We start from the raw sequence: 72,089 nt of genomic DNA, 5'->3' as shown, positions 1-72,089 counted from the left end.
GTGGAGCGTCTCAGTATATATAAATCTAGCTCTTTCAAAGTCAAACGAGTGCTGGATATTAATCTACACAGATTCCTCTCCTGAAAACTGTGTATTTGGGTGAGTAACGTGCTTCAGTTTATTTACAGTAAGCTTAGATTTCCAGATGTCCACTAAGGCTTGCTGCACCAGCGTTAGCATAGCTATCCGCTAGCACGCTAGCTAGTCACCTAAACTAGTAAAGTTAACCCAAACTTAAACGACAGCGTTACACTGAGTAATCCTGCGTGTTCTGGTAAGACAGTGAGATATTAGCTAGCGATTCGTCCCCCGTAGCTTGTTTTAACACTGTAAACAAGCAGATTACAGGCTGATAAAACTCACCTCTGAGAGAGTTAGCGCTTAGCATCTAGCTAATGCTAGCCAGGCAAAGCAGCACAGACTTACAGGCCGATAACTCACCTCTGAACGGTGAACGCTTAGCGATTAGCATCTAACTCTAATAATACTGCTCCAGCAGTATTAAAAGTGCTAAATTTAGAAAATACTGATCTCTGAACAGTGAAAAAGCTAGCTAGCTAAGCGGTTAGCATCTAGCTAATGCTATTGCTGCTCTGCACGGAGTGTGTGTTTACTGCTCCTTACACCTGACGGGTAAAATTTAGATAATACTGATCTCTGAACAGTGAATAAGCTAGCTAATGCTATTTGCTGCTCCAGCCTCGGAGCGGCACGGCTCTGCACGGAGTGTGTGTTTACTGCTCCTTACACCTGACGGGTAAAATTTAGATAATACTGATCTCTGAACAGTGAATAAGCTAGCTAATGCTATTTGCTGCTCCAGCCTCGGAGCTGCACGGCTCTGGACTCTGTATAGCACTGAAACTCTGTATAACGCTGCACGGAGTGTGTGTTTACTGCTCCTTACAACCTGACGAGTAAAATTTAGATAATACTGATCTCAGTGAATAAGCTAGCTAGCTTAGCGGTTAGCATCTAGCTAATGCTATTGCTGCTCAGCCTCGGAGCTGCACGGCTCTGGACTCTGTATAGCACTGAAACTCTCTATAACGCTGCACGGAGTGTGTGTTTACTGCTCCTTACAACCTGACGAGTAAAATCCATACAAAAGGCGCACCGTATTATAAGACGCACTGTCAATTTTTGTGAAAATTAAAAGTTTTTAAGTGCGCCTTATAGTCCGAAAAATATGGTAATGTAAGTCTAGTCTACTGAAAGCCAGTAATGTTAGTATAACTCTGTACTGCAGTAGAAGTGCATCATTTCAGAAACTTGACTTTATTCCTCCCACCTCCACTACAGGTTACTTGCTTCAAAATATTTAAATGTTAGCATAATTTAAATGCACCAAAACTTATGTAGTTGCCTTCGGGGAGGGGAATAATCCCTTGATTAAACATAATTTTATAAAAAATTCAAGTGCTATTGCAATTTAATTTAAATAGACAAATAATGTAAAGGGTCTGAACTTTTTTGACTTTTTAGAATTAATTTAAAAGCTGTCTGAGTACCTTTTACCCACCTGGCAAGTTGTGAACATCCTAGTGTCTGTCCACAAGGCTCTGAGCCTGCTAATGAGCTTGGCCATAACTCCCATATTCTGTCACTTATGAGTAAAGAGAAACCTTTAAGTGTAACAGAAAGTGATTTGATTTATATCGTGATACATATCGATATCGGCGGTCCCACTTTATAATAAGTGTCCCTAAGTACTATGTAGTTACATGGTAACAATCCATGTAACTACTGATGAAGTACACATTGTTACAGATTAACTACATAGGTACAGGTTATGTAATTACACATGTGTATTAAGGTTAATTTTGACTTGTGTAAGTACACATGTGTACCAGGGGGAGTGTACTTACACAAGTAATAGAGCACATGTACTTACACTTGTGTAACAATGTGTGTGTACTTACACATGTGTAATAGTGTGTGTGATAAGTTGAGTGTAAACTTATCCAACAGATATTGTCTGATATGTAATTAGGGCTGATTGAGTGTTTTGAAAACTAAAATAATTTTTTAGATTTGATCATGGGAAGAAAAGGATGTCAGCATATCATCCCCTCAGGGGGAAAGTACTCATTGATATCCAGCACATTACCTTACTTTGTTAGCTCACCTAAAGACTCCACTTATGTTCATTCAGAACAAAAACCTACAGGTTTCCATCTTATAAATCAAATCATTAAACACTCCTTCTTTTAATATTTAATGTAATGTTTAACTATACTTAAAATGTAATATAATTAAAATGTTTCTAACCTTTATCTAGTTTTAATGGTATGATTATGTTGCCATCACATTATCAGGGATCAACCCCTCTATAACCTTGCAGATCTATAACAGCAAGTTTCAGCAAACTGAATTGTAAAGATAAAACTCCTAAATATCCTATTTATTACACTATCCCAAAAGCAGTACTCTGATTAACAACCTGTAATTTACCAGTACTTACATAATAACTACACAGGAACATTTTAAAGTGTAACATTAAAATCCTATATAATAAATATTTTTAACTTTGGTACATGTATATCATATTTAACAGCAATGTACATACACAGTACTTACACAATAAATACACAGGAACTGTCCACTTATTTTAAAGTGTAACATTTAATGTACTTACTGTGGGATAAATATGTTTAACTTTGGCACACATATTTCATATGTAACAGCAATGTACTTACACAGTACTTACACAATAAATACACAGGAACTGTCCACTTATTTTAAAGTGTAACATTTAATGTACTTACTGTGGGATAAATATGTTTAACTTTGGTACACATATATCATATGTAACAGCAATGTACTTACACAGTACTTACACAATAACTACACAGGAACATTTTAAATTGTAACATTAAAATCCTATATAATAAATATGTTTAACTTTGGTACACATATATCATATGTAACAGCAATGTACTTACACTGTACTTACACAATAACTACACAGGAACGGTCCACTTATTTTAAAGTGTAACATTTAAAATACTTATTTTCGAATAAATGTATTTAGGTTTGGTACACATATATCATATGTAACAGCAATGTACTTACAGTGTACTTACACAATAACTACACAGGAACTGTCCACTTATTTTAAAGTGTAACATTTAAAATACTTATTTTTGAATAAATGTATTTAGGTTTGGTACACATATATCATATGTAACAGCAATGTATTTACACAGTACTTACACAATAAATACACAGGAACTGTCCACTTATTTTAAAGTGTAACACTTACTCTGACAGATCTGCGTTGGATTATAGTATGCTAGTAATTTAACAGTCACTACCTAATAGATCACTTTATGAAAGTACACAATCACAAACATACAGAACACAATAGAAATGTTTATCCAATGTTTTAACAATAAAATGATCATGATAAAATAAAACATTTCCAATGAACCTCTATTTCCCTACAGCAAAAACAAACAAAAAAAAGCTCATGAATTCATGAGGCATGAATAAAAGTTCAGCATCCCTGCTTGAAGAAGCGATCTTATCATTGGAGACAATACACCTCCCACTTGTCCAACACCTGTAACACAAAGGAAAAGAGAAGTTAGAGATGATGCAAAAAAAATAAACATTTTTTGGACAATAATGCACAATTATTCATGAATTTTACCTGTCAGGTATTAAGGATCAGTAAACTCAAGTGGTGTACAGCGTTACAAAGGAGTTTATAAAGGAGCAGTATTAGCATTAGCTAACTGTAGCACTAGTTTTTTCGCTGTGCAAAGGTGCGTCATTGCTGTTTTAAAACAAGCTACATGAGATGACCTGGTAACTAATATCGGCCCGGCCTACCGAAACACTCAGCAGTCGTTAGTAGCGCTTAGTGCTAGTAAATGTTAGAACCTACGTTTAAAAAACAAATTTCAGGAGAGAAATCTGTGTAGATTAACATCCAGCACTCGTTTGACTTTAAAAGAAAATGCTTTTTTTAAGAATTAAAAAAAGCATTTTTTAATTCTCGCTGAATCGCTCCCAGCAGCAATACATGCTGAATTACATGTTTCTTACTATTGTCGCTTACAATATGTTGCGCCTTATTTATGAACATAGAACAGAAAATACACGTTTGTTGATAGTGCGTCATATAATCCATTTCCACATACACCTGAAAAATATATTACAAATAAATAATGCTGAACCATGCTTTGTTTTCTGAAAGCCCTGAAAATGTAATTTTTTCATTTAGTTCTACTCACTTACTCCAATTCATCCCAAACCACTTGGGGTGAGTTTTTGTATCAAGCGTTTGTGAAAACCAAACACTTTTTTGTCTAATAACTACCTGCAAACGTGTTTGATATTAATCTAAAACGCAGTAAATAGTTCAAATAAAGAACAAACATTAATGAGAATGTGTGTCCAAACGTTTGACTGGTACTATATACAGCTCTGGAAAGAAATAAGAGAAAGAAAATGAAAACCTATGGAATATAATCAATTGCTTGATTTTTTGCAGCAGGAGTGGCATAAAGTTATCCAAAAGCAGTGTAAGACTGGTGGAGGAGATTATGCCAAGATGCATAAAAACTGTAATTAAAAGTAAGGGTTATTCCACCAAATATTGATTTCTGAACTCTTAAAACTTTATGAATAGGAACTTGTTTTCTTTGCCTTATTTGAGGTCTGAAAGCTCTGCATATTTTTTTTTTTTATTTCAGCCATTTCTCATTTTCTGTAAATAAATGCTCTAAATGATAATATTTTTATTTGGAATTTGGGAGAAATGTTGTCTGTAGTTTATAGAATAAAACAACAATGTTCATTTTACTCAGAAACTCAGAATTTTTTTTTTTATTATTAAATTCATTTTTAATTTTATTCCAGAGCTCTATATACATATAGGTTTGCACACCCATTCTCATTTATATTAATATTCACTCTTTTCTGTATTTTATATTTTTGTCCAGATAGCTGTCAGGTTTTTCTATTGGAGAAAGAGAACTTTGCTTTAGACATTAAACTTTATGCAAGAACATGGCTTTAGTGTAAAATAACCCCTTATAATGCCTTGTCCCATATACGGGCTAAAGGTGTAGGTGATTTTTGCAGTGAAGTAAGTTATTTATATTGTGAAAATGTGAGGGTTTGTTTTCTCTCTACTCAACTTAATAATTCCAAATCAGTAACAGGAATCAACCCAATTTCTGCAGGTTTAAAAATAGACAAAAAAACTACACAAATAAAACTAATACAACTAAAGGTTTGGAGGACATGACCTGTTTGATTTGTATTCAGGAACATGTTGATTTTAAAATGAAGTTCAGGAAATAGACAATTTTATAATTTTATTTGTTATATTTTGACATTAGCAGATTTACTTTTATGGAGGAAATCTTTAGTAGTTAGAAAGTTAGTTAGAGCCATTTAGTACAGTGCATTGTTCATGGAAAATGTGACTGTTGTTGCCTTTTTGTTTCCATAAAAATGTAATAATAAAACAATAAAACAATATAATAATAATAATAATAATAATAATAATAATACGCTGTACCTTTATAACTTTGTAACTTTAAATTTATACACTTTCATTCAGTCAATATATTAACTATGTTATAGCATATAGCATAAAAGAAGAAGACATCTTGCAGTTCTAAAAGCAGTATTTTGTGTAGAATGCTGTAATGTGTAATTGTGATAGTGTATGAAAGATCTTACCGTTTAAGCCCGTCTGATCTGCAGTGTGCTGAAGCTTCATCTTCCTCCCACAGCAGCAGCAGGAGCAGCAGCAGGAGCAGGGCGGATCTCTGTACAGCAGTCATTACTTACAAAACCAATTAATTAGTCGTCTGTTTCCTTTACCGTTTTTAAAGCAGTGAATTAAACAAACCATCGTATGCTGTACTTTAAAATATATCAGCATTATCCGCGTTAACTCTGTTATTTTCGCTTTTTTCTGACGATCCGCGCGCCTTAGTGGAGGACTTGGATTTTGAATTTCCCGGTATTTTCCACTGATTGGATGAGCACGGACGGATTTGATTGGCTGTTGAGGCAACGCGATATTTCCCCGGTTTTTGCGAGCAGAGCCGCGCGCGGGCGCGCTTGTGTGTGTGTTTGTGTGAGTGTGAGTGTGTGTGTGTGTGTGTGTGTGTGTGTGTGTGTGTGTGTGTGCACGTGCGCTGACGGTGGAGGAGAGAAGCTGCAGTGTTTGAGTCTGGAACTTTGTCTGAAATAAGAGTAAATGTTCCTGCATGTTTACATTAGATTGCTGCTGCTAATGCTTCATAAAATGGCCCCTCCAAGACCAGCAAGGAAAAAGATGCCTGCCAGAGCAGCTGAGGAAAAAGGTGGGTTAATCAGCCCACACAAAACATTAAAACACTGGACTAGTTGGCTGGTGTAATATAACCCCAAACATTTTTTTAAATATATAATGTTTACATAAAACACTCGCTATATATTAATTTTGTGGACATTAATTCTAATGAATGTAATTAGCTACTTCATTGCTGGCACACACACACACAAGGGCATAGGAGCGGCCTTGATTTTTTTTTTTTTTTTTTTTGGGGGGGGGGGGGGGGTTTGGCAGACACCCAATTACTTTTAATCACAAAAAATATATATTTTTTCTGTATTCTGTTTATTATTAGTTACATGCAAGTAAAGGTGACTTAACAACCTAAGTTACTCTATGTTACTCCACATTACATTTACATAGAAAAAAATATGTTTATATTAATATTATTAAAATTGATCAGTTATCACCTAATATTTAAAATAATATAACAATATATGTTGTATATTTACATTTTCTTCACTCTTAAAAAATACTTAGAAGCATTGGGTCCTGTGCTTTTAATTTGTTTATTCTAAGTGCACTTCTTACGATGGTGTCCTTTTATGTAAAAGAAAGTAACTTTTCGTTTCATAGAGATTTTTGGCAGAAGTCAGGACATGTGGTCTTACTGTGAACTACAAATGAACAGAAGTCAGATTACAGCATTGTATTATACAACATATTATAGAGCTTTCTATAAATGCACTTAATAAGGTAAGTGGTGGTATGATGTGTCTAACACACTGCTGGAGAAACATGAAGCTCCATAGGGGGCTAAGGGATAACAGGTAAACTCAGTAAAGGACTGTTTTTTTTTAGCTAATCAGTTTAGGGCAGTGTCCAGGGTTTAAAAACTGCTTTAAACTACCAACATACAGTGTTGTACTAAATTATGGCTATCCACTACATCCAGCTTCTAGCTAACTAGTTAGCTAAATTAATATTCGTTCATTATAGATCACAGTCCTGCAATCCCAAATTAATAAACACAATTTGAAAATTAAATGATCAGGCACATCAGGGCAAGTTGAACATTATATATATATATATATATATATATATATATATATATATATAGTTTATTTTTTCTTAAACCTGGACTCCCTATCTAGCCAATTCCAAAATTAAGCTAACTGACTCAAGCTGCAGTGTGGGTTTGATCTGTGTGTTTTCATTCAGAGACCTGCCTTTATAACCAGCTATCGAAAACATATCCACCACAATACAATAACTACATTTTGCCATATTGTCCAGCCCTGTTCACCATTTCTTTTTAGAAGCAAACTAGACTTAAGTGTATTTTTTTTTATATAAAAAAGCATTTATTTGTAGTTTTTCAGATTCATATTTGTCCAAACTAAAAACTTGATCTAGTGGATGTTTCTACTTAATTGAGCTTTCTTGTCATGATGGGGACGGAATACAGACACTCACGGAACCAGTTTTGAGATATTATTAAAAATCCACAGGGTCCAGGGATGGTAAAAACAGAAAGCATATAACGCCAGCAAACAGATACCTGGAGGCTAAGACCATATCAGAGTCGGGAGGTAATACACGAGATAATCCACAGTGAAGTCGAGAACAAAAAGCAAGGTCATTCACGGAAAACAATCACAGAATAATAACGCTTTGTAAAGTGGTAGAAACAGGCAATACGCGACACAGCTGTGTGCGCGCAGTGTCCTTAAATAGGGTAGGTAATCAATACTAAGGGCCTCCTGGAGGAAGCAGGTGAGGTGTCACGTGAGTGGGTGTGTGTGTGATGTCAGCGGGTGGTGCGTTCTGGGTAGTGTAGTTGTTAGACTGAAAACCTCCGTTGGAGCTCAGTGTGGAAGGAACAGAAGCGCCTACAGCACCAGATGTGACATTTTTCTACTTCAAGTGATCTCTCCTTTATCAAATTGATCTAATTAATGTGCACAAAAGATGATGTGAGATGTAGTTCATGTTTTGAAAATTTTTCAATTTTATACTTTTATGTAGATTAACAGGCCGGGATTTTTGTTAATTGTTTGCCTAGCATTACACCACTAAATCTCGTGGATTTCTGTTTAGTCATTACATAAAAAGCTTTCATGTTTGATAAGGAACATTACTGAAAAATGTAATTGTAATTGTAATAGAAAATTAAAAAAATAATAATCTGCTAATGTCAAAATATAACAAATAAAATTATAAAATTGTCTCTTTCCTGAACTTCATTTTAAAATCCACATGTTCCTGAATACAAATCAAACAGGTCATGTCCTCCAAACCTTTAGTTTCATTAGTTTTATTTGTCTAGTTTTTTTAATGTCACCTTTACTTGCATGTTTCGGTAGGCCGGGCCGATATTAGTTACCAGGTCATCTCATGTAGCTTGTTTTAAAACAACAATGACGCACCTTTGCACAGCGAAAAAAATAGTGCTACAGTTAGCTAATGCTAATACTGCTCCTTTATAAACTCCTTTGTAACGCTGTACACCACTTGAGTTTACTGATCCTTAATACCTGACAGGTAAAATTCATGAATAATTGTGCATTATTGTCCAAAAAATGTTTATTTTTTTTGCATCATCTCTAACTTCTCTTTTCCTTTGTGTTACAGGTGTTGGACAAGTGGGAGGTGTATTGTCTCCAATGATAAGATCGCTTCTTCAAGCAGGGATGCTGAACTTTTATTCATGCCTCATGAATTCATGAGCTTTTTTTGTTTGTTTTTGCTGTAGGGAAATAGAGGTTCATTGGAAATGTTTTATTTTATCATGATAATTTTATTGTTAAAACATTGGATAAACATTTCTATTGTGTTCTGTATGTTTGTGATTGTGTACTTTCATAAAGTGATCTATTAGGTAGTGACTGTTAAATTACTAGGATACTATAATCCAACGCAGATCTGTCAGAGTAAGTGTTACACTTTAAAATAAGTGGACAGTTCCTGTGTAGTTATTGTGTAAGTACTGTGTAAATACATTGCTGTTACATATGATATATGTGTACCAAACCTAAATACATTTATTCAAAAATAAGTATTTTAAATGTTACACTTTAAAATAAGTGGACAGTTCCTGTGTAGTTATTGTGTAAGTACAGTGTAAGTACATTGCTGTTACATATGATATATGCGTACCAAACCTAAATACATTTATTCGAAAATAAGTATTTTAAATGTTACACTTTAAAATAAGTGGACCGTTCCTGTGTAGTTATTGTGTAAGTACAGTGTAAGTACATTGATGTTACATATGATATATGTGTACCAAACCTAAATACATTTATTCGAAAATAAGTATTTTAAATGTTACACTTTAAAATAAGTGGACCGTTCCTGTGTAGTTATTGTGTAAGTACTGTGTAAGTACATTGTTGTTACATATGAAATATGTGTACCAAAGTTAAACATATTTATTATATAGGATTTTAATGTTACAATTTAAAATGTTCCTGTGTAGTTATTGTGTAAGTACTGTGTAAGTACATTGCTGTTACATATGATATATGTGTACCAAAGTTAAACATATTTATTATATAGGATTTTAATGTTACAATTTAAAATGTTCCTGTGTAGTTATTGTGTAAGTACTGTGTAAGTACATTGCTGTTACATATGATATATGTGTACCAAAGTTAAACATATTTATCCCACAGTAAGTACATTAAATGTTACACTTTAAAATAAGTGGACAGTTCCTGTGTATTTATTGTGTAAGTACTGTGTAAGTACATTGCTGTTACATATGAAATATGTGTACCAAAGTTAAACATATTTATCCCACAGTAAGTACATTAAATGTTACACTTTAAAATAAGTGGACAGTTCCTGTGTATTTATTGTGTAAGTACTGTGTATGTACATTGCTGTTAAATATGATATACATGTACATATATGATATACATGTAAGTTAAAAATATTTATTATATAGGATTTTAATGTTACACTTTAAAATGTTCCTGTGTAGTTATTATGTAAGTACTGGTAAATTACAGGTTGTTAATCAGAGTACTGCTTTTGGGATAGTGTAATAAATAGGATATTTAGGAGTTTTATCTTTACAATTCAGTTTGCTGAAACTTGCTGTTATAGATCTGCAAGGTTATAGAGGGGTTGATCCCTGATAATGTGATGGCAACATAATCATACCATTAAAACTAGATAAAGGTTAGAAACATTTTAATTATATTACATTTTAAGTATAGTTAAACATTACATTAAATATTAAAAGAAGGAGTGTTTAATGATTTGATTTATAAGATGGAAACCTGTAGGTTTTTGTTCTGAATGAACATAAGTGGAGTCTTTAGGTGAGCTAACAAAGTAAGGTAATGTGCTGGATATCAATGAGTACTTTCCCCCTGAGGGGATGATATGCTGACATCCTTTTCTTCCCATGATCAAATCTAAAAAATTATTTTAGTTTTCAAAACACTCAATCAGCCCTAATTACATATCAGACAATATCTGTTGGATAAGTTTACACTCAACTTATCACACACACTATTACACATGTGTAAGTACACACACATTGTTACACAAGTGTAAGTACATGTGCTCTATTACTTGTGTAAATACACTCCCCCTGGTACACATGTGTACTTACACAAGTCAAAATTAACCTTAATACACATGTGTAATTACATAACCTGTACCTATGTAGTTAATCTGTAACAATGTGTACTTCATCAGTAGTTACATGGATTGTTACCATGTAACTACATAGTACTTAGGGACACTTATTATAAAGTGGGACCATATCGGCTGATATGAAAAACTATATCGTGATAAGATTTTTTTCCATATCGCCCAGCCCTAGTTGACTGCATGTTTAAATAATTGATATTTATGACACTCCTGTTACTTTTAATGTTTTGAGTTACAGGAACTAAAGTAACATGAATGAGTTTTTAGCATAGAATGAGCAAAAACATTAAAAAAAATAGCTAAATGGCAGCTATGCCACATTCTAGGGGTTTTCCAAATTCTGTATTTTAAAAATAAACAAATAAGATCTAAGAATTAATTTGGGTAACAGGGCAGAGTGTTGAGATTACAATAAGATCAAAAATACAGAAAAATAAATGAGGGATCTTAATTTTGGTCTTCCCATTATCTTTAGAAGAACTAACTTCCTGTTGTAGATGTGACTTGTAGAATGTTCCAGATGTTTCAGATGGAGTAATGTAATGTACGGTAATAGGTGAAACCCAGCGAAACAACTAATTTTAACTTAACTTGAAAAAATATATATTTTTAAAGCATAGATGGGATTTGGAGTCACACAACAATGCAAAAACATACATCTCTGAAAGATTTTAATTATTATATTTCATGGTAAAATGTATAGTTAGCGAGTGGCGACATGTAACAAATGTTATTTTTTAAAATAGTAGTGGTTAAGGAATTTTAAGTAGTTTTAATATATTTAATTACATATCATACTTTTGCAATTATGGCAATTTACAACACAATATGCTTAATAATAAAATGTATTTTAAAGTTATTTTGTGTGCACATTTATATATAGGATTTCATGGGGACTGAAATAATCCGTGTATCATTCGTTCATTTGATATTCAATTGAGAATCAAAATCGGAAAATTAAAAAACCAATTCGTTTTTTCGTTTTTGAATATAATACCAAAAAACGAATAACGGCTTGTATTTTGTATTTTTATTTGGTTATCCAAACAAAAATTGGAAATTTAAAAAACGGACCAGGAGCCGAATTTGATTTTGATTTTGAACTTGACCCATTTGTGTGCCCCGGAAGTTACTGATTTGTTTATTCTTGGTGGGTTTCTGTTGCGCGGGAGTTCACTGCAGTGTTATCTACACAGTCTGTATTGCTGTAGGCAGCATGGCCGGACTGGAACCACATTCTGGCCTAATTAAAGATCTTTTTGAAGGTGGTAAGACGCATGAAGAGATTTCGTGCACGTTGCAGCAAATGGGGATCCAGCGATGTTCTGCAATGAGTGTTAGAAGGTTCTGTGTTCAACACGACCTTAAGCGAAAAAGACATGTATCGAACACAGAATTGGAGAGGGCCGTACTTGGATCAATATATGAGGTACGTTTCATTTAGGCTTTCACCTTATATGTCCTTCCTTTCTCTCAAACTTTAGTGAATGGCTACATTTTTCTTAACAGACGGGTCCATCCTATGGCCGCAAGTTTATGACCGGCTATCTTTCATCGATGGGAGTGCGAGCAGGGGAATGTCGTGTTGGAAAAATCCTGAAAGAGATAAATCAGCCATACCATGAACTACGACGTCAGGTAGCTACGTTTTTTTTTTTTTGTTATTTAATGTTTTATTGGTTTTAAGGTAATTACAGTGTACAGGAAAACAACACATTAATCAATCTCAACGAACAAACAAACAAAAAAACAAAAAACATTTGCTGGTAGCACACCAAATAGAATAAGCACCAGTGTTATAAGCACTAAAATATTCTATAGAGCAAATTAAACAATTAATACAGAAGTATAAAAGATGTTACATAGCTACAAATCAATCGAATTTAGATACTCTACTGCCTTGTCCCACATTTCAAAGTATAATTTATATTTTGGCTTAAAAGAATAGGACACTCGTTCCATCAAAATGTTTTCCATTAAAAAGTTTTTCCATACAGTTAATGGGGGCGTATGTGGCTCTTTCCACGCAAGTAAAATATTTTTTTTGCCTATTAATGCAGAAGATAAAATCATTTTAGCTATTACTTTGCTGAGTTTACATACAGATGTGTCACCTAAAATCATTAGTCTTGGAGACAGTGGTATATTAACATTTGTGATATTAGATAAATGTTCAGTAATACTTTTCCAGAAAGGTACTACACATGGGCAAGACCAGAACATATGGATAAGTGTCCCTTCTTCTCTTTTACATCTCCAACACAGATTTGAAACATGAAGACCGTAAGCATGTAATTTCTGAGGAGTGTAATGTATTCTATGTAATATCTTCTTCTTTAGCTACGTTTTAACCTACGCTAGGAACTCAGTATAATAAGTATACTAACTGTGAATATTAATGGACTACATTACACTGTATTCTGTTACAGTAAAAGTAGATTACTTTACGTGGTGATTACTAACACGTGCGAATGTCAGATTCTGCATTGATTCAGCTGTCATGTATATGCAAATTAGCCATGTGGTTATTTTTGTACTGATTTGAAGGCTTTGATGACGCATGTGCAGTATCTCCACCCCCTACTGGTTCCTCTCCTCTTCTCCTGCTGTTTACTTTAATTCTCCACCTCCGTTCACAAACATTTGTTCACCTGAACTCCGTTATGTCCGCAGTGTAGTTGTTTAAATGTCATACAAACACCGTGTAACAATACATTTTTCATGATTAACTTGTGTCTTTCATCTTGGGCTCACCCGCCCCTTTAAGAAAGTAAACTCTGATATGTGACATCTCAAAGTTTTTTTTTAAGGTCACATTTCATGTAAATCATTAACTCATTTAGAAGTAGCAGCAACACATCTCCAACGCACCTGAAGGCTTGAAAAGTTAATGGTACTAATAAAACACACTTAACACTAACTTGTTGCCCTGTTTTAACGTAAGATTCAATTACATGTTTTAAATTAGTTAATGTTTTTAATGATGATAAAATGTCTCACTTTCATCATCTGATGTGTGTTCTATTGTGAGTACAATTTTGGTCTGTGAAATGTGAAAATTTGTTTTATTTACATTTATTTACCTTTCATTCAATGGAATTGGGGTTGAACATAAGCTTTAACAATAAATTACACACATTTAGGAAATGCAACTTTTTTTACTTACACATGCCTATCATAATTTCCTTGTTTTAAAAATGTTATGGGAATATTGTGGGGCAATGTAACAAAGATGAGAGCCTGCATTAATCATAATATTTACATTTCTTTAGGGTGCTCGTAACCTAAATCCAGTCCCTTATCATGCTGAATGTATGGGCCACAAACTTCACCTTGATCAAAATGAGAAGCTTGGGATGTTTGGAGTGACACATGTATTGGCAGTTGATGGCTACAGCAGCAAAATTGTTGGTAATGCCACCATGCCAGTGAAAAACAACCTTGTGATCTATGAGGAAGTTTACAGGTGAATTCATTCATACCCAGTGTTATTCTCATTATTGGTTAACATTTTCCTTACTGAAACAGTTCAGTAAAACCATATGCACATTATTTTATTTCAGATCTGCAGTTGTCAAGCACGGGATGTGGGATCAGCTAAGAGTCGATCATGGCAGGGAGTTCTTCATGTGCCTGTACATGCAAGAGATACTGTCAGGACACAGACACAACCTCAGCAGGCTACCATATCTTCAAACAACATCAACAAAAGTAAGGTTTTTGTGCTACTGGCTAACAGTATAACTGATATGAACAAACATGACAGACTGATTCTGACAATGTTTTTCCTTAAAATAAGAACTGAAAGCATTTAAACAGAAACTGTGGGATATGATTTTTTGTGGTTAACAGAATCTTCGAGTGGAAAGGCTGTGGCCTGAAGTGAACTGCCGGGTAAACTATCCACTGAAACAAGCCCTGGTACACATGCTGGACCAAGAAGTCATCAGTATGGAAGACAATGTAACTAAATTCTGCATCTCAAACCTGACATGTCAAGTAAGCCAAATTGGATTATGCAGAGTGGTGCAGTCATGGAATGCACACAGAATCCCAGGTATGCTAATCAATATGCTCAAACATTTGCATGATCCTGGTTAAAGTACATCTTTTCTTTTGGCAAAGTGAAAGTAAATTAACATCTAATCTTTGTTTACGCAGCAGCTATACATTTTAACACACACTTACTGCTTCTATACAGATTTATAATATTGGAACAAAAAATAAAAAATGTGCACATAGATAGGTTAAAGTACGGTAGATTTGATGTTTCGATTTTCCATTGTATTAAATACAGCAAATTTAAACTGTGCTTAAAAGAGAAACATGCAATATTTAGATTTGATAAAGGAGGTTAACTTACTTCTACTTATAAATTCAACTAAATATGTAATTTGAGCTGAAGGCTATTCCACAAAGTAAGCTATAAAAGCCACACTTTAGGTTAGCCAAAGAGTAAGGATATGATGGATGAGCTAAGCCTCAATTTTAGCCAGGTATGGAGCAGATCCAAATGTATATGTTACTATAGTTGCTGAGCATAAACTTTCTTTCATGGGACCAAATTTGGGCTAAATGAGCCAGACTAACAGGCTCACTGAGTTTGCTTGCTTAATACCCTCTGGGTTTGCAAACTTATAGCACAACTGTAGAATATGAATAGCATTGATTTAGTTATTTTTTAATGCTTTTCCTTGTTTTTAGGTCGCGGCATACCCAATGAACTTGCTGCAGATGGCTGTCCAGCTAAAATTTCTCCAGAGCTGCTCCCCTCTGCCTCTGTTGTAGCAAGCATGTATGAACAAGAGTTTGGTTCCTCGCTGACTTGGGTGCCTGTTTTTGGAACTGACCCCTTTTCATCTGAGGAGGATAGGTGTCATGCAGAACAGGACTTTGCAGAGAACTACCCTGACATCTCTCTTCTTCTTAATCATGCGGTAAACAATGACTATACTCCCTTCCAGGATGCTGTGTTGCACCTCTTGAATGTAACCCAAAGATATGCCTGAGAAAAAAATCACTTTTTGTGTGTGTAAAGTAGTAGTTTGTAAGTTAACACACTGCTGATTACTCTGCTCTACAAGGTGAGTGAAAAGTCACAGGACAGGACAGGCGCTGGACCCAATCATTATGAACTCGCATGAGAATCTCTGGAGAAATGGCAATGTTCTGGAAATAGCCTAAAATATAGGCCACTCAGCCATTATTTGGAGTATTTAGATGTAATTTTTCCTATCGCTGACTTGTCTCAAAAGGGTGTCCTGCGACTTCTGACTCACCCAGTATATTGTTCTTAAACAAATAGTCTGTTGAATAACTTGGCAAAAACGTTTATTGGTTTAAACTCTGGAATAAAATGTCATATAAATCCATAAGTATTGTATCAGTATTTTAAACTGTTCTTTTAATGACTTTCTGAAAATAACGTAGCATAAAGGTGCAAATTTTGCTTGTAAATTACTTTCACAGCAACATCAACATTTAACAGCATTGTACAAAGTAAATAACACCATATTTAAAGTAAGCACATCAAAGAGTGCAAGTGTTGTGCAAAGAAACAGAACAGTTAAGAACATTTATGCAACTGTGCACATACTCTGCATAGAGTATTACTCGCTGAGTATGTTACCTAGTGCATCCAATGCATCAGAGAGTCCATTTAGTCTGTGTGCGTTAACACTAAATTCATCAGCGCGACACTTTGGGCAAATGGCAGAAGTTTTCTGCCACTCCTCAATGCAGATCCTGCAACCAATAAGGCTCTGGCAGCACGATGAGACCATGGGATCAGCCATGACGCCTGCAAATCCAGTTCAGAAAACATTTTTATACAGTAATAATGGTTTTAATTACATTTTTGTGATATGGATGTCAGTTCTCTTTAAGTCAAATCAAACTTAGCTGCACTGATATCAGTACAAAGTCAACAGAGGCTTGTCTATGGTAACAGCATTTTATTTACTCTATGTACATCTGTGACTGTTTAGATTAGCTCATCCTTCTTAAAAAAACCTGTCAGCCACTGCTAAATAAGACATTGTAAAGTTTAATTTTTTTAAACTCCTTGTGTCATTATACTCTATGGCTGTGACCAAAATGGATCTCTATTTACGTTTTAGGGCACTGTTTAGTATGTATGCCCTTTTTCTCTGCATGTCCAAATTTTAAAGTAATTGTAATGTGATTTTGAGGGCACGATTAACTCACACAATGAATCAGGTTTATAGTAAATATTACAGCAGCTAAATGTGTCCCAAAATGCAATACATTAATAAGCAACCCAACAGTGAAAGGAATGGAGCGTATGGTGAGACTCCGATTGTTATACTGGCATCCCAGTAAAACTTTCAAATCCGGCACAATGCAAAGAAAACCACCCAGAAACTAAACGGGCAATGTTCTGCACATGAGCAATATTACAGAATTTATTCCAACATGGCCTTAAAATAACATTATTTTATCTTATGTACAAACCAGAATAAAAAAAGGACATTTATTAAAGGGCAAATTATTTAATCTGCATGTCTGGATTATTTGTGTGCTCAATGCACTTTGATATAACACATGAACCTATGCAAACTGCAGAATTAACTCTGTCTCTGCCAGGTCAGCTATCTAGAACACAGATGCATCAAATTTCCCCACAAGGCACAGCAGTGTCTTGGCAATTGGCAGTTTTGTCCACCTGTCAAAGTGCTTTCCCTCCCACCAGCCAATTTTAAACACAACCCATCCAATCTGGCAACATCACAAGCCATTGGAAGCTGTGAATTTCACACATTTTCCCATGTAGTTCATTATGTTTCTAAACAACGTAACGTAGCTGTCATACATAACCTGCTGAACAGCACAGTGCTTTTACTAACTTTAATTCAGAATTCAGTGTTTGTGTGTACACAGTTCAGCCATTAACGTGTGCTGTGATCAGTACCTTTATGATGAGGTAGTGTGCAAATTTACTCGTATTTTCACAGCTGTTTAGTAAACTAAATAGTCTCTCTCTACACAGTCCAATACTAATGAGAGAGTAGGGAGCCATTTCAGTCACAGCCTATGTGTAAATCAACAAAAGCCTCAATCGGCTAGAACAAAAGTCCCTGTAGTTACTGAATAATATGCTTTAGTATATATTAGGCTTTGGGGTTTAGGGGTTAAAATTTTGAGTTACAAGCAATACAGGTTTGTAAAGGAAAAAAAATTACTTCTGCAGATGACACAGGCAAAGCCATCTCTAACTGCTGCTGCTTGGGCCTCTGTCAGACACACGTCTGTTCTCCGGTTGGAATTTGCCAACTCTTGCAGTTCCTTTATTGTACTGGAGACTCCTTTAAGACCCTGAGCTGCAAGCACTACCTCCTCTATTTGATCGAAAATGTAATCAAGGCTAGTATCTTCTCGTCGACTGAAAAACAAGCAAAATACACAACCAAATTATCAAATTACCATTTCGAATCCAGACATTTTTATGCACACTATTACCTGCTGTTACTTCCACTGATCTAAGAAATCTAATGTGCTATTTTTGATTAGCACATTAATCAAAATCTAAGTCCATAAATAAATGTTATCTTTGCAACTCTTACTATCATCCAAAGCATTCACATTCATGGCATAACACCTACAATGAAACAAAGGTTGTGAATAGGTCAAGGAAATGTTATGTATTAGAATCTCTTGTCTTTGGCTGTGACCGAAATGGCTCCCTACTCCCCCAGTAGTACTGTGCTATATAGGGAGAGACAGTCCAGTTTACTAGGTAATGTAGAAAATATGAGTGAATTTAGACACTGCACCATTCGCGTATACACAAATGAATGGCTGAACCGTATAGAAACCCAAACACAATAACTAAAATTAGTAAAAGAACTGAGCTATAAATGGAGGAAATATAGAGATTGGTAATCCAGGTCCAGCAAGTAAAAATCCATGCTGCAGCTGAGCTATACACAGAGCCAGCCAGGCCGTTGGAACAAAATCCTGGGATAGATTTTATTTTCTGTATTACCCACCTCTATAAATATGTGAAATTTACCTTGTGGCTTCCAATGTGGACAATTTGGGCATGTTCATGCCATATTGGTTGAGCTTGTGTTTGACAACGACTTGGAGAAACACACTTTGTTCCAACACCTTGTTGTGTGGGAAATTTGACTAATCCATGTTCTAGATAGATGACCTGGCAGAGACATAGTTAATGCTGCTGTTTGCATAAGTTCATGTGTCATATCACAAATAGCACCTTTTTTATAATTCTGGTCAGTACATACTTAAGATAAAATAATGTTATTTTAAGGTCATGTTGGAATAAATCCTGTAATATTGCTGGTGTGCAAAACATCTGCTGTTTTGTTTCTGGGCAGTTTTCTTTGCATTCTGGAAGATTTTAAACAGGTTTTACCTGAACGCCAATGTAACAATTTGGCAACCCTGGTGGCTTTATGTCTGATCTGTTTGCTCTTCTGTTTGCTGCTGAGAAGTGAGGCTGCATTTTGGGACAAGCTTAGCTGATGTAGTATGCTACATTATTTACTATAAATCATGATGCATTGTGGGAGTGTCCTCAAAATCACTTTACGATTCGGACATGGCCAAGAAAATGGCCAACATACTCAACAGTGCCCTAAACCGTAAATAAGGATCCATTTTGGTCACAGCCACTGAGTCTTTACCTAGAACAATATACATATAGATATTAATATTCTTTAGTTAAAAGATACTATTGTACCTCAGTCTTCTCTTTTTACTTGCTTGTAACTGCAGTAAGTCTTCTTCCTTCACAGCAAATACTTTCCTTGCATTTTGCTTCCAAAATGCTGATCCTGTATTGAAAATAGTCAAATATTGCTGAAAATAGTCACATATTGCTGACTATTGAAATCTATATTTATTTGCTGAATTTAATATATTGGAAGAAATAAAAAATAGCCTTTCTGAAGTGTAAAATGGTTATGGCAAATTAATACTATGTTTAATTTACTTCCAATATGTTAGTCTGTTAAAAAGCAGTAATTTTGCTGTATACAGGGTCTCTGTATAAAATATGTTTCTATATTGTCACTTACAATGTTAAGAAAACATACTGTATTGTGTTTGAGCACAATCCATGTAGTCTGAGGTAATCAAACAAACCAGGAATATTCAAATTTTGTTACGGAGTTTCATGTTTTTCCAGCTCAATACATCTATTTCAATTCATCTGTTAATTGGCAAGTTAACTAGGTGTTGGACACTAAACTGTGCTGGACACAGCCCTCCAAGACAAGATTTGAAGATCACTGCTAAAAACAACATGTTCCACTATACCTCTGGTTCCTTCGGAATCTAGGATTTTGTTTCCTTGACCATCTGTAAGGACGAATGAGTCATCTTGTTCAAGGGCATCAGTGACCTTACTGGTGATACCCAAAACAGAGGCTTCAAATTCAGAAAAACGCACAGTTAGCGTCCTGCTTGTCTCCAACTTGCCATCCACAAGCTCACCAATGAAGATGTTCCTGAATATTGAAATGGAAAACTTTAAAACTCATTTAACATTATGTAGTCTTTACAGAGTTGGTGCATTCAGGTAAGTTATGCAGATATAGCCTGTGTGTGTGACATGCCATACCATACCCATAGCTACATCAAAATCACATTATTCTACAGAAACACACTACCAGTCAAAGGGTTTTAGAACACCTAAATGATTCCAGTTTTAATTGATGTTTAAGCACATGTGCAAGGGTCCAAATTAAGTTCTGGTGAATTACTTGAAGTAGTTCAAAGGAAAGCAGTAAACTGCCAGAGCTGCTGATAGATTAAGTGACTTTTGGTGGGCGGGGGAACTAAATTATAACACTATAAAAAAGAAACTCAGAACATTATAACTTCTAAGCACTTTACATTAGAGAAATTACAAATACAGTCAAAGTGTAGTGAGCACAGTTTCCTACACCATAAATAGATTCCTAGAAACTGGAGAAAACTGCAGAATCCTGGTACTAGAGGCCAGACATACTCAAATCAAGAAAACAAGTATCTGAAAGATAACAGCTTGTGAGATAAGCAGCTCCCGTGACAAAAACTTGTAGCTCTGCTTAACATTGTACCAAGTCTTAGTTTTAAATGTGAAGACTCAGATCTGCAGGTTTGACAGTGGCAGTCATTGCTAAAATGGTGAAATAAAAATGCAAGCTTGCCTAGTTCATTCAGTACTGCCAGTGGACTACTGAAAAAAGTTTATTTTAATTTGACCGTGACAATTAGCATGTAATTTAACATAAGTATGTTAAGTCATGGCTGCCATAAAATTATATCAGTACATATTACAAGGGAAATATAACAAGTTCTAATGTTAGTGCGTATAAACATATGAAGAATTAAAAGTTTATTAGTATACCTTTGGAATGCTTTTGCCACGGTAGGTCTTGGACTTGCAGTTGCTCTTGTAGCAGAAGCCGCAGCAGCGCTGGGTGGGCGGTGGAAGGAAAACCGGGTAAAATTGTTCATTACTGGCACACTAGGTGATGATTCCACGCTGATACTTTCACCATGTACCTTGTAATGCCCCCTTACTGTTAGCTCCAAAGAGCTAAATTGGCCATCAGCTCCAGGAAATACAGCTACGTTGTTGTCATCAGTGATGTAGACACTGGGACCGTGTACCTTTTCAAATGAAAACAGTGAGGGAAGAAGTTTACTACACCATGTATAGACTAACCAGCTAGCTAGCTAGGTTAGTTAGCCAGCTAGTCACGTATATAAAAAAGTATGTAGGCGGCAATTCACAGAATAACATTAACTAAATATGACATTTAGCTACGGAACGTTAGACAAACACCTGAAAGATCCTGCCGATTTTTTCTGTTGTCATATCGTCTTCTTTCACTGCAACGCGTTTAGTTCCTCTGAACAAGATAAAACTCTCCATCCTCAACTCCATCCAAAGCCTACAGCAATACAGACTGTGTAGATAACACTGCAGTGAACTCCCGCGCAACAGAAACCCACCAAGAATAAACAAATCAGTAACTTCCGGGGCACACAAATGGGTCAAGTTCAAAATCAAAATCAAATTCGGCTCCTGGTCCGTTTTTTAAATTTCCAATTTTTGTTTGGATAACCAAATAAAAATACAAAATACAAGCCGTTATTCGTTTTTTGGTATTATATTCAAAAACGAAAAACGAAAAAACGAATTGGTTTTTTAATTTTCCGATTTTGATTCTCAATTGAATATCAAATGAACGAATGATACACGGATTTGAAATGGCACCTATTCGGTGAAATGGCCTTTTAATTGTTCTTACATTATTCTTAATGGTATCTACATGCAATTCAGTGTGTTGTTGAACAAAATGCAACTTATATATGCTATGTTGGCTCTGTTCCACATCACAAAGGATTAAATTAAAAATAGAAATTGATAACAAATGGGAAATGGAAAGTTTTGATTTCCAATCAATAAATTATTTTCTACCAAGAAAATGATGACTGCATTTTTTGGATATTCTATTATATTTATTGCATTCTAAAATGGTCTTAAAAAGCACTAAATTTGACTTTTAAAATGGTGCAAGAACCCTGTAATTAGATTTTATTTTTTTTTACATACAAATATGTTGCTCATTTAAGCCTTTCATGTCATTTCATGTCAGCTTTACAAGAAAAAGCATGAGATACTGTCCAATGTATGATTCAACAGAATTCTTCAATTATTAAATTAGTTGTTTCATTGAATGTTAACGATTCTTAGCAATCACTCAATATTGATCGTGTTACAACAGGTTACTGTGGAATAGAAGTATTAGTTGATGTGCTCTTATAGATGACAGTAGCAGGACTGTAAAGAAAAGCAATAAAAAAAGAATCTAGTTAAATGTCTTTGTACGAGCGGCCGTAATAATTTGTTTTATAAACGTACCGATTATACTGTGCAGTTTCATAGTAAAGGGCAGCGGCGCTGCTTCACCCTCTCGCGCGGTGATCCTGTTCCTGGCTGCAGCATCTTCTTAATTAAAGTCTTGATGTCTTATTGTTCATTACTTTCAGCTTCTCCTGACTGGGACTGCTGCCGCCTATTAATATTTACAACCTAATATCTACCACTCATTACAGACACAGGGGCTCAAATGATATGTATGATAATTAACAGAATAATAATAAATGATCAACAAGCCATGAGCCATATTTCACACATGGCTATGAATTTATTTTTCATTTTAAGAGTTTAAATGTGTTCTTTATGCAAATCAGGTCTGGACACTTTTCAATTAACTTTGAGGGACACACTGAGTACAAAATATGAACAACTTGTTAGTAATAAACCACTTTTATTAATTATGAGTCATTTCTTAACAGTACCTGAATTTATAGCTGTAGATGCGCTAAATGTATTAGTTTAATATCCAGTCAAAAAAATGTTAAATATTGATTAACAATCAGAACAATATTTACAGGTGATTTCTCTCTCTTCACTATCCCTATATTCATTAGTTTGTTTAGAGAAGTCAATGTCTGCTGGTCAGCAGGGCTCCTGTTGAATGTGCTAAACTAAAGCAGCATAAACTGCAAAAGAAATTAAAAAGAACTTAGTTTATAAGGACACAATTTAATTTTTAAATTATTAGCTCAGATTCTACTGTAACTTGATGCCACAAGAACTGCACATGACCGACCTTTAACACGAAAGTGTGGCTAAAATATGTCAGTTGTGAATTCAGTGTTGAAAAATGTTAAAACGAAGCAAAAAAAATGTATTTGACCTGAGTATTTAATGCGAACGATCAATGTCTATTATCAAAATCATTATCATGATTTTACAGTCATATAAAAAAGTTTGGGCACCCCTATTAATCTTAATCATTTTTAGTTCTAAATATATAAACAGTCATTTCAGTTTGATATATCTAATAACTGATGAACACAGTAATATTTCAGGATTGAAATTAGGTTTATTGTACTAACAGAAAATGTGCAATATGCATTAAACCAAAATGTGACCAGTGCAAAAGTATGGGCACCCTTATCATTTTATTGATTTGAATACTCCTAACTACTTTTTACTGACTTACTGAAGCACAAAATTGGTTTGGTAACCTCATTGAGCTTTGAACTTTATAGCCAGGTGTATCCAATCATGAGAAAAGGTATTTAAGGTGGCCAATTGCAAGTTGTTCTCCTATTTGAATTTCATCCAACTTTTTTTGGACTACAAGGCACACCTAAAATCCTTTAACTTTCACAAAAATCGTCAGTGCACCTTGTAATCCAGTGCGCCTTACGTGTGAATTCTACCAGTCAGGTTGTAAGGAGCAGTTAAGCTACTCTAATGAATTATAGAGTATAAGGGAGTTAGCACTGCTAACCACAGATAGTTAGCTATGCTGCTAACTGGGTATAAGTAGTGCTGCTAAATGGGGCTGCTAACTTCAGATGGCTGTGCTGCTAACCACAGATTCGTTCTGGCCCCACAATCTTGCTGGTCTGGAACCCCGACTTCGCATACGTAGTGAGTGACTCCTTAAAGCAGTGGAAACACGGACTTGTTCTTAAAAGGTTTGCAGGTTCGCAGGAACCGGCTCTGGCTCCGGCACCAGCACTTTTTTGGAGGAAAAGTCAAGGGCGTAGGAGCGGGCTTGATATTGGGGGGACACATTTGCCAATATGAACCAAAGCCCACCCTATAGTTTATATAGTTTATATTATTTTTTATCACAAATAATCATTTTTTTTTCTGTATTTTGTTTATAATTAGTTACATCAAATAAAAGGTGATTTTACAACCTAAACATGTTACTCCACATTACATTTACTAGTGTTAGAAAACAAATTCTGCATGCAGTGTCTGAATTATGTACATAGCACAAAAACTGATTAGTTATCACCTAATATTTAAAATAATATAACAGATTTGGTTATTATTATTATTATTATTATTATTATTATTATTATTATTATTATTATTATTATTATTATTATTATGTATTGTATGTCAATTCTGTTGTATATTTACATTTCCTCCACTCTTTAAAAAAAAAAAAAATTTGGGTCCTGCGCTTTTAATTTGTTTCTACTGAGAGCACTTCTTTCTAGAATGTAACTACGTTTCATAGGGATTTTTGGCAGACATTAATAGAAACGCCAGCACATGTGGTTTTACTGTTAACTACATATGAACAGAAGTCAGGTTAGATCAGTGTTTCTTAATCCTGTTCTTACATATTCTACTGCATATTAACACTGTTCTGCATATTGTACAGCTTTCTCTGTTTAAAGGCACTTAATAAAGTGGGGGTATGATGTGTCTAATTAACTGCTAGATATATATAATGATTAATTTAGGATTCGTATGAGGTTAAGAGACTTTAACAGGTAAACTCAATAAATGATTCTTTATTAGCTGATCAGTTGGATCTGGTGGAAAACACAATTTTAAGGGCAGTGATCAGGGTTAAGAAACTGCTTTAAACTACCACCATTACCCAGTGTTGTACTAAATTCTGTCTATCCCCTACATCCAGCTTCTAGCTGACTAGTTAGCTAAATGAATGTTTGTTTATTATAGCTCACAGTAAGTCCTGCAATCCTAAATTAATAAACAGTTTGAAAATGAAATAGTGATTAGCTGATCAGGTACAGGGCAAGTTGAACATTACATATATAGTTTTCTTTCTTTAACCTTGACACTCAATCTATGTAATTCCAAAGTTAAGCTAACTCACTTACACAGCTGCAGTTTATTAATCACAGCGGGTTTAATCTGTGTGCTGATTCAGAGACGTGTATTTTTAACCAGCTATCAGAAATGTATCATCACAGTTTACATGATAAGATACTATTACCTTTCTTTTAGAAAAAAAAAATCGCCGTATATCCATATCTTAAAATCAGCTGCACCTCGGTTCCGCTGCTAAATCTCACAGAGAGGGAGGGGCTTCCCCCCACCAACACACTGACACCTCCACATGCTGCAAAACCAGCAAGCTGATTGGCTGTTTCTCCTGGGAGGTGGAACTTAATTCCTGAACCAGCTCCGTGATTGGTCCGGTCTGTCTCCTCATTAATAGTACTGATGAGCTGAGCGAAACAATATAATTTTTTTGGGGGGGACAAATCCACCTGTTTCTAATATTGGGTGGGACAACTTTTAGTATACTGCACATGCCCAACATTGTAAGCCTGAATACGTTGAATTTATTTTATTAATTTGAACAATCCGCTTGCCTTACAAATGTAAAAGTAATGTGTACAGAAAACTGTTAATTTAACTGAAAATGTTATTTTGTCAGTTGTTTTGCACAATAAATCTATGTAATTGTTTTTCAGGTGACTAAAATGTATTTGTATTTATTATACTTAGTTTTGTTTTTGCCATGTAAACTAAGAGAACATTGCACTGAATTTTAAAACTACTTTTACTTTGATATGTGTCAGAAATTATGCCAGCAGCTAATAGAAAAGAAGCTGCCCATGATTTATGGCAGGATTATGCTGTCAGTGTTAAAAATATGACAAATATTTCTTGGGTCTCCCAAAGTACACTGCTAGCCTGGTTTACAAAATGTTAAAAACATTTCAAAATAATTAGGGTACAGGTCCTTAAAAAGTCTTACAATGCCTTAAATTAAAATCTGGTTAATTAAGATCTCAAATTGTCTTAAATATACTGTAAATTTGCTTTAGGTATAAACTATGCCTTTAATGCTGGTGAAAAGCACATGCTAACTTCAGCGGAACTAAGGTAAGCAGAGAGCTAGCTAACATTAGCGGCAAGCTAGCTAACATACTAACTTTAACACTAGCAAGCTAGTGAATTTTATCGAGGAGAGAACTAAGGTAAGCGGAGAGCTATATATGGTAATGGTATGGTAATGGTATATATGGTAATATACTAACATCAGTGGCAAGCTAGCTAACATACTAATGATACTCTGATGATGATACGACTGTAACTTGTACCGAGACTGAGACTGTTCAGGTCAACGGGGCTGCCAAGGAGCTGAAACCCCAAATAAATATTCTGTAAAAAATTGGCAAAACCCAAAAAGCGCTGTAGCTCCTTCACTGTGCGGGTGGAGGCCAGGAAAGAACCACTTCTACCTTTGCTGAGTCCATCTCCACACCCTCAGGGCTGATGATATAACCTAGGAATGCAATGGAGGATTGGGCAAAAGACACTTCTCTGCTTTGACATATAAACTGGTGTTTAAGGAGTCGCTGGAGGACCAGGCGCACATGCAGAACATGCTCAGATTGGTGGCAGGAGTAGATCAGGATATCATCTATAAATATGATAACAAAATGACCATGTCTCTTAACACATCATTTACCATGGCTTGAAACACAAGGTGATATAGACAGACCATATGGCATCACCAGATACTCAAAGTGGCCTGTAGTGGTGCTGAAGGCAGTCTCCCTCACGGATGCGAACCAGGTTATAGGCACTCCTTAGATCAAGTTTAGTGAAGATGTGGGCCTCATGAAGTTGCGCCAATGCAGAAGACACTAATGGCAATGGGTAAGTGTACCTCACTATAGCTGAGTTTAGCTGTCTATAGTCTATACAAGGTCTTAATCCTTCGTCTTTAATTTTTTTTTACAAAAAGAAACCAGAAGAGGCAGGAGATGTAGAAGGTCTGATGAACCCTTGTTGTAAAGCCTTCTCTATGTTTCTTCTATAGCAATGGTCTCAGGACGTGACAGGGAGTAAATCTTAGCTTTAGAAAGAGGAGAACCTGGTTTCAGATCAATGGCACAATCATAAGATCTGTGGGGAGGTAACTGAGTAGTTTTTCTTTTACTAAAGGCTTCAATTAGGTCTTGGTACTCTTTTGGAATAGCTGAAGCATGTGAAACCTCAAGACTCTCAACTGTAGTACTAGCCACAATCTGTGGGAGACAGGTCTCTATACATTTTGGAGACCAAGCTGTAATTTTAGGATTGGGCCAGGAGATGGCAGGCTTGTGCTTTTTCAGCACAGGGTAGGTTCTGTGACATAAGTAGTAGTCCCCTTCCTCACAGGGTGAGAGTCTATATAAGGGGATTTTGCATGGGTGTAAAAAAGTAAGTTTAGTTCTTTGGCAAAGTTGTCATCGATAAAGTTGCCTGCTGCTCCCGAGCTGTGGAAGAAAACAGACCCCAGGTAGTCAACTGAAATTGGGACTGTTAAAGACTTCAGAGAGAGAGAGAGAGTATGAGGAGGAAAACTTACCTACGTAAATTAGGGAAAAAAAAGAAAAAAAAATAGAAATAAAAAATATATATTTTTTAAAATATATATATTTTTATTATAAAAGCTAAGAGAATATTTACTTCTAAAATGTTTCGCACTGAATAGTGATGTTCTTCACTTTTTTGCTTTTAAAAATAAATAAATCACTCAGAATGTCCAGCGATTGCATTTCATCTAACCACAGCGCTGTAGTGATGATACAGGACGCTGTTACACATTACAAATACCTGCTTTCATGCTGAAATATGGTATGGCATATTAATAAGTGTTTAAATTAATTCTTTGTATGTATTGATATATATTGGTATGACCTTGTCTTTTGTTTTTCTCGACGCCAATTTTTGGATTATCTCTGATTGTGGATTTTTCTGTGTATGACCTGGACTGTTTCCCGTTTTTTCGATTATTGGATTATTCCTGATGCTTGCTTCCTCGTGTTTGAGCTCTGGACTGTTTTCCACTCATGGTATTATTTCTGTTCGACTACCCATTTCTCTGCCCTTCTTTTTAATAAATAACCCATAACAAATACATAATAAAATAACAAAACATAATAAAAATAAGAACAAAATCAAACAAAAAATACATGACACTTGCATGTGTGTTATGTTTGTAATTTATAGAATTCTTATTTTACAAGCCCTTTAGCTATAATGGCTTTTTGGGTCATTCTTAAAAAAATATGGCTGTCCGCCACATACACATTTCTGCCGCTCCCAACCTCAATCCTAATATGAATTGAATTAATTAAATTGAGTGCTTGGAATTTACCAGTGCAAAAGTATGGGCACCCTTATCATTTTATTGATTTGAATACTCCTACATACTTTTTACTGACTTACTGAAGCACAAAATTGGTTTGTTAACCTCATTGATCTTTGAACTTTATAGCCAGGTGTATCCAATCATGAGAAAAGGTATTTAAGGTGGCCAATTGCAAGTTGTTCTCCTATTTGAATCTCCTCTGAAGAGTGGCATCATGGTCTCATCAAAACAACTCTCAAATAATCTAAAAACAAAGATTGTTCAACATAGTTGTTCAGGGGAAGGATACAAAATGTTGTCTCAGAGATTTAACCTGTCAATTTCCACTGTGAGGAACATAGTAAGGAAATGGAAGACCACAGGGACAGTTCTTGTTAATCCCAGAAGTGGCAGGCCAAGAAAAATATCAGAAAGGCAGAGAAAAAGAATGGTGAGAACAGTCAAGGACAATCCACAGACCACCTCCAAAGAGCTGCAGCATCATCTTGCTGCAGATGATGTCACTGTGCATCGGTCAACAATACAGCGCACTTTACACAAGGAGAAGCTGTATGTGAGAGTGATGCGAAAGAAGCCATTTCTGCAAGCACGCCACAAACAGAGTCGCCTGAGGTATGCTTTTGCTTTTGCAAGGCATGTACTAATTTTTCTGCATCATGCAGTGATAGGGCATTTCTTAGCTTGGCAATATAACAGGTGTAGAAAAGCTGTTCTAGTAACATTAGATATGAATCTATAATAACTCCAAGATTTTTAGCTGCTGAACCAGGTGTGACGGAGAAGTCGACCAGATTTAGCATTAAGTTTGATCATTTATTTCTAGTGGCTTTGGGGCCTAATAAAAGAACTTTTTCACTATTTAATAGGAGGAAGTTGTGCGACATCCATGATTTTACATCTTCTACACAATCCTTGATTTTCTTTATTCTTACTCTGTCATCAGGTTTGGCTGATATGAAGAGCTGCGTGTCATCCGCATAACAATGAAAATTCACATCATGTTTTCTAATAACTTTGCCCAGTGGGAGCATATATGATGTGAACAATAACGGTCCTAATATAGAGCCTTGTGGAATTCCATATCTTACCTTAGTATAACTGGAAGACATATCATTTATCCTCACAAACTGATAACGACCGGTTAAGTATGATTTAAACCATGATAATGCAGTTCCAGTTACACCAACCATGTTCTCTAGTCTTTCTAAAAGGATAGTATGATCTATTGTATTAAAGGCTGCGCTCAGATCGAGACGTACCAGTAGGGAAACACAGCCTTGGTCGGCAGCTGGAAGTAGATCGTTTGTTATTTTAACTAAAGCTGTCTCAGTGCTATGATGAAGCCTAAATCCAGATTGAAATTTTTCATAGATCTGGTTTCTTTGCAGGTAAGAGCAAAGTTGTTGGGCTACAGCTTTTGCTAAAATCTTAGAAATAAACGGTAGGTTTGAAATAGGTCTATAGTTAGACAGTACACTAGGATCAAGATTTGGTTTCTTGATCAGAGGTTTAATTACAGCTGTTTTAAAGGCTTTGGGTACATGGCCTTGGGTGAGTGATGAGTTTACTTTTTCATGGTTCAAATCATACTTAACCGATCGCTATCAGTTTGTTATTATTTACATTAAATATGTAAATAATAACAAACTGTGCAAAGTCATTAGAAAACATAATATAAATTTCATTGTTATGCGGATGACATGCAGCTCCTCATATCAGCCAAACTTGATGACAAGGATTGTGTAAAAGATGTGAAATTGTGGATGTCGCACAACTTCCTCCTATTAAATAGTGTGAAAAACAGAAGTTCTCCTATTAGGCCCCAAAGCTACTAGAAATAAATGATCAGACTTAATGCTAAATCTGGCCGACTTCTCCGTCACACCTGGTTCAGAAGCTAAAAATCATGGCGTTATCATAGATTCAGATCTAGCATTCGATAAACACATATCTAATGTTACTAGAACAGCTTTTCTACACCTCTGTAATATTTGCAGGCTAAGAAATGCCCTATCACTGCATGACGCAGAAAAATTAGTCCATGCCTTTATTACCTCAAGGCTAGATTATTGTAATGCGCTACTGTCTGGATGTTCCTGCAGTAACTTAAAAAAACTTCAGCTAGTTCCATATGCAGAAGCTAGGGTCCTTACTAAAACGAGAAAATTTGACCATATTAGTCCAGTACTATCAGCACTGCACTGGCAGAATTCAGAGGAACTCTGAACTCAGAGGAACTCTGCAGGAGGAAGAGCTTTCTCTTATAAAACGCCTCAACTCTTGCCTTTTTTCCTTGCCTCTGCTCTCACTGGGGGTTCTGTATTCTGTATTTTCTATGTTTAATGTTTTGTCTGATTCATTGTCCTGTGATCATGTTTCTGTAAAGCTGCTTTTTGACATCACCAGTTGTAAAAAGCGCTATACAAATACATTTGATTTGATTTGATTATAAGTCACACCCAAAGATACAAAAGACTCAACCCAGAAACATTTACACTATGGGCTGTATATACACAAAGGGTGAGGAACACCTGGGGCAGGAATCAAGAGGAGGCGGGGTTACCAATACCAATAACAAAGCAAAACCATGTGCTCTAGTAGCACATGGGGTAGTAAACAAAACACAAGAACAGAGGACAAAAGCAGAAGACAGACACAGGCTACAGGTGTGACACAGTCCATAACAGTCAAAGTGTGCTCTGCTAAGTGCTAAAGATGCTTATTATAAAAAGGTTAAATAATTCTGAGATTGCAGTCAATAAAATTGGAAATTTCTGTTTAAGTTAAGATAAAGATAAAGTTAAGATAAAACACTTGTTAAAATAGATGTGTTAAGATATTTAAATGATTGTTACTTTATTTATAACACCTTGAATATTTGTAAATAATTAGTACAATTGTGAGTATGAATGTACTGTGAGCATTGATTTTTGTTAATTAAATGCACTGTTGTGCAAATTTGTACTTTCATTATGTTAAGGACCTTAGGGCAGGCCCTATTTGTGGTGCATCCCAGTTCACACTGACTGACTGAACTTCTTAAGCTCAAGCTTGTTTACTACTCAAATCAGTTTCTTCAAATTCTGTCATTGTTGTGTATTACTGAATCATACTAAACAAACTATGCTTATGTTTCATCATAGATGGAAGTTTTGCATTCCCTGTACAAGCAATGTGGTATAGACCCCAAGGGCTCGTGGATGGACTTGGTAGGAAAACTACAACATGAAATGAAGAACAGATCAAGCTATGACAATGGAGCTTTTGGTAAGCTGTTTTCTGTTACAACTCATACCAACAATTGGTTTGCAGGTCTTAATTGAGAGTACCTTTTTTTTGTAAATAATTTGTTTCTGTGATGTTGTGTGATTTCTGTAAGGTTTCCTTTAACAGGTGGATGGGCTGTGGTCACCTGTCCTTGTGCTGTGGTGTATAGCGTAAAGTTCAACATAAGGGGCCCTATTTTAACGATATATAGCGTATAGGTAATTTCGCTTTGCGCAGTTGGATTTAGGGGCGTGTCCTGTGTCTTTGGTATTGTGAGGGCCCGAAAAATACGCCTTGCGCAGCTCCAACATCAAAAGGCGTGTTTTAATTCCTTTAATTATTCATGGGTGTGTTTTGGGTGTAACGTGAAATAAACCAATCAGTGTGTCTGTAGTCATTACCTTTAAGACACAGCTGCGTGCTGACTTCAGTTCATTCCTCTTTTAAGAGTGCATAAGAAACTGACTGCTTATATAAGGGAAAAGTACTGTTATGTTATTCTAATTTTTTTTATTGTTTATGTAAAAACTGGGTTTGCAACACTGAATATTAATTATTTACACTTGATAGGGATCCTCATTTACAGTTTAAAAGGGATTAAAAATCCCTTTTAAAAAAATTAAAATAAAAACTGACATTTACTATATACAAATAAAATATACGCAAAAAATGAAAATTAGGACTTTAAAATTTTAAAAAGATCATAAATATTTACATAAAAATAAAAAAAATATTATGAATAAAATAATAATAGCAGTGAAAGTAAAGTAAAATGATAAGAAATTCTAACATTTATATTATTGAACTATGAGAACATGGGAATCATGGGGAAAAAATATATATATATGTTTATTAAATAATTTGATTAATAAAATAATTAAAATAATTCAAATGAATACAGTTTCAAATCATGAAAACAGCTCACCAAAACCTCAACCTGTCCTTTATATTTGACAATATTTAATTAACTAACAGGTTTTTATATTGTTTGTAGCCTCGCGCTGAATTCAGCTCCGCGCTGCAAAAGAGAGAGAGAGAGAGAGAGAAAGAGAAACATAGAGAGAGTGAGAGAGAAAGAGCGAGATAGAGAGAGAAAGAGAGTGAGAGAGAAAGAGCGAGATAGAGAGAAAGAGAGTGAGAGAGAAAGAGCGAGATAGAGAGAGAAAGAGAGTGAGAGAGAAAGAGCGAGAGAGAGATAGAGAGATGGAGAAAGAGGCGCAGCACATTTTGCCTGATTTATCTTCAGGTTTGGAAACTGCATCGTGGAAGAAAAACGAAATACCATTCCAGTGAGAGAGGAGTAGGAGCCAGAAACACAGTTCTACTATTACGACTCCGGAAGCAAATTTGTTTAGTTGAATTATTTAATGTTTGAACAAAATATTTTTAGGCGAAACAAGTACACGTATATGTTCATGAAAGTCGTATAGAAACAATTTCGTGTATTAGAGTCTTTGGCGTAGGCCCGTCATCGGCCCGGGACTTGATACATCTGGGCTCTGCAGATCCTGTCGTACACTGAAGACAGGGCGGAGCCAACCCCAAAAGTAAAATTATAAATATACCCACCGGCAGATCTTTACCTGGTTTCTACTTCCTGTAATAGAAGAAATGTTTAATTAATAATAGCATAATACAATGTTACAATTTTTATGTTGCACCGAGATTGTGGACAGTGGTGTATTTTATTTATACCTTGAATATCCCCATGCATGAGTGAGTTTATTTAGCATTTAACTTGTGAATTGCGTAAAGTGAGCACATGCTTGATGCATCTAAATGTGGGTGTCCTGTGCAATAACAAGCAGAGTTAACGTGGGTGTAGTGCCCAGTGATGCGCTTGATCGCGCCAACTTTCCATGCTGTTAGTATGGGCCGATGCCCTCGTTCATACATGCGCTTGCTGTGAGCCTGAGCGGGGAGCGCCCCCGAAGCGCAAGGGCGCGAGCCCTCTTCCATACTCTAGATACTAGCTCGAGCGGGGTGCGCCCCCGAGGGCGTGAGCCCTTATAATTCATTCATTTCATCTTTCGTTATTCTTTTATGCGTAGAGGACGTCCCCAAAAGACATACGGCTGCATGCCTTTCTTTCAGTCTTTCGTTCACTCATTATAATCATCCGATCATACGCGGGGAATGCCACAAACATGCAGGCTGCGTGCCTACCTCATTCTTTTATTTATTTCGTTTATTCGTTCATTCTGCATTCATCGATCATAACATTACCTTGCATTAAATTACGTTTTGCCGACTTTTTGTCTGAAGCGACTAAGATACAGTACAAATATGTTAGAAGATAAATACAGAAATAGTAGAAGAAAAACAACATACAATAGTGCCTAAAGGAGGTCAGAGGGAAATAATGGGATAGAGGAGCGAAGGAGGGGAGAAGGAAAATGAGGTTAGAAAGAAAGAGAAGAGGTTATGCGAGGGGTGCGCCCCCAAGCAGTCGAGCCACGGGCTCTACATTCATACACTTGGGCGTCGAGCCCGAGAAAAGCATGCATTGCTGTTAGTGAGGGCCATGGGCCAAAAACATGCATCTAGGTTGGGCGTTGAGCCCTCATGCGCGGGGACCGCCCCCAAAGCATGCATTGCTGTTAGTAACGGGCGATGCGCCCTTAAAAACGCTTGGGCGAGAAGCCTTGCAAGCGCGGGGATTTACCCCTGAAAACATGCATTGCTGTTAGTAACAAGCTTTAATGATAATACCATGTTCACCGGGCATGAGCCCTGCTAAAATGTAATAATCTAACTATAAATAGAAACTAATGACCACGAGTCATAATGCATAAAAGTAGGCTGTGAATTAAAGCAGTAAATTAATATAGTATCTTCGATCTAGTAATAACGTATAATTAAAATAGAAAGTATTGAATCTATGAGCTAAAGTTAATGTCGTGAATACTGAAATAGCTGAGATAATCGTGTAGTTGAAGCATTTTTAGCATATACCGATGTCGGAAGAACATCCACCGCCTCCAGTGAGTGCTAAAATAGAAACTTACTTGGTTAGTCTTGAAAGAGCTTGCTGAGCGTTTAGAACTTGGTCTTGTTCAGGTCTAATGTAATTCTGGTATGCCGAAGATGTCCATCTTCCCAGCAGCATTATGGAAGGGATGCTGACGCCGGCTTCAGCTGAAGACGTGGCTGCGCCGATCCTGAAAGAATGACCAGTGTAGCAGGATGGAGATAGCCCGCATTTTTTAATTATATGGGACAAATGATTCCTGAACCACTGTTTTGTCATGGGGTGACCATTGGGTAAAACGAAAAGAGGTGAATTAGGATCAGAAGAAGAGCGTGATAGCAGATAGCGAACCATAGAAGAGTAAGGGCAGAAATCGGAGTGAAGTTTTGAAATTTTTATCGTTACACCAGTTCCCCTGTGATCAGTTTTAGAGTGTTTTAAGAAAACAGAAAAGAAGGTAGGTGTAAAACTTAAATCTGACAGCGTAAGGCCTTTTGACTGATCGAAAGACGCAGAGTTGCTTGTAAACTCTCCTATGCGCATAAATCCGTAAAATGCTAGTAAAAAGGCAGCTTCTAGCATGGAGTTGACGTAAGGAGAATAAAACCCGTCTCGTAAAATTTAAATTAATTTGTGAAGAATGGCCAGAGTAATAGGCAATCTTTTATCTTTGGATTGTGGAGATGATTTCTCTATACCTTTAAGGAGTAGGCGTATAGCTGGGTTGGAAAACAGGCTTGGATAATCTGGATTATTACAACGGGCTTTAAATTGAATAGCGGCGATAATTTTTCTCAGTGAAGAAATATGGTTATGTCGTGTAGAATGGGAGTGAACTAGGAAAGCACAAACAGTAGTAGCTAGTATAGGAAAGATAGGAATTTGGAGGGAAAAGCAAAAGAGAGTAAAAATATGCCAGACAGAATTATAGCTTTTGAGTGTTGAAGGAGCTAGGCCTTTAGTCATGAAATTTTGAGCGCTTATGAGTAGAGTGTTAAAATAATTTAATCCAGGATTAATTGACTGAATGGCGGGCATGGTTCCGGGAACTGATTGGCTGCTGGGCAGAGGCATCTGAATTCCTGTAAACGAAAACGAGACAGTGCGTCAGCAGCGTTATTGTAGTGACCGGGAATGTGAACAGCTTTAATTATAAAATTTTCTATTACAGATTGCCAGGTAATTCTCCTGAGCAAGGGCATGATAGAAGAGCTTGAAGCGCGACCTTTATTGATTATCGCGACCACGGCTTCATTGTCACAGTACAAATTAATTCGTTTTCGAGCCCATAATTTGCCCCATAACACGCATGCGACCGCCACTGGATAAATTATGCGCAGCGCTGAAGAGGCAGATCCAAGGGCGAGGGTTGAAAATTCAACTGGCCAACGTTCGGCAAACCATCGCCCTTGGAAATAACCACCAAAACCGACGGAAGGGGCAGCGTCAGTGTAAAAATCTAGCACGACCGAAGAAACAGGCGCCGAAGAATAGAAAAAAGAGACACCGGGCCATAAAGCGAGAAGGCGCGACCAGAACCGCAGATCGGACCTGCAGCCGTCGTCCAGAACGACGAGGTCCGACAGGCCAGGAACCGAGTGAGCCACGCGCAAGAGTCTAGAAATAAACGACCGGCCCTGAGGAACAATTCGCATCGCGAAATTTAGGTGACCGAGGAGAGAGAGAACGGCGCGTTTGGTAACTAAAGATAAGGCAAGGAACTCCACCAAGAGGGCAGGAATACGAGCCAACTTATCGGCGGGGAGAGAAGCCTGCATTCGCAAGGAGTCTAACCTGACGCCTAGGAATTCGAGCGACGTGCAGGGGCCGATGGTCTTCTCCGCGGAGAGTGGGACGCCCAAATCGCCGAACACCCGCCGGAGCACCGACAACCCGGAGCGACGGGAGGACGCAAAATCAATTAACAAAAAAATGTCCAACAAGTGCAAGACGAACGGCAACCGGCAAACGTTCAACAAAATCCAGCACAACGCCTCGGACAAACAATCAAACACACGCGGACTACTCCTACAACCGAAAACGAGACAAAAAGGGGCCAATCGGCCGGGTGAATAGGAATAATCTTGAACGCATCAGTAATATCCGCCTTAGCGAGGAGCGCACCTCGACCCGCGATTTTAATGAACCTAATAGCGTCATCGACCGAGGCATAATATAACGAAAAAGGCTCAAGCGGAATAAGCTTGTTCACGCTAGCTACCACATCGGAATGGGGGGAAGACATGTCAAAAATCAATCGTTTCTTGCCAGAGTAACGACGAGTGGCCACGCCAAGAGAATTAACACGGAAAGGAACAAACGGGGGGGAACCGAATGGACCCACCAGATAACCTTTATTCAGCTCAGCAGCCAACAGAGAGGAAACAACGTCCGGCTCGGCCAGCGCGGACTGCAGGTTTTTTGAAACATGAGAGGAGGAAAGAGGAAAAAGAGCACCCACGCGAAAACCCTGAGAGAGCCCAGAGAGAAGAAAATCAACAAAACACGAATCAGGGTGGGAAGCCAGGAGAGAGGACAGAACAGAAACATTAATAGGGGTAGAGGGGTGGCCAGCTAAAAGTTCTTTGATCGAGGAGCAAATCCTCTGCGTGCCGGGCGAGTGCGCCGAGGGCAAACAGACTTCGGGTGAGGGGACCTGCAGAAACTACAGACATGAAGAAATGTACAATTAGGGAAAGAGCAAACAGATTAATTAAAGTTATTGCAGAGTACAGCCCCTTGGTAAGGAATGAGCGGGCGGCCTCTGACATCCCGCATGGTGCTTACAGGATCAGCACCCGGGACAGCAGCCGGAGCAGTCACAGCGCTAGTCAAGGGGCACAACGCAGATGCGTGTCCGTGCGAGCCACAAACAGTACAGGATAGGGTACGGTGGCCGCCAAAGTGGCGGACCAGCAGCTCAGTATCCACAACCGACCAGTCCAGCCGGGCATTATAGAGCGCGATAAAAGAAGCGGATTTAGCTGAAAAAGCCTTATGATACTCGTAAAAGAGAGTACCCCCGTACCTTTGACTAAAATCGGCCATCATAGCTAGATATAGATCCAGTTCAAGGCGACGGGCAGGGAAAGCGCTGCACAAAATGTCCCGAAAGACACCGAAGGCAATAACGAAATCCCCGAAGGACAGATTTCTCTGGAGCCTGCGATCAGACGTGCGGAGGAAAACCGAAACATCCCCACAGTTAATCATCTGACGGTCGAAGGCAGGAGGAGGGAGCAACAACGAAGCCAAATTAATGTCCTTACCTTGCAGTATGTCTGCGCGCAAGCGCGGGGAAACCAGAGCAGCAGCGGGGGAAACAAACGGCCTACCCAAAGCCGGGGCCGGCACAGCAGTAGCCAGGGTGAAGGAGGCAGAGGCCAGGGCAAACGAGGGCTCGGGCAGGAGCGCACCAGCCGAAGCCGCAGCAGAAGATCCGGGGGGGAGCACACCAGGCAGCGCGCCAGCGAAATATCCAGGCAGAAGCGCACCGGGCAGCGCAGCAGCAGATGAGCCAGGTAGAGGCGCACCAGCGAGCGGAGAAACAGCAGAAGGTCCGGGCAGGAGCGCGCCGGGCAGTGCGACGGCAGAAGATCCGGGCAGGAGCGCGCCAGACAGTGCGGCAGCAGAAGGTCCAGGGAGAAACGCTCCAGGCAGTGCCAGCGCACCAGGCATTGCAGTAGCAGCAGAGGCCAGGGGAGGCGCCGCGGAGGTGGAAGGGCCCGGATGATGCAGAGCAGCAGGGAGAAGCAACCCGGAAGCAGATCCACAACGCTCCTCCATCGCAAGCAGACGAGAGTCTATGCCACGTGTAACCTACATAAGAAATAAATGTATATATATATATATATCTATGTATATATGTAATAAATATATACTTAAGGGCTATAGTAGAAATCTATGAACAGGTTTGTATATAATTAGTTTACATATGCAGATAGTATGTTTGTAGTTAAATTAGGTGTACGCTTGGGCCGATCAGAAGAGTACCAGGATCGCTACAGAGCTCGGATGACTAGCTACTCAAGGAAACTTGGCACTGTTGGACATTGGAAAAGTGCATTCACAATTTATTACAATCAGGTAAGAAAACAAAAAAACATATAAAACAAAGAATATAGATAATTCTAACCCGGGTAAAAAAATAAATATAAATTCTTAGGAAAATATTCAAAATGTTCAATGTAACAATATAATTAACTCAATTAGAAATGAATTTAGAATTCAATAACAATACAGAATGTGTTTGTTTGTGTGAGTGTTAATGTCCATTGCTCTTTTGTTCCACAGGTGATGGATTCAGTCCATGGAGTTTACAATGGTAAGTGTTCCTCCTACCAGTTCACAGAGCTCAAAAACAAGGATCAGTTCACAGGGAGTCCACGGAAAGTAGAAAACCCTCTAGGTTAGGGTCTGGGAGGCTCGCCATCAAATGGTTTGTCCAACTTGATCGTCCGATCAAAAAACCTGACCAGTGTAAAAAGGGTAATAAACTCGTCGTTCTTCAACGAAACACTCTCCCACTCGCGCTTCCTGCTCAGCGACAGGTTAATAAAGTTAGAAAATAAGCTGTCGACACTTAATTTTAGCCTAAAACTGTGTTTTCTCTCTTTTGCAGCTGGAGAACCCTCCGTCTCGTCTGCTGGCTGGAAGTGAACAGAGCGCGGATCTCCGTCAGAGTGAATGAGAACTCCCACATCTCTCCAAGCCGCCACCCGATTGGCCGGCTGGATTTAGTGTAAACCAATAGGAAAAATGCTAAATAAAATAAATACAAATATTATTTTGTATTCCTGTATTTATTTATAGCGAACTATTTATTTTCTTAATTAGCTTAGTAGTCACACTATTTAATAATATTATAATAATTAAATTATATATATGTATATTATATTTAATTAACAGTTTAAACAGAATTATGTTACTCTGGTTTTATAACCTGGGTTACACACGCACTGAGGCAGCAAGAGCCTGAAGGACCGGGACCAGCTGGGGCTCAAGATCGGCCGAGGGCAGAGGTTGCGGAGGGGGCAGAACGGGATGAGGAGGAGGAGGAGAAGGGGGCGCAGCCGGCAGGCCAGCCGACTTCGCGGCGCGAGGGCAGGCAGACCTCGCCTTCCGCTTACCGCCGGCCTTCGTGGGCGGGACCTGGGGAGCGGCGCAGGCATCCGGAGCAGGAGGACACCCGAGGACAGACACGGCCAGGAGGAGGAGGTCATCACGGGACAAACCGTCGGCGACAGGGATGCTCTTAGCCGCCAACAAAGCGAGCACCTGCTTGGACGTCCAGGCAGCCCAAGGAGAATCGCGCACAAGCAGGCGCGAACTCCTACGAGAAGAGGAGGGAGGGGAAGGAGCCACGAGCTCAGCGTCCGAATCGGACACCTGTGACGGCGAGACACCTGAATGAGACATAGCTGCGGGTACAGAGAACAGCCGGAAGAGCGACCAACAGCATCTGAAATGCAGCAAGGTACTGAATGAGTGATCGTTATTTAAAGCAGAAGAGAAAATCTGATTGGATAGGTAATTAGGTGACATAGCATTGGAGTCTATAGTAGAACTTACGCTGCGCTTTCATTTCTGCTAGACATGCCTCATCCAGGGTGACGAACTAAAAGTAGGATGTTAGGGTTGAAGCGAGAAGGAGAAGATGGGAAATAAAAGATAGACCCTGTGGGATGATGCGCATAGCAAAATTCAGATGCAAATTCAGACAGGCGAGATGAACAGCGGGAACATGCAGAGCCGGGCTGGGCCACGCTGGAGCGGCCACGCCAAGTCCGTGAACAACGGAATCGGGGTGGGGAACAGTCACGCTCGTCTGGGGAACGGCCGAGCTGAGCCTGGGAGTGGCCACGCCGGACAGCAGGGGCATCGGGTACAGAGACCCCAGATCGCAGCCTTGGAGTGGGGCAGGATGCAGCGGCGGACGAGGAGCTAAAAAATAACTCTGAATACAAGGCAACGAGCTCCAGGTCCATTGTGCAGGAGTGACGGGTAAACTCGGGGGTTGAACGTCATAAAGGTGAGGTGCAACAGGGAGGTATATATATATATATATATATATATAAGGCCATGGGGAGGAGCTTATAATTGAGGTGCACTACATATACCAAAATTCTCCTAATACTTTACAACACTTAAAAAAGGTGATCGTCAAGAAGGCCAATGGGAACTTGAGGATCTGTTTAGATTAGGGGTCAGAATCCTATGGCAGACAAATCTTTAATTAAAAGGAAATATTGGATAATGTGTAACGTACACAGGTCGTTCACACTTCAGCTCGTTAGTGGTCAGCCAGCTGGTGTTAGTTAACTGCAGAGACCATTTTATCGAGGAAGATGGCTAAAAGAAAAAAAGATGAGAAGAATGGTACTTTTCAGCTGGAACGGACAGAGGAATTCACCATTGTGGAGAGAGCAGGTTCTGCAGTGTGTCTAATATGCAATGATAAAATTGCATCAATGAAACCCTCAAATATAAAGCAGCACTTCAACACACACCATTTTACATTTGCGTCAAAATATCCTGCGGGGTACAGCAGAAAGAAAGCATGTCAAGAGCTACTGTGCAGAGTGCAAGCTAGTCAGCAGCAACTCCGTGTTTGGACCCAACAAGGTGACTGGAATTCGGCTAGCTTTGCTGGTGCTTTAGCAATTGTTGTGATGGGGAGTATGCCAAAACATTAATGCTTGATGTGGCAAATGAACTTTTTGATGACTTTTCGGATAAAGACAAGATAATCAAACAAGTAAAAGACCATCATGATCGCAAATCTAATTGAGGCAACACAGGCCATTTATCCCAGTTCAGCGTGGTTGCAAGGTATGCTGTCGGAAACACACTACGTGAGGAAAGTCTTTCATTAGTTTGCTAAAGAAAACAATCTACTAATGTTTAAACTTATTTCAATCTGTGCTGATGGTGCTACGTACATGGTGGGGGAAAACAGAGGATTCGTAGCTAGCGCTTCTTCGAGAACATGAAAAGAGATCCATCCTAAGTTTTCACTGCATCCTACATCAGGAGGCGTTTGTGCTCAGATGTGTGGCGAGCAGCTTGGTGAGGTAATGTCGCTGGTCATTCGTGTGGTCAATTTCGATCTTTAAATGATAGCCAGTTTAAAACACTGCTGGATAAAGTTGGGAGTAAGTATTCTGGTCTGCTTCTGCACAGCAATGTGAGTTGGTTCTCAAGAGGGAAGGTGCTGAGCCGTTTCGCGGCTTGTCCGAGCGAGATCTGGACTTTTCTGGAAATGAAAACCGTCGAGCATCCTGAGTGGCTCCTAAAGTTCTACTATCATCAGGACATGACTGAACATCTGAACCCACTCAATGTAAAAATGCAAGGCGTTGGAAATACAGTACATTTAAAAACAAGCTAGAACTCTTCCTCACCGACATTGAGACGGGTAATTTACTGCACTTTGAAAAACTGGGTGAGTTTAAAGATGCATGCGCAGCAAGTGACCCTGCACAACATCTTGATTTTCAGCAGCTAGTGGGCATCACATCTAATTTTCTGCAGTCATTCAAAGAGAGGAGTAAGCCATTGAAAGTATTGAGGATTAGGAAAATAACCCAAAACCTAGGACTGATAGATATATGGTGAGATGTCAATTATTCAAAAAGAGATTTTACGTTTTACTCTACACAATATCAGGAATACTCCAGATTTTACTATTTTTTTATGTTTGGTGCGGAGAGATGGAGGGTTAAAGAATGTACCATAGGTCAGAGGGACTTGTCGGACCATAGTCCAATTTACCTTACACTTTCTCTGAACAGCCCAGCTAAAAATCATCTATGGGTACTGAATGTAGGCATATTAAATTAACCTTTATTTATAGCATTTATTAAGGATGAGATAGAAGTATATTTGGAGCAAAATGATAGAGGGGAGGTCCCACCCACAATATTATGGGATGGCAAAGGCTGTGCTCAGAGGAAAAATAATAATGAGGATGTCAACAATAAAACTCATTCACTCACTAACTCACAAAAATTAATTCACTCCCTAACTAACAAAAACTCATTCACTCCCTAACTCACGAAAAATCATTCACTCCCTAACTCACAAAAAATCATTCACTCCCTAACTCACAAAAACTCATTCACTCCCTAACTCACATCAACTAAATCCCTAACTCACAAAATTCATTCACTCCCTAACTCACAAAATTCATTCACTCCCTAACTCACAACAACTCATTCACTCCCTAACTCACAACAACTCATTCACTTTCTAACTCACAAAAACTCATTCACTCCCTAACTCACAAAAAATCATTCACTCCCTAACTCACAACAACTCATTCACTCCCTAACTCACAAAAAATCATTCACTCCCTAACTCACAAAAAATCATTCACTCCCTAACTCACAAAAACTCATTCACTCCCTAACTCACATCAACTAAATCCCTAACTCACAAAAACTCATTCACTCCCTAACTCACAAAATTCATTCACTCCCTAACTCACAAAAATTCATTCACTCCCTAACTCACAAAAAATCATTCACTCCCTAACTCACAACAACTCATTCACTCCCTAACTCACAACAACTCATTCACTCCCTAACTCACAAAAACTCATTCACTCCCTAACTCACAACAACTCATTCACTGCCTAACTCACAAAAAATCATTCACTCCCTAACTCACAAAAACTCATTCACTCCCTAACTCACAACAACTCATTCACTCCCTAACTCACAACAACTCATTCACTCCCTTACTCACAAAAACTCATTCACTCCCTTACTCACAACAACTCATTCACTCCCTAACTCACAAAAAATAATTCACTCCCTAACTCACAAAAACTCATTCACTCCCTAACTCACAACAACTCATTCACTCCCTAACTCACAACAACTCATTCACTCCCTAACTCACAACAACTCATTCACTCCCTTACTCACAAAAACTCATTCACTCCCTTACTCACAACAACTCATTCACTCCCTAACTCACAAAAAATAATTCACTCCCTAACTCACAAAAACTCATTCACTCCCTAACTCACAACAACTCATTCACTCCCTAACTCACAACAACTCATTCACTCCCTAACTCACAACAACTCATTCACTTTCTAACTCACAAAAACTCATTCACTCCCTAACTCACAAAAAATCATTCACTCCCTAACTCACAACAACTCATTCACTCCCTAACTCACAAAAAATCATTCACTCCCTAACTCACAAAAAATAATTCACTCCCTAACTCACAAAAACTCATTCACTCCCTAACTCACATAAACTAAATCCCTAACTCACAAAAACTCATTCACTCCCTAACTCACAAAATTCATTCACTCCCTAACTCACAAAAATTCATTCACTCCCTAACTCACAAAACATCATTCACTCCCTAACTCACAACAACTCATTCACTCCCTAACTCACAACAACTCATTCACTCCCTAACTCACAAAAACTCATTCACTCCCTAACTCACAACAACTCATTCACTCCCTAACTCACAACAACTCATTCACTCCCTAACTCACACAAAATCATTCACTCCCTAACTCACAAAAATTCATTCACTCCCTAACTCACAAAAAAACATTCACTCCCTAACTCACAACAACTCTTCACTCCCTAACTCACAACAACTCATTCACTCCCTAACTCACAAAAACTCATTCACTCCCTAACTCACAAAAACTCATTCACTCCCTAACTCACAACAACTCAATCCCTAACTCACAAAAACTCATTCACTCCCTAACTCACAAAATTCATTCACTCCCTAACTCACGAAAATCATTCACTCCCTAACTCACAAAAAATCATTCACTCCCTAACTCACAAAAACTCATTCACTCCCTAACTCACAACAACTCATTCACTCCCTAACTCACAAAAACTCATTCACTCCCTAACTCACACAAAATCATTCACTCCCTAACTCACAACAACTCATTCACTCCCTAACTCACAACAACTCATTCACTCCCTAACTCACAAAAACTCATTCACTCCCTAACTCACAACAACTCATTCACTGCCTAACTCACAAAAAATCATTCACTCCCTAACTCACAAAAACTCATTCACTCCCTAACTCACAACAACTCATTCACTCCCTAACTCACAACAACTCATTCACTCCCTTACTCACAAAAACTCATTCACTCCCTTACTCACAACAACTCATTCACTCCCTAACTCACAAAAAATAATTCACTCCCTAACTCACAAAAACTCATTCACTCCCTAACTCACAACAACTCATTCACTCCCTAACTCACAACAACTCATTCACTCCCTAACTCACAACAACTCATTCACTTCCTAACTCACAAAAAATCATTCACTCCCTAACTCACAAAAACTCATTCACTCCCTAACTCACAAAATTCATTCACTCCCTAACTCACAAAAATTCATTCACTCCCTAACTCACAAAAAATCATTCACTCCCTAACTCACAACAACTCATTCACTCCCTAACTCACATCAACTAAATCCCTAACTCACAAAAACTCATTCACTCCCTAACTCACAAAAAATCATTCACTCCCTAACTCACAACAACTCATTCACTCCTAACTCACATCAACTAAATCCCTAACTCACAAAAAATAATTCACTCCCTAACTCACAACAACTCATTCACTCCCTAACTCACAACAATTCATTCACTCCCTAACTCACAACAACTCATTCACTCCCTAACTCACAAAAAATCATTCACTCCCTAACTCGCAAAAACTCATTCACTCCCTAACTCACATCAACTAAATCCCTAACTCACAAAAACTCATTCACTCCCTAACTCACAAAATTAATTCACTCCCTAACTCACAAAAATTCATTCACTCCCTAACTCACAAAAAATCATTCACTCCCTAACTCACAACAACTCATTCACTCCCTAACTCACAACAACTCATTCACTCCCTAACTCACAAAAACTCATTCACTCCCTAACTCACAACAACTCAATCCCTAACTCACAAAAACTCATTCACTCCCTAACTCACAAAATTCATTCACTCCCTAACTCACAAAAAATCATTCACTCCCTAACTCACAACAACTCATTCACTCCCTAACTCACAAAATTCATTCACTCCCTAACTCACAACAACTCATTCACTCCCTAACTCACAAAAAATCATTCACTCCCTAACTCGCAAAAACTCATTCACTCCCTAACTCACATCAACTAAATCCCTAACTCACAAAAACTCATTCACTCCCTAACTCACAAAATTAATTCACTCCCTAACTCACAAAAATTCATTCACTCCCTAACTCACAAAAAATCATTCACTCCCTAACTCACAACAACTCATTCACTCCCTAACTCACAACAACTCATTCACTCCCTAACTCACAAAAACTCATTCACTCCCTAACTCACAACAACTCAATCCCTAACTCACAAAAACTCATTCACTCCCTAACTCACAAAATTCATTCACTCCCTAACTCACAAAAAATCATTCACTCCCTAACTCACAACAACTCATTCACTCCCTAACTCACAAAATTCATTCACTCCCTAACTCACAAAAACTCATTCACTCCCTAACTCACAACAACTCATTCACTCCCTAACTCACAAAAACTCATTCACTCCCTAACTCACAAAAACTCATTCACTCCCTAACTCACAACAACTCAATCCCTAACTCACAAAGACTCATTCACTCCCTAACTCACAAAATTCATTCACTCCCTAACTCACGAAAATCATTCACTCCCTAACTCACAAAAAATCATTCACTCCCTAACTCACAACAACTCATTCACTCCCTAACTCACAAAAACTCATTCACTCCCTAACTCACACAAAATCATTCACTCCCTAACTCACAACAACTCATTCACTCCCTAACTCACAACAACTCATTCACTCCCTAACTCACAAAAAATCATTCACTCCCTAACTCGCAAAAACTCATTCACTCCCTAACTCACATCAACTAAATCCCTAACTCACAAAAACTCATTCACTCCCTAACTCACAAAATTCATTCACTCCCTATCTCACAAAAATTCATTCACTCCCTAACTCACAAAAAATCATTCACTCCCTAACTCACAACAACTCATTCACTCCCTAACTCACAAAAAATCATTCACTCCCTAACTCACAAAAACTCATTCACTCCCTAACTCACAACAACTCAATCCCTAACTCACAAAAACTCATTCACTCCCTAACTCACAAAATTCATTCACTCCCTAACTCACGAAAATCATTCACTCCCTAACTCACAAAAAATCATTCACTCCCTAACTCACAAAAACTCATTCACTCCCTAACTCACAACAACTCATTCACTCCCTAACTCACAAAAACTCATTCACTCCCTAACTCACACAAAATCATTCACTCCCTAACTCACAACAACTCATTCACTCCCTAACTCACAACAACTCATTCACTCCCTAACTCACAAAAACTCATTCACTCCCTAACTCACAACAACTCATTCACTGCCTAACTCACAAAAAATCATTCACTCCCTAACTCACAAAAACTCATTCACTCCCTAACTCACAACAACTCATTCACTCCCTAACTCACAACAACTCATTCACTCCCTTACTCACAAAAACTCATTCACTCCCTTACTCACAACAACTCATTCACTCCCTAACTCACAAAAAATAATTCACTCCCTAACTCACAAAAACTCATTCACTCCCTAACTCACAACAACTCATTCACTCCCTAACTCACAACAACTCAATCCCTAACTCACAAAAACTCATTCACTCCCTAACTCACAAAATTCATTAACTCCCTAACTCACAAAAAATCATTCACTCCCTAACTCACAACAACTCATTCACTCCCTAACTCACAACAACTCATTCACTCCCTAACTCACAAAAAATCATTCACTCCCTAACTCACAACTCATTCACTCCCTAACTCACAACAACTCATTCACTCCCTAACTCACAAAAACTCATTCACTCCCTAACTCACAACAACTCATTCACTCCCTAACTCACAAAAAATCATTCACTCCCTAACTCACAAAAAATCATTCACTCCCTAACTCACAAAAACTCATTCACTCCCTAACTCACATCAACTAAATCCCTAACTCACAAAAACTCATTCACTCCCTAAGTCACAAAATTCATTCACTCCCTAACTCACAAAAATTCATTCACTCCCTAAATCACAAAAAATCATTCACTCCCTAACTCACAACAACTCATTCACTCCCTTACTCACAACAACTCATTCACTCCCTAACTCACAACAACTCATTCACTCCCTAACTCACAAAAACTCATTCACTCCCTAACTCACAACAACTCAATCCCTAACTCACAAAAACTCATTCACTCCTTTACTCACAAAATTCCTTCACTCCCTAACTCACAAAAAATCATTCACTCCCTAACTCACAAAAACTCATTCACTCCCTAACTCACAAAAATTCATTCACTCCCTAACTCACAACAACTCATTCACTCCCTAACTCACAAAAACTCATTCACTCCCTAACTCACAAAAACTCATTCACTCCCTAACTCACAAAAACTCATTCACTCCTTTACTCACAAAATTCATTCACTCCCTAACTCACAAAAAATCATTCACTCCCTAACTCACAAAAACTCATTCACTCCCTAACTCACAACAACTCATTCACTCCCTAACTCACAACAACTCTTCACTCCCTAACTCACAAAATTCATTCACTCCCTAACTCACAAAAACTCATTCACTCCCTAACTCACAAAAAATCATTCACTCCCTAAATCACAAAAAATCATTCACTCCCTAACTCACACAAAATCATTCACTCCCTAACTCACAAAATTCATTCACTCCCTAACTCACAAAATTCATTCACTCCCTAACTCACAAAAAATCATTCACTCCCTAACTCACAAAAACTCATTCACTCCCTAACTCACAACAACTCATTCACTCCCTAACTCACAACAACTCATTCACTCCCTAACTCACAACAACTCATTCACTCCCTAACTCACAAAAAATCATTCACTCCCTAACTCGCAAAAACTCATTCACTCCCTAACTCACATCAACTAAATCCCTAACTCACAAAAACTCATTCACTCCCTAACTCACAAAATTAATTCACTCCCTAACTCACAAAAATTCATTCACTCCCTAACTCACAACAACTCATTCACTCCCTAACTCACAACAACTCATTCACTCCCTAACTCACAACAACTCATTCACTCCCTAACTCAAAACTCATTTACTCCCTAACTCACAAAAAATCATTCACTCCCTAACTCACAACAACTCAATCCCTAACTCACAAAAACTCATTCACTCCTTTACTCACAAAATTCATTCACTCCCTAACTCACAAAAAATCATTCACTCCCTAACTCACAAAAACTCATTCACTCCCTAACTCACAAAAATTCATTCACTCCCTAACTAACAACAACTCATTCACTCCCTAACTCACAACAACTCATTCACTCCCTAACTCACAACAACTCATTCACTCCCTAACTCACAAAAACTCATTCACTCCCTAACTCACAAAAACTCATTCACTCCCTAACTCACAAAAATTCATTTACTCCCTAACTCACAAAAACTCATTCACTCCCTAACTCACAACAACTCATTTACTCCCTATCTCAAAACTCATTTACTCCCTAACTCACAACAACTCATTCACTCCCTAACTCACAACAACTCACTCCCTAACTCACAAAAACTCATTCACTCCCTAACTCACAACAACTCACTCCCTAACTCACAAAAACTCACTCCCTAACTCACAACTCACAACAACTCACTCCCTAACTCACAAAAACTCATTCACTCCTTAACTCACAACAACTCATTCACTCCCTAACTCACAAAAACTCATTTACTCCTTAACTCACAACAACTCATTCACTCCCTAACTCACAACAACTCACTACCTAACTCACAAAAACTTATTCACTCCCTAACTCACAAAAACTCATTCACTCCCTAACTCACAACTCACTCCCTAACTCACAAAAACTCATTCACTCCCTAACTCACAACAACTCATTCACTCCCTAACTCACAAAAAATCATTAACTCCCTAACTCACAAAAACTCATTCACTCCCTAACTCACAAAAATTAATTCAATCCCTAACTCACAAAAACTCATTAACTCCCTAACTCACAACAACTCATTCACTCCCTAACTCACAAAAACTCACTCTCTAACTCAAAAAAACACATTTACTCCCTAACTCACAAAAATTCATTCACTCCCTAACTCACAAAAACTCATTTACTCCCTAACTCACAACAACTCACTCCCTAACTCACAAAAACTCATTCACTCCCTAACTCACAACTCACAACAACTCACTCCCTAACTCACAAAAACTCACTCCCTAACTCACAACTCACAACAACTCACTCCCTAACTCACAAAAAATCATTTACTCCCTAACTCACAAAAACTCATTCACTCCCTAACTCACAAAAACTCATTTACTCCTTAACTCACAACAACACATTCACTCCCTAACTCACAAAAACTCATTTACTCCCTATCTCACAAAAACTCATTCACTCCCTAACTCACAAAAATTCATTCACTCCCTAACTCACAAAAACACATTCACTCCCTAACTCACAAAAACTCATTTACTCCCTATCTCACAAAAACTCATTCACTCCCTAACTCACAAAAATTCATTTCCTCCCTAACTCACAACAACTCATTCACTCCCTAACTCACAACAACTCATTCACTCCCTAACTCACAACAACTCATTCACTCCCTAACTCACAAAAACTCATTCACTCCCTAACTCACAAAATTCATTAACTCCCTAACTCACAAAAACTCATTCCCTCTCAAACTCACAAAAACTCATTTACTCCCTAACTCACAACAACTCATTCACTCCCTAACTCACAACTCACTCCCTAACTCACAACAACTCATTTACTCCCTAGCTGGTCAGGAGGGCCGGGGCAGTGGTTGGAGTGGAGCTGGACTCTCTGGTTACAATAGCTGAGAGGAGGACTTTGGATAAACTGCTTTTCATCATGAACAATGATAGTCACCCATTCACACCACCATCATGAAGCAGAGGAGTATGTTCAGTGGCAGACTGCTGACTCAGGAAATCCTTCAATCCGAGAGACATCAGACTCTTTAACTCCTCCCATCGGGGGCGGGATGCTGCTGCTGACTGAGTTTAACCCAGTCACACCATCGGGACGTTATTATTCAACCAGTTCGTTCTTAATTCTTTACACTATCAATTCCCCATCCTCACTTACTTTCAAGTACAGTTACTCATGATTGGGTATTCACATATTCACTTCTCAGAACTATTTTGTAAAATATGCATATTTATATTTATATTTGTATGGCACATCAGTCACTTTTATAATCAATGTCATTGCACCTGGCACTTTGCTTTGTTAATTATTTAATGACCATTAGCAACATCTACTGCACTACTCCGTTTACAGATAGACCTTTACCTTGTATAATACGTTTTTAATAGCCTCTTATTGTATTGTGTTGTTGCTGCTGGATGCCTAAATTTCCTTCGGGATAAATAAAGTATCTATTTATCTATCTACATTGTGGGGGCACTGTTTAAATTAAATTTCACTATTATTTTTTCATAAAGCTCCCCCAATTGGAAAAAAAATAATAATTTAACTTTGATCTCATGTCAAAAAAGTGAACACCTTCATTGTCTGTTCTGTCCTTCAGATGCAGTTGTTTTCCGTCCACTGACGCTCATATAAACGGCCTTATTATCTGCTACTGGGGTTCGGAGAACATGACACGGCACGGTCCAATGAGTCGCGGGCGCTCACGACTCGCTGGTACAGCTCCAGTGCTTGTGTTCTCTTTAGGGGTCAGGCCCTGCATGATGTGCTGACTATAACTCACGCAGATTAAAAGAAAGAAACCCACCGAAACTAATGAGCTGTGATTGGGTAAACTGTTGATGGAGCTTTGGGTGGAAGTGGGAGGGGCCTCCGTTTGTTTGATTTCACCCCCGCTCGCCGTTGGAGTGCGTGGACGATGAAAGCGAGGCAGATGAAGATGGCTCCTCTCCTGGAGTCTCCTGAAAACATGATGAGAGTGTGATGTGCCCGCAGGGTTGTTAGTGGAGAACGAGCACCGCCAGGATGACAGATTGCGGAATAAGTAGGAGTGGAGGAAGGAGACCAGAAAAAAGAGAAATGAACCGTGGGTGACAGTTAGGTGATAGGCAGATCTCGGGATGCGGGCCCAGTATGGACCCTGGATGTCAGATGTGGAAGATTCAGGGTCAAGAAAAAGAGTTAATTTTTTTTTATTCACTTCTCCATCTGCACTGGAAAGGCATTATCTCAATATTAAATCACAAAAGTGTCTTTACTTAAATATTTTTTTTATAAAATCCACATAAATCCACATAAAGTCCACAGCAAAATAACAGTATACTTACAATTCCTATCAATCACATTGTAAGACAGTTATAAGCATTCTCAGCAGCGTTCAGTCTTCAGCTCCAGACAGGACTGACATATCATATAGAAGCTTTGCTGTATAGAAACCAAAAGGGTAATGTCTTTTTTGTAAAATGTACTAAAGAGCATTATATAAATTGTACCTTGTGTCTCAGCTGTTCAATTAAAAATATATTTACTCGAACTACAAAGTAAATTATACTCAAAAAAGTGAGAGCAAATTGTTAACTCTTTTTAAAGTAAATCAAATCAAATCAAATCAAATTTATTTGTATAGCGCTTTTTTACAACTGGTGTTGGCACAAAGCAGTTTTACAGAAACATGATTACAGGACAAAGAATCAGGCAAAACATTAAACATAGAATATACATGATACAGAACCCCCAGTGAGCGCGGAGGCAAGGAAAAACTCCCTCAGAGCTGCAGGAGGAGGAAGAAACCTTGGGAGGACCAAGACTCACATTAAAGGGGGGACCATCCTACCACTGGTCAAATGGCTTTTAAATTAATTTAAAAAAAGTCTTTCATACATCCACATAGGTTTTATATATTCAGGTGTATAGCAGCTCCACTAATGGCTTATAGAGTAAGATGGATGATGAGCAGCTGATCTGTGGTGGTGGATGGAGAAGAGCTGACTTCAGAAACTTCCAGTCTGGCCAGACAGAGGACATGAGAGCCTGAGGGTCCAACATCCCTCGGTATCGGGTCAGACAGGTGGGCAGTCAGTAACTCGGAGGAAGGCAGAGAGATGGAATTAGTTTTGACTGGATTTATGTAAAACAGAGAATATAAAACATTATCAGAGTGTGGCTAATGACTCCGGCAGAACTGAATAAAACAGCCTAACTAAAGGCAGAGAGCCAGAAGGTAACATAGACATGAAGGCTCCCTGAAACACTGGCATCCACCCACTCCACCGTCCACAAACCTGAGTGACCGTGTGCAGTGGGAGAACAGCAGCACCAGCATCTCAGTTTACCACAATTTCCTCTGTCCATGAACCCCTGAATCTGCAGCCTTATCTAAAGGGAAAAACATTAATTACCAAAAGCTAAACTAAACAAGTAAGTTTTCAGTCTAGACTTAAAGATTGAGACTGTGTCTGAGTCCCGAACATATTCGGGGAGATTATTCCAGAGTTGAGGCACTTTATAAGAGACAGCTCTTCCTCCTGCAGAGCTCCTCTGAATTTTAGGAACTACTAATAAACCAGCACCCTGTGATCGAAGTAATCGCGGTGGTTCATAACAGGAGATGAGGTCTTGTAAATACTTGTAAGTATTTACAAGACCTCATCTCCTGTTATGAACCACCGCGATTACTTCGATCACAGGGTGCTGGTTTATTAGTAGTTCCTAAAATTCAGCTTTATACGTTAACAGGAGAATTTTATAGTCTATGCGGAATTTGATTGGAAGCCAGTGCAGTGCTGATAGTACTGGACTAATATGGTCAAATTTTCTCGTTTTAGTCAGGACCCTGGCTGCAGCATTTTGAACTAGCTGAAGTTTCTTTAAGTTACTGCCGGAACATCCAGACAGTAGCGCATTACAATAATCTAGCCTTGAGGTAATAAAGGCATGTACTAATTTTTCTGCGTCATGCAGTGATAGGGCATTTCTTAGCTTGGCAATATTACGGAGGTGTAGAAAAGCTGTTCTAGCAGGAAAACTCTAGAAACAAAGTGCAGCAAGAAAGATTTAATCCCAATAAACACGTATGACAATTAGTAATAGTGAATATAGTGTATATAGAGTCTTTGGCGAAAGCCCCGTCGAAGCCCAGGTCCGCAGCGTCTGGAACCTCGCAGATCGGAGGGGCGGAGCCTATCCCCTGGGCAACCGGCGGGACCGAACTGGAGGCGGTGGGGAAGGAGGAGGGTGAAAACGTATGTCAGCGTCTGCAAGCAGGGGAGAACAGGTATGAGGGAGGTCTTTTAAGGACAGGTGGGAGTTGGTGATTGGCTGAGAAAAGTGGCGTGATTTCGAGTTTCCCGCTAGAACCTACGCGGAGCTTTCAGTTCTAGCAGGAAAACTCTAGAAACAAAGTGCAGCAAGAAAGATTTAATCCCAATAAACACGTATGACAATTAGTAATAGTGAATATAGTGTATATAGAGTCTTTGGCGAAAGCCCCGTTGAAGCCCAGGTCCGCAGCGTCTGGAACCTCGCAGATCCTGCCGTACTTGTACGGCGGGGGCGGAGCCTATCCCCAAAAATATAAAAAGATATAATTACCCACAGGAGGATCCTTTACCTGGTTCACGTATTCTGGAAGGAAAACAGTTATAAACAAGCTTGAATAAGGCGTTCAAGATTAAAGTGTTATTTGCTGAGTACGTGTGTATTACAGTAGTTGCGCTCATGTTTTGATAGCATACATTTATTAGGTTCGTTGTATACAAAGTACTTGTATACACTGCTTGAGGCTATTTTAGAAGCGTATGATAAGCGTAACGTTGACGTGATCAGCATGAGAAAACACTGCGGACTAACAATACATTAAGCCTTTGAGGGGCACAACTTTTGGACGCCGTCGTAGCAAAACGCGGACTACGAGTCCAAAGGGAATGAGAGCGGGCATGGCCCGCTGTGCAGCAAAACGCGGACTACGAGTCCAAAGGGAATAAGAGCGGGCACGGCCCGCTGTGCAGAAAAAACTCAGACTATGAGTCTATGAGCATAGGAACGGGCACGGCCCGTGTTGATATCTAGGAGCATAAGGAGTAGGATATTTGAGCGAGCGCGAGCTGTCGTGGCAGTACGTTATAACAGTATATTCATTTGACGTCTGTATAAAAATCTTACAACCGCCTCCAGTTGTTTGCAATTAAATAGATATATTAAATAGATATATAAATAAATAGATATATATGTACATAAATTACTTACTCAAACATCAGGTATCCCGAACAAGATGGGTGAGGGTATAAGAGCGAGCACGGCTCGCGACTGCAGCAGCGCGGACTACGAGTCCAGTGGGTATTTAGAGCGGGCACTGCCCGCGATCGCAGCAGCGCGGGCTACGAGTCCAGTGGTTATTAGAGCGGGCACGGCCCGCGATCGCTGCAGCGCGGACTACGAGTCCAGTGGTTATTAGAGCGGGCACGGCCCGCGATCGCAGCAGCGCGGACTACGAGTCCAGTGGTTATTAGAGCGGGCACGGCCCGCGATCGCTGCAGCGCGGACTACGAGTCCAGTGGTTATTAGAGCGGGCACGGCCCGCGATCGCAGCAGCGCGGACTACGAGTCCAGTGGTTATTAGAGCGGGCACGGCCCGCGATCGCAGCAGCGCGGACTACGAGTCCAGGTTAATAGAGCGGGCACGGCCCGTGATCGCAGCAGCGCTGACTACGAGTCCAGTGGGTATTAGGGCGGGCACGGCCCGAGAATTAAACTTTCCATTATCATTGACTGCTATAACATTTTACTGATGATTGTTATTAGACACCTTGTAAGTCATGATGCGAACAAAGCAAATATAACAGGGGTAGCGAAATTAATGTCAAAACAAATGTCAGGAAGCACCAAATGCAGAACCAAGGACAGACTGTCCTTGGAGAACACCCCCAAAACCAAAGGACCAGGGAAATTAACATCAGCACAAACCATAAGACATAAAGCAACGACAAACCGGAACGGATACTTAACATTGAGGCACGGAATTTGCACAGCAGTACGTCAAAGCAACCCGTGATCGGTAAATGCGCAAAACTTCGGCCACTAAAAAAGTTCTAAGGCAATAGCAACCGCTGCCCACGCCGTTGATGAATATGTTAAAACACGGAATCGTAAAAGTAGAATTTCTGCAAGAAAGGTACATGCCAATCATGAAACAAAACATAGCACAGGCAACACAAAATTAACCCAATAAAAGGCAGCAAATCACCAGAATTAGACCAGGTACGGAGTCAGTGCAGTCCACGAATCACGTAATCGAGAACCTGTGCAGTACTTTACATACAAGCAGCATCGGACACGAGTCCAATCAAGCAGCGGAGCGGGCACGGCCTGAGACAATAAACAACGCGGACAGCGAGTACAGTAAAGCATTAGAGCGGGCACGGCCCGAGACAATAAACAACGCGAACTGCGAGTACGGTAAAGCAGTAGAGCGGGCACGCCCGAGACAATAAACAACGCGAACTGCGAGTACGGTAACGCATTAGAGCGGGCACGCCCGAGATAAGAAACGATGCGGACTGCGAGTTTAGCAAACCATTAAAGCGGGCACGGCCCGAGATAAGAAACCGCGCAGACTGCGAGCCATTAAAGCATTACAGAGCGGGCACGGCCCGAGATTACGAACAACGCGAACTGAGAGTACAGTAAAGCATTAGAGCGGGCACAGCCCGAGATAATAAACGATGCGGACTGTGCGTACAGTAACCAGCAGAGCGGGCACGGCCCGAGATAATAAACAACGCGGACTGCGAGTACAGTAAACCATTAGAGCGGGCGCGACCCGAGATAATAAACAACGCGGACTGCGAGTACAGTAAACCATTAGAGCGGGCACGGCCCGAGATAATAAACAACGCGGACTGCGAGTACAGTAAACCATTAGAGCGGGCACGGCCCGAGATAAGAAACAATGCGGGCTGCGAATACAGCAAAGCATTAGAGCGGGCACCGCCCGAGGTAAACAACGCGGACAGCGAGTCATTAAAGCATTAGAGCGGGCACGGCCCGAGGTAAACAACGCGGACTGCGAGTACAGTAAACCATTAGAGCGGGCACGGCCCGAGATAATAAACAACGCGGACTGCGAGTACAGTAAACCATTAGAGCGGGCACGGCCCGAGATAAGAAACAACGCGGACAGCGAGTCATTAAAGCATTAGAGCGGGCACGGCCCGAGGTAAACAACGCGGACAGCGAGTCATTAAAGCATTAGAGCGGGCACGGCCCGAGACAATAGGCAGCGCAGAAAGCGAGACATTAAAGCAGTAAGTAGAGCAGGCACGGCCCGAGACAATAAGCAGCACGGAAGCGAGTACAGAAAAGCAATTGAACGGGTACGGTCCGAGATAAGAAGCAGCGCAATAGGCACTTGCGACGAGCAAAACAGCTGCATAACAATGCTTTATAACAAAAAACGTATTACAACCAATTATGAAATTTACAAAATAGCGCCACTTCGACAAAATAACTTAAAACAAATGAAACAGTCAATACAAATCACCCAATACGAAAAAATATTAAAGCAGCTCCACAACAAAAAAGTGCCACAATACAAATATCAAATACAGTGCTTCTAAATTAATGTGTAAAATACGAAGGTATATAAAATGGAGAAAACGGCACCCATAATAGAGCCGGTTCCAATAGGTGACTTCGAAGAGTCGGCTCCTGAGCCGGATCGATCGCGAACGACACATCAATAACATTCAGCAACAGTAAAGCCCAAGACCGATAAACGAACCATAGGAGCGTCGCGAGAATGAGATCACAACGAACGAGGATTAACCAAGTACACTAAGTTTATTTATCATCGATCAAATTAGGTTTTGGTGCTGCATGAACGAAACACTTTGCAAGCAGTGCCTGAAGGGTCAGCTCCACTGAGGCGTGGGCGTGTGTGTGTGGACAGTAGGAAGGGAGCAGGATATCAGCGCCACATTACTGGTTCAATAAAAAACCCAAGTTAATTTCGAGCACTAAACGTAAGCAACACAAGCAGGCGTGCGGAGCGGCAGAAACGTAAAAAACGGAGGGCGGGCGCGGGGCTAAAACTATCGGGTGCCAGCAGGAGCGGGTTTAAAAACAGCCATCCAGCCCAGACTTCTCGAGCGAAGCGTACAAACTCAGCCACAGGCACCGGACAGAGCCGTGGAAAACGCAGAAACACCAAGCAACTATCCGAACACCGCCGAGAAAAGCCTCAGCACTAGACCAGAACGCCACAGAATCGACACTGAGCCGAAACAACCAGCACGATTCAGCACATGGCTGCGAGCCGAGACAAAGCATCGGAGCAGCAAGCCTCGAAGGCAAGCGCGACACGGTCACGTGATCCAGCAAAACAGGAACCCAGACCGCCAACAGCAAACACAGCGAGGATCCAACCAAAACGCCAGCGACAGAACAGAGAGCAATACAAACCAACATGGATCCTACGAGCAGGAAATCGAGCCAACTACGAACGAGCAGCCACGCAGACGGGCGAAAACGGCAAACTGAGAGCAGGCAATGACAAATGGCAGAAACACCATGAAGCCACGCGGCAACGACCGGCGCCCGAAAACGTATGTCAGCGTCTGCAAGCAGGGGAGAACAGGTATGAGGGAGGTCTTTTAAGGACAGGTGGGAGTTGGTGATTGGCTGAGAAAAGTGGCGTGATTTCGAGTTTCCCGCTAGAACCTACGCGGAGCTTTCAGTTCTAGTAACATTAGATATGTGTTTATCGAATGCTAGATCTGAATCTATGATAACTCCAAGGTTTGTAGCTGCTGAACCAGGGGTGGCTGAGAAGTCAGCCAGATTTAGCATTAAGTCTGATAATTTATTTCTAGCAGCTTTGGGGCCTAATAGGAGAACTTCTGTTTTATCACTATTTAATAGGAGGAAGTTGTGCGACATCCATGATTTTACATCTTCTACACAATCCTCGATTTTCTTTAATCTCACTCTGTCATCAGGTTTGGCTGATATGAAGAGCTGCGTGTCATCCGCATAACAATGAAAATTCACATCATGTTTTCTAATAACTTTGCCCAGTGGGAGCATATATAATGTAAATAATAACGGTCCTAATATAGAGCCTTGTGGAATTCCATATCTTACCTTGGTATAACTGGAAGACATATCATTTATCCTCACAAACTGATAGCGATCGGTTAAGTACGATTTAAACCATGCTAAGGCAGTTCCGGTTACACCGACCATGTTCTCTAGTCTTTCTAAAAGGATAGTATGATCTATTGTATCAAAGGCTGCGCTCAGATCGAGACGTACCAGTAGGGAAACACAGCCTTGGTCGGCGGCTATAAGTAGATCGTTTGTTATTCTAACTAAAGCTGTCTCAGTGCTATGATAAGGCCTAAATCCAGATTGAAATTTTCCATAGATCTGGTTTCTTTGCAGGTAAGAGCAAAGTTGTTGGGCTACAGCTTTTTCTAAAATCTTAGAAATAAACGGTAAGTTTGAAATAGGTCTATAGTTAGACAGTACAGTAGGATCAAGATTTGGTTTCTTGATCAGAGGTTTAATTACAGCTGTTTTAAAGGCTTTGGGTACATGGCCCAGGGTGAGCGATGAGTTTACTATCATTAACAGAGGTATAATTATATCTGGCAGTACCTGTTTTAGTAATTTTGTGGGAACAGCATCAAGTGTGCTGTTTGAAGAGGAGATAATTTTCTCTAGTTCTAGCTGTGGAAGTGGGTTAAAGACTTCCAACCTAACTTCAGTAACAGGGTTTTGTTCTAGATCAGCCAGACCAGATGACAGAGAGGATGTAATATTTATCTGTTTAATTTTATCCCGAATGTTTTTTAATTTTACTATTGAAGAAGTCCATAAAAGCATTGCTGGTGTGAATGGCTGGGATCTGAGGTTCAGTACGTGCCTGGTTTTTAGTTAATTTGGAAATAACACTAAAGAGAACTCTAGGATTATTTTAATTTATCTCGATCTGTGAGGCCAGATACGCTGAGCGGGCTTTATTTAGTTCTTTTCTATATTTAACAAGACTGTCTTTCCACGCAGAGTGAAACACTTCCAGTTTAGTTGATCGATATTTACACTCTAAATTTCGTACTAACTGCTTTAAGGTACGAGTTTGATCATTGTACCACGGTGCAAGCTTTTTCTGTCTCTCTATTTTGTGTTTAAGGGGTGCTACAACATCTAAGGTAGAGCAAAAGGTATTTTCTAAACCTTCGGTTAGTTTGTCTAGTTCTACTGGGTCTACAGGAGAATACATTAGAGTTGATAAGTCTGGAAGCTTACCTGTAAATTGTTGGGCTGTAAAAGGCGTAATTGAACGTTTTACAGGGTAGCTAGGGGATGTACGTATATTATGACTGAGATGTAATTTAAATGAAATAAGGTAATGATCTGAAATTGCGGAGGTTTGACAACGAATATTCGGGTTATCTATGCTCACACCCAGGGTCAAAACTAAATCCAGAGTATGATTACAGTAATGAGTAGGTCCTGTTATATTTTGAATAATACCAACTGAGTCTAAAATCGATGTGAATGCCTTTTTAAATGGATCATCCAATTTTTCGAAATGAATGTTGAAGTCTCCAACTATAATCACTTTATCACTACTTACTGCTAAGTCTGTGACAAAATCACTAAATTCTTTTAAAAATTCTAAATAGGGCCCTGGTGGTCTGTAGATGTTAATTAAAGAAAATGCATTCTTTTTTGTAACTGGATTAATTATACTGGTGTAAAGAAGCTCAAAAGAAGTAAAATTTTCATAGTGTTTCTGATTGCTAACTAAGGTACTTTGGAAAAATATGCAGACCCCACCTCCTCAACCGGACAATCTCGGATTGTGTATATAATTATAGCCTGCAGGGGTGGCTTCATTTAATGCTACATATTCATTTGGCCTAATCCAGGTTTCTGTCAGACACAGAACATCGAATTTCTGATCAGTTATCATTTCATTCACTAGAACTGCTTTTGAATTTAGAGATCTAATATTAAGTAAACCAATCTTTAGGCTTGAAGTGTTAGTACTACAGTCTGGATATGATTGTTTAATATAAGTTAAGTTATTTAGATTTACTGTTTTAGTTTTTTGATGTTTTTGTTTGACTCGGGGGACAGACACAGTCTAAATACATTGGTATCTAGGTAACGTCTCTTTGCAGCTCGCAGACGGTCGGTTAAGCCTCTCTGTCTGCGGCCTGGTCCTGGCTCTGGATTGTCAGCAGCTTCTAATACTACTCTGCCGACTAACTAAAAGACTATGAGCTATGCTGCATGAAAGTAAGGCAGCACCCTCCCGCGTGGGGTGGACACCATCCCTACCTAAAAGACCAGGCTTGCCCTCAAAGTGTAGCCAGTTATCTATAAAGCCCACATGATTTTCTGCACACCACTTGGACATCCAGCGGTTCAGCGAAGAAAGCCTGCTGTAAGCTTCATCACCACGCCTCATTGGGATGGGGCCAGAGCAGATTACCTCCTCGGACAGCGTCTGGGCTTGTTTAATCACCTCTTTAATATTAGCCTTAGTTACTTCAGACTGCCGCAGACGAATATCATTGGCCCCTACATGAATTACTACCCTCGAATATCTCCTATTCTCTAACCTGAGGTTGCCACTAATGTCCGGTGCTCTGGCTCCCGGTAAACAAGTAACTGTTGCCGCTGGTGCCCCTAAAGGAGTAGCTAATTTCACGTGTCGGACGATAGAGTCTCCTATCACCAGAGTACCTTTAACAGGCTCCTCAGTTGGTGCTTCACTGAGCGGGGCAAACCTGTTTGACACATGAACTGGGGGAGCGTGGTGTTTAGGTGGGCTGGCTGTGGCCTTTGCGGTAGCATTAGCCTTAGCCTTTCGACTATGCCGCCGAGACGTTACCCATTCGCCCCACTGTGAGGGCTCTAAGGCCGGAGTCGAGGGGGTACTAACTCTCCCTGAGACACCCGGGGCTGCTAACAGTGAATCCTGCTGTCTATCCCTTATTAAACCCCGGACGTGCAGCTCTAACTTATTCACCTTATCCACCAAGGTGCTAACTATCTCACACTTAGTACAAATACCACTATTGTTACCAGTATCGGTGGATAAGGGATCTAAGCTATACATGCCACACTCTAAACAGGTGTAAACCTGAGCAGAAGCCATGGAGAAAAAAAGCACTCACCTTGTTTCAGTTGAAATTAGAAACTTACACAAACAAACTGCAGCAGCAAACAGCTAATCCAGCAAACCTGAGGAAAAAGTCTATAAAAGTAGACTGAGAGTGGATTAATAGGTGTGTAGAGCAAAGAGGAAGCAGACTAAAAGTGGATTAGTAAGTGTGAAGAGAGTAAAAGAGAAGAAAACAGAGAAAAGTGTAGAAGCTGAAGATTAAAGCAAGCTTTCAGCAGCAGAGCAACACAGCAGCACAGCACAGCAGTAAATATTTTGAGATGTTTTTTACATTGTAAGGAAAGACAAAGAGTGACTACGTGGAGGATTTCATGAAGTCTAGTATTAACTGAGCAGCTTTAGTTTAATATGTCTATTTAGCTAATAAATATAATTTTCTCCATCTTTAAGTAAATATTTTCTGAGCTGGACAACTGAGACACACAAAAAATAATGTTAAGTTTACCTAACATTTCTTAGTATATTACACAAAATGAACGTCTGCCTATTGCCTCCTGAAAACAGGTATTTGCATAATGGGTGTGTCCCCCTTTTTTCGCCATTAATGTGTAGTCTTGTTGACCAGTTTAACCTCTTAAGCTCCAAGCCTATTTTTACCATTTTCCGCCTAAAATTACATACTCAAATTTTAAGGCTTATCGCTCTAATATTAAATAATTCAGAGTCAATTTTATGAATTAATATTACTTAGAAGCCTTTACACAAATCATTTAAGACACTTTAATTATTCAATTGAACATGTTATGGCCAAAATATGGTAAAAACCAGAACATTTTTAGGCGCTTTTCAGATTTTCTATTTTTTATTTTCAGACACATAAAATGAAATATTTATATGTATGAATGTTTACAATCATTATATAAAATTATAAACTGCTCCCTTTTATTGGTTTCATACTGTAGAGCTCTGAACCTGGTATGGTCCTTTCTTTCTTCAAAGGACTGGAAACTTTATAAGAATAAAAACTACCACTTTTATAACTCATTTTGCAGTAAAGAGGTTGTTCTGGATGTTATACCCCTTATAGAAACAGAAAATCGCGGTGTCTCTTGAACAGAGCTCTTTCTGCCCAGTGGGAACTCTCTGGCGTCTGTGGTAACCCGCCCCCTGGGTCCCCTTTCAGCTTGCAGAACTCACTGATTGGCTGACAATCTCATGCTCATTTGCATACTGTCTTGTCTGTGAGGGTCTGCTGATTCATGAGATATGTGTGGATTTGTGGAGCGACCAATAATACGCTTTTAATAACGCTTTAAAGTTTACATTATTTTTTTTCTGCCTCAAATTATTTCAAGCACTGGTTGGATGTAAATGAGAATTACTGGTGACTGGATTGATGCATTTTCTTAAGTTTGGAGGCATTTTGAAGGTAAGAGTGTGGGGGAAGCGCTCGAGGGGGTTGGGTGTGTGTTTCGATTGGTGTATAACATGTCTGTCCTAAACATTATTTTATTAGCCAATCAGAAGCTAGAGCCTTATTTGGAGTAGCCAAGTGAATTTGGCTTGTGCTAGCTTGGCTCTTTAGTGCACTTGTATGTGTGTGTGTGTGTGTGTGTGTGTGTGTGTGTGTGTGTGTTTAAGCTACAGCACACTGAAGATAAGTTAAAAGTTGATTTTCTTTTTTCTTTTTTGTGCTGAAATTAGACTGAGTCAGCGCTTTTGATGTTCTTAAAGAGACACGCTGCGCTGGTCGCATGCTAAGCTAACATGTGAAGAGATACCTGTTCGGAGGTCAGGGATCACGTTTATCCGGACTGTGAGAGCACTGGATTAGCTGATCGTTTTGACCCGGACTGTGAGAGCATTGTATTTGTAATTAGGCGGATCGGTTTGGTTTCTAACACTGAAAGACTCCTCGCTGTTTCATTGAACGTGCCCCTGCCATTCAGAAGACATCCTCCAAGCTTCGAATCTCATCAGTTAAAGGGAGCTAAACTTTTCTGTACTGCTCTGGTTTATGCTTGAGATATTTGATGAGTTAAAATACTCCATGGTTTAATAACAAGATAATTCAGAGACTCTTCTTCATTGCTTAATAACAAAGTAATTTAGAGACTGTTCTTTATTGCTTAATAACAAAGTAATTTAGAGACTGTTCTTTATTGCTTAGTAACAAAATAATTCAGAGACTGTTCTTTATTGCTTAATAACAAGGTAATTCGGAGACTGTTCTTTATTGCTTAATAACAAAGTAATACAGAGACTGTTCTTTAATGCTTAATAACAAGATAATTCAGAGACTGTTCTCCACTGCTTAATAACAAAGTAATTCAGAGACTGTTCTTTATTGCTTAATAACAAGATAATTCAGATACTGTTCTCCATTGCTTAATAACAAAGTAATTCAGAGACTGTTCTTTATTGCTTAATAACAAGGTAATTCAGAGACTGTTCTTTATTGCTTAATAACAAAGTAATTCAGAGACTGTTCTATATTGCTTAATAACAAAGTAATTCAGAGACTGTTCTTTATTGCTTAATAACAAGGTAATTCAGAGACTGTTCTTTATTGCTTAATAACAAAGTAATTCAGAGACTGTTCTTTATTGCTTAATAACAAGATAATTCAGAGACTGTTCTCCATTGCTTAATAACAAAGTAATTCAGAGACTGTTCTTTATTGCTTAATAACAAGGTAATTCAGAGACTGTTCTATATTGCTTATAACAAAGTAATTCAGAGACTGTTCTATATTGCTTAATAACAAAGTAATACAGAGACTGTTCTCCATTGCTTAGTAACAAAGTAATTCAGAGACTGTTCTATATTGCTTAATAACAAAGTAATACAGAGACTGTTCTTTATTGCTTAATAACAAAGTAATTAAGAGACTGTTCTTTATTGCTTAATAACAAGGTAATTCAGAGACTGTTCTTTATTGCTTAATAACAAAGTAATTCAGAGACTGTTCTATATTGCTTAATAACAAAGTAATTCAGAGACTGTTCTTTATTGCTTTATAAAAAAGTAATTCAGAGACTGTTCTTTATTGCTTAATAACAAGGTAATTCAGAGACTGTTCTATATTGCTTAATAACAAAGTAAAACAGAGACTGTTCTCCATTGCTTAATAACAAAGTAATTCAGAGACTGGTCTATATTGCTTAATAACAAAGTAATACAGAGACTGTTCTTTATTGCTTAATAACAAAGTCATTCAGAGACTGTTCTTTATTGCTTAATAACAAAGTAATTCAGAGACTGTTCTTTATTGCTTAATAACAAGGTAATTCAGAGACTGTTCTTTATTGCTTAATAACAAAGTAATTCAGAGACTGTTCTTTATTGCTTAATAACAAGATAATTCAGAGACTCTTCTCCATTGCTTAATAACAAAGTAATTCAGAGACTGTTCTTTATTGCTTAATAACAAGGTAATTCAGAGACTGTTCTTTATTGCTTAATAACAAAGTAATTCAGAGACTGTTCTTTATTGCTTAGTAACAAAGTAATTCAGAGACTGTTCTTTATTGCTTAATAACAAGGTAAATCAGAGACTGTTCTTTATTGCTTAATAACAAGGTAATTCAGAGACTGTTCTTTATTGCTTAATAACAAGGTAATTCAGAGACTGTTCTTTATTGCTTGATAACAAAGTAATTCAGAGACTGTTCTTTATTGCTTAATAACAAAGTAATTCAGAGACTGTTCTTTATTGCTTAATAACAAGGTAAATCAGAGACTGTTCTTTATTGCTTAATAACAAAGTAATTCAGAGACTGTTCTTTATTGCTTATAACAAAGTAATTCAGAGACTGTTCTATATTGCTTAATAACAAAGTAATACAGAGACTGTTCTCCATTGCTTAATAACAAAGTAATTCAGAGACTGTTCTATATTGCTTAATAACAAAGTAATACAGAGACTGTTCTCCATTGCTTAATAACAAAGTAATTCAGAGACTGTTCTTTATTGCTTAATAACAAGGTAATTCAGAGACTGTTCTATATTGCTTAATAACAAAGTAATACAGAGACTGTTCTCCATTGCTTAATAACAAAGTAATTCAGAGACTGTTCTATATTGCTTAATAACAAAGTAATACAGAGACTGTTCATTATTGCTTAATAACAAAGTAATTCAGAGACTGTTCTTTATTGCTTAATAACAAGATAATTCAGATACTGTTCTCCATTGCTTAATAACAAAGTAATTCAGAGACTGTTCTTTATTGCTTAATAATAAGGTAATTCAGAGACTGTTCTTTATTGCTTAATAACAAGGTAATTCAGAGACTGTTCTTTATTGCTTATAACAAAGTAATTCAGAGACTGTTATATATTGCTTAATAACAAAGTAATATAGACACTGTTCTCCATTGCTTAATAACAAAGTAATTCAGAGACTGTTCTATATTGCTTAATAACAAGATAATTCAGAGACTGTTCTATATTGCTTAATAACAAAGTATTACAGAGACTGTTCTCCATTGCTTAATAACAAGATAATTCAGAGACTGTTCTCCATTGCTTAATAACAAAGTAATTCAGAGACTGTTCTTTATTGCTTAATAACAAGGTAAATCAGAGACTGTTCTTTATTGCTTAATAACAAAGTAATTCAGAGACTGTTCTTTATTGCTTAATAACAAGGTAATTCAGAGACTGTTCTTTATTGCTTAATAACAAAGTAATTCAGAGACTGTTCTTTATTGCTTAATAACAAGGTAATTCAGAGACTGTTCTTTATTGCTTAATAACAAAGTAATTCAGAGACTGTTCTTTATTGCTTAATAACAAGATAATTCAGAGACTGTTCTCCATTGCTTAATAACAAAGTAATTCAGAGACTGTTCTATATTGCTTAATAACGAAGTAATTCAGAGACTGTTCTTTATTGCTTAATAACAAAGTAATTCAGAGACTGTTCTTTATTGCCTACTAACAAAGTAATTCAGAGACTGTTCTATATTGCTTAATAACAAAGTAATTCAGAAACTGTTCTTTATTGCTTAATTACAAGGTAATTCAGAGACTGTTCTTTATTGCTTATAACAAAGTAATTCAGAGACTGTTCTATATTGCTTAATAAAAAAGTAATACAGATACTGTTCTATATTGCTTAGTAACAAAGTAATTCAGAGACTGTTCTATATTGCTTAATAACAAAGTAATACAGAGACTGTTCTCCATTGCTTAATAACAAGATAATTCAGAGACTGTTCTTTATTGCTTAATAACAAGGTAATTCAGAGACTGTTCTTTATTGCTTAATAACAAGGTAATTCAGAGACTGTTCTTTATTGCTTATAACCAAGTAATTCAGAGACTGTTCTATATTGCTTAATAACAAAGTAATTCAGAGACTGTTCTATATTGCTTAATAACAAAGTAATACAGAGACTGTTCTATATTGCTTAATAAAAAAGTAATACAGAGACTGTTCTCCATTGCTTAATAACAAGATAATTCAGAGACTGTTCTCCATTGCTTAATAACAAAGTAATTCAGAGACTGTTCTTTATTGCTTAATAACAAGGTAATTCAGAGACTGTTCTTTATTGCTTATAACAAAGTATTGCAGAGACTGTTCTATATTTCTTAATAACAAAGTAATACAGAGACTGTTCTTTATTGCTTAGTAACAAAGTCATTCAGAGACTGTTCTTTATTGCTTAATAACAAGGTAATTCAGAGACTGTTCTTTATTGCTTATAACAAAGTATTGCAGAGACTGTTCTATATTTCTTAATAACAAAGTAATACAGAGACTGTTCTTTATTGCTTAATAACAAAGTAATTCAGAGACTGTTCTTTATTGCTTAATAACAAGATAATTCAGAGACTGTTCTCCATTGCTTAATAACAAAGTAATTCAGAGACTGTTCTCCATTGCTTAATAACAAAGTAATTCAGAGACTGTTCTATATTGCTTAGTAACAAAGTAATACAGAGACTGTTCTATATTGCTTAATAACAAAGTAATACAGAGACTGTTCTCCATTGCTTAATAACAAGATAATTCAGAGACTGTTCTTTATTGCTTAATAACAAGGTAAATCAGAGACTGTTCTTTATTGCTTAATAACAAAGTAATTCAGAGACTGTTCTTTATTGCTTAATAACAAGGTAATTCAGAGACTGTTCTATATTGCTTAATAACAAAGTAATACAGAGACTGTTCTATATTGCTTAGTAACAAAGTAATTCAGAGACTGTTCTATATTGCTTAATAACAAAGTAATACAGAGACTGTTCTATATTGCTTAATAAAAAAGTAATACAGAGACTGTTCTCCATTGCTTATTAACAAGATAATTCAGAGACTGTTCTTCATTGCTTAATAACAAAGTAATTCAGAGACTGTTCTTTATTGCTTAATAACAAGATACTTCAGAGACTGTTCTTTATTGCTTAATAACAAGGTAATTCAGAGACTGTTCTTTATTGCTTATAACAAAGTATTGCAGAGACTGTTCTATATTTCTTAATAACAAAGTAATACAGAGACTGTTCTATATTGCTTAATAACAAAGTAATTCAGAGACTGTTCTTTATTGCTTAATAACAAGGTAATTCAGAGACTGTTCTTTATTGCTTAATAACAAAGTAATACAGAGACTGTTCTTTATTGCTTAATAACAAGGTAATTCAGAGACTGTTCTTTATTGCTTATAACAAAGTATTGCAGAGACTGTTCTATATTTCTTAATAACAAAGTAATACAGAGACTGTTCTTTATTGCTTAATAACAAAGTAATTCAGAGACTGTTCTTTATTGCTTAATAATAAGGTAATTCAGAGACTGTTCTTTATTGCTTAATAACAAGGTAATTCAGAGACTGTTCTTTATTGCTTATAACAAAGTAATTCAGAGACTGTTCTATATTGCTTAATAACAAAGTAATACAGAGACTGTTCTCCATTGCTTAATAACAAAGTAATTCAGAGACTGTTCTATATTGCTTAATAACAAAGTAATACAGAGACTGTTCTATATTGCTTAATAACAAAGTAATACAGAGACTGTTCTCCATTGCTTAATAACAAGATAATTCTGAGACTGTTCTCCATTGCTTAATAACAAAGTAATTCAGAGACTGTTCTTTATTGCTTAATAACAAGGTAAATCAGAGACTGTTCTTTATTGCTTAATAACAAAGTAATTCAGAGACTGTTCTTTATTGCTTAATAACAAGGTAATTCAGAGACTGTTCTTTATTGCTTAATCACAAGATAATTCAGAGACTGTTCTCCATTGCTTAATAACAAAGTAATTCAGAGACTGTTCTTTATTGCTTAATAACAAAGTAATTCAGAGACTGTTCTTTATTGCTTAATAACAAGGTAATTCAGAGACTGTTCTTTATTGCTTAATAACAAAGTAATTCAGAGACTGTTCTTTATTGCTTAATAACAAGATAATTCAGAGACTGTTCTCCATTGCTTAATAACAAAGTAATTCAGAGACTGTTCTATATTGCTTAATAACGAAGTAATTCAGAGACTGTTCTTTATTGCTTAATAACAAAGTAATTCAGAGACTGTTCTTTATTGCCTACTAACAAAGTAATTCAGAGACTGTTCTATATTGCTTAATAACAAAGTAATTCAGAAACTGTTCTTTATTGCTTAATAACAAGGTAATTCAGAGACTGTTCTTTATTGCTTATAACAAAGTAATTCAGAGACTGTTCTATATTGCTTAATAAAAAAGTAATACAGATACTGTTCTATATTAAATAATAACAAAGTAATTCAGAGACTGTTCTATATTGCTTAATAACAAAGTAATACAGAGACTGTTCTATATTGCTTAATAAAAAGTAATACAGAGACTGTTCTCCATTGCTTAATAACAAGATAATTCAGAGACTGTTCTCCATTGCTTAATAACAAAGTAATTCAGAGACTGTTCTTTATTGCTTGATAACAAAGTAATTCAGAGACTGTTCTTTATTGCTTAATAACAAGGTAATTCAGAGACTGTTCTTTATTGCTTAATAACAAAGTAATTCAGAGACTGTTCTTTATTGCTTAATAACAAGATACTTCAGAGACTGTTCTTTATTGCTTAATAACAAGGTAATTCAGAGACTGTTCTTTATTGCTTATAACAAAGTATTGCAGAGACTGTTCTATATTTCTTAATAACAAAGTTATACAGAGACTGTTCTTTATTGCTTAATAACAAAGTAATTCAGAGACTGTTCTTTATTGCTTAATAACAAGGTAATTCAGAGACTGTTCTTTATTGCTTAATAACAAGGTAATTCAGAGACTGTTCTTTATTGCTTATAACAAAGTATTGCAGAGACTGTTCTCCATTTCTTAATAACAAAGTAATACAGAGACTGTTCTTTATTGCTTAATAACAAAGTAATTCAGAGACTGTTCTTTATTGCTTAATAACAAGATAATTCAGAGACTGTTCTCCATTGCTTAATAACAAAGTAATTCAGAGACTGTTCTCCATTGCTTAATAACAAAGTAATTCAGAGACTGTTCTATATTGCTTAATAACAAAGTAATACAGAGACTGTTCTATATTGCTTAATAACAAAGTAATACAGAGACTGTTCTCCATTGCTTAATAACAAGATAATTCAGAGACTGTTCTTTATTGCTTAATAACAAGGTAATTCAGAGACTGTTCTTTATTGCTTAATAACAAAGTAATTCAGAGACTGTTCTTTATTGCTTAATAAAAAGGTAATTCAGAAACTGTTCTATATTGCTTAATAACAAAGTAATTCAGAGACTGTTCTATATTGCTTAATAACAAAGTAATACAGAGACTGTTCTATATTGCTTAATAAAAAAGTAATACAGAGACTGTTCTCCATTGCTTATTAACAAGATAATTCAGAGACTGTTCTCCATTGCTTAATAACAAAGTAATTCAGAGACTGTTCTTTATTGCTTGATAACAAAGTAATTCAGAGACTGTTCTTTATTGCTTAATAACAAGGTAATTCAGAGACTGTTCTTTATGGCTTAATAACAAAGTAATTCAGAGACTGATCTTTATTGCTTAATAACAAGATACTTCAGAGACTGTTCTTTATTGCTTAATAACAAGGTAATTCAGAGACTGTTCTTTATTGTTTATAACAAAGTATTGCAGAGACTGTTCTATATTTCTTAATAACAAAGTAATACAGAGACTGTTCTATATTGCTTAATAACAAAGTAATTCAGAGACTGTTCTTTATTGCTTAATAACAAGGTAATTCAGAGACTGTTCTTTATTGCTCGATAACAAAGTAATACAGAGACTGTTCTTTATTGCTTAATAACAAAGTAATTCAGAGACTGTTCTTTATGGCTTAATAACAAAGTAATTCAGAGACTGATCTTTATTGCTTAATAACAAGATACTTCAGAGACTGTTCTTTATTGCTTAATAACAAGGTAATTCAGAGACTGTTCTTTATTGTTTATAACAAAGTATTGCAGAGACTGTTCTATATTTCTTAATAACAAAGTAATACAGAGACTGTTCTATATTGCTTAATAACAAAGTAATTCAGAGACTGTTCTTTATTGCTTAATAACAAGGTAATTCAGAGACTGTTCTTTATTGCTCGATAACAAAGTAATACAGAGACTGTTCTTTATTGCTTAATAACAAAGTAATTCAGAGACTGTTCTTTATTGCTTAGTA

General features: G+C 37.9%; 2 protein-coding genes across 2 annotated transcripts; one reads left to right on the top strand and one right to left on the bottom strand.

Annotated features, from left to right (window-relative positions):
- Positions 1-11,890: 11,890 nt before the first annotated feature.
- LOC103032652 (uncharacterized) lies at positions 11,891-16,287 on the top strand. Its single transcript, XM_022686765.2, has 5 exons — positions 11,891-12,589; positions 14,224-14,417; positions 14,515-14,662; positions 14,804-15,008; positions 15,656-16,287. The coding sequence occupies exons 1-5, from the start codon at positions 12,488-12,490 to the stop codon at positions 15,958-15,960; spliced, it is 954 nt and encodes a 317-aa protein (XP_022542486.1). The 5' UTR covers positions 11,891-12,487; the 3' UTR covers positions 15,961-16,287.
- A 7-nt stretch (positions 16,288-16,294) lies between these two features.
- On the bottom strand, positions 16,295-21,483 carry LOC125781114 (RING finger protein 141-like). The gene is made up of 5 exons (XM_049464215.1): positions 21,330-21,483; positions 20,255-20,445; positions 19,677-19,770; positions 18,154-18,353; positions 16,295-16,751 (listed from the first exon to the last, which is right to left on the bottom strand). The coding sequence occupies exons 1-5, from the start codon at positions 21,437-21,439 to the stop codon at positions 16,561-16,563; spliced, it is 786 nt and encodes a 261-aa protein (XP_049320172.1). The 5' UTR covers positions 21,440-21,483; the 3' UTR covers positions 16,295-16,560.
- Between the last annotated feature and the right edge of the window lie 50,606 nt (positions 21,484-72,089).

The sequence above is a fragment of the Astyanax mexicanus genome, chromosome 14, assembly GCF_023375975.1.
Source record: "Astyanax mexicanus isolate ESR-SI-001 chromosome 14, AstMex3_surface, whole genome shotgun sequence".
Taxonomy (NCBI): domain Eukaryota; kingdom Metazoa; phylum Chordata; class Actinopteri; order Characiformes; family Acestrorhamphidae; genus Astyanax; species Astyanax mexicanus.
Note: the sequence above shows the minus strand (reverse complement) of the source record. Positions and strands in the feature narration are given on the sequence as shown.

Coding starts and splice junctions, on each gene's coding strand:
- LOC103032652 (XM_022686765.2), top strand. CDS start 12,488: ATGACCGGCTATCTTTCATCGATGGGAGTGCGAGCAGGGGAATGTCGT. Junction 12,590..14,223: donor ACCATGAACTACGACGTCAG/GTAGCTACGTTT, acceptor ACATTTCTTTAG/GGTGCTCGTAACCTAAATCC. Junction 14,663..14,803: donor TTCAAACAACATCAACAAAA/GTAAGGTTTTTG, acceptor TGTGGTTAACAG/AATCTTCGAGTGGAAAGGCT.
- LOC125781114 (XM_049464215.1), bottom strand. CDS start 21,439: ATGAACAATTTTACCCGGTTTTCCTTCCACCGCCCACCCAGCGCTGCT. Junction 18,354..19,676: donor AGTAAAAAGAGAAGACTGAG/GTACAATAGTAT, acceptor CTTGTTTTTCAG/TCGACGAGAAGATACTAGCC. Junction 16,752..18,153: donor TGCCTGTGTCATCTGCAGAA/GTAATTTTTTTT, acceptor CTGGATTTGCAG/GCGTCATGGCTGATCCCATG.